The following is a 72,089-nucleotide window of genomic DNA, read 5'->3' as shown; positions in this document are numbered from 1 at the left end:
CACACGAATCAAATCATAGAAATATTCTTCATGGCATAAGCAGACTTTTCAAAATTCCCCTGGCCAGACCCTTTGCCAGAGTTTAGCTTCCATCATTTGCTGTGTGAGTTCCAGTTTTGTTGCCCCACCAGGTCATCCCAAGCCTTGGTGCGGGGCAGTGTAGGTGCTAATGGGAACCAAAGAAGTCAGAGATTGCTCTCAGGCCTCATTAGTTCCTCTGCCAAGGAAATGCTGATGGTTTATTCATTCAGCTGTGTACTGGTCTGAGCCTTCTACAGGTCCTTGACTTAATATTTTTCTAGTTTAGTCTGGTTGACGATTACAGTCTAAGGTGTATTTTATAGCTGCACTACACTGAACACTTCCGAATAGATTTATAGGTGGCAACTCTAGCATCTGTTAATACCTTATTGATTCCTCCTTCTGTACCTCCTTGTGATCTCTGGTGGAGGCATCAGATTTAGGTCAGTGTATCAGATTGGTTTGATCCTGATCTTTAAAGATAAATTGAAAACTTGGTGTTGCCCCCATGTGTCAGACAGAAAGCATCCTTCTGTTATAAACCTGGAAATTCACCGTTACACAGTTGGAAGCAAATCCAATGTCCTCTTGCGTGCTGAACTTTTAATATGTGTGGTTTTGAGCTCGCATGGATTTTACCACTTAAGCCCTTGCGCTTTGCAGTTGCTGCACTGCGATCTGTGATCCTAAGCCTGCTCCCGCTGTCCTCCCTTTGCAGTGAGCTCTGTGGCAGGCCATGCCTGCTGGCTGCTCAGCGCTGAGATTGCTCACCTGCCTCCTCCTCATGATCTGCTCGTGGCCTGGGCAGCAGAGCCCGGCATCTGCCTTCAGCACATGCCTTTATTTAGTGCCGTGATGATTAAGCATACTGCCCCGTGCACTTTTGTTATGAAGACCCTGGTGGCATGGAGCTGCTTGTCCTCTGCGCTGGGCAGGGTGGGAAAGACCATGCAACAGATCCAGCTACATCTGCTCCCATGGAAATGGGGAGCCAACAATTTGCTCAACCACTTGCTAGGTCTGTGTCAGTACTCCTGGGGAAGCTTTCCAGCTCAGAGCTGGAGGGGAGGCTCTGCAAGGATGTTCTTCCTGGAGACATCTCCCCATGAGTGAGCGTGAGCTGAGGTCCTGCACTGACTCTGAGCAGAAGTCCAGGTGGGCAGGGAGCAGCAGAAGTACCAGTAACACGCAGCCTCCTCTGAACATGTGTGCCTTACTGCCGCTCTGCTTCATTTTCCACAGTAACAGCAGCAAAGGCTAATGGATCACGTATTTGTTAATTTGTTATTTGGCTGAAAGGTGTTACCCAAATGAAGAGTGCAGTCCGTTTCCCTCCCTCTGTGCACGTACCTAAGCCTACAGCAACAGATAGCTGCTGCTCTGTGTGTTGCTGTCGCAGCTTTATGCCAGGCCTTTGTGCCTGGGTCACTGCTGGGTGTGCATTAACACCGCCCTCCCTTGGCACCACCCGCGACCTGCGCAGCACCTTGTGCCGCGGGGTGAGCCAGCTGGGTCCCGCAGCCAGCTGGAGCCCTGCCCCCCTCCTGAAAGCTGTGTGGGGCTGGCAGGCAGTGGCTGGGCACCTGCAGGTAGAGCCGCACGCTTCTGCCGCAGCTGCTGGCCTGCGCAGCTTTAAGGGTCGCCTTGAAAATGTGGCCTCTCTTGTTCAGCGCTGCCGGTGCAGTGAATAATGACAGCTGTCCCTCGGTGTTGCCATTTCTTTTCATAAGGGTGTGTGAAACAAGCAGTATTATTTTAAGCTGAAGCAACATTTCAAAGGAAGCGCTCAGGACAGAGAAACTTACTCACCCACGGCAGTTCCTTGTGAATGGGAGCCAGCAGGCACAACGGCAGGGCAGTTTTATAATGAGCTTTGTATTCGGGGTGTGGATTTGCAAGCACTGCCTACCAGTCCTCTTCTCCTTGCAGGAGGATTAACTCGGCGGATTACAGATGCCCTCGGAAGAGGCTGGCATACGCTCAGATGGTCACACCATGGCACCTGAGCACATGAGGGCTGTGAGCACAGGAGAGCTGAGAGCCTTCCACATAATCACCAGCGAGGCTTTGGCTCTCACAGGGTCTCACCATTCAAGATCACTGTATGCGCTGAGTTCATCCGTGGCAGCATTTCATTGGGCTCAGCACAAAGCTGCACTCCGGGGGCCACCGGTGGCATCGTGTTTGGAAGGTCGACTTCTCAGCTGAGACAGAAAGTACAATGGCTTGCCCATGGTCCAGCACAATCCTTGGGCAGTGCCTGTACTGCAGCACCAAGCTCCATACCCTGACCAGTTTCTCCTGCCTCTGTTACGGCTTTGCAGGCTCTCCTGACTCCTCCCCAGTCAAGGCTATGCGGTCATTCCCACTGCTTCTTTGTCCCACCCAACATATCAGGATCTGTGAGCTCTCAGCTCTTTCCAGTTCTGCTCACTAATATTCAGACCTTCGCTGTAAATCAAGAACTGTTCCACTGCGGTGTTACAATGCCACCTCCAAGCAAGAGACGTACCCCAGCCAAGCAAAACCCCCGTTCTGCTCAGCATGTCATCATTTTTGCCGTTCTCAACCATCCTGACACCCTGCTGCGTGTCCCCTGGCAGACATTTTGTGTCTCCCAAGTCACACATTTGCCAAGCAAGCTGTGACCTGGCCGTAGCAAAAAGGGAGAGCAGTCGTGCTCACCTGTTGCATTGACGCAGCTTCTGCTCCGGCACCCGGCACACTCTTCCCTGCAAGCATGCATGAGGAATGAGGCTGCTTGCTTTCAGTGGTTGTTTATTCCTGTTCCCTGACATTCTGGCAGAACCCCGCGTGTACTGCTCTTTGTGTCTGTCAATGCTCTGTGCAGCAAAGTGTCTCACTTTGGCTCTATCTGTCACCCACCAAAGCAGGCGCAATACAGAAGCGCTAATAAGATCTGTCCTAACAGAACATCTCCATTCACATCAGCGAAAGCTGTTAGCAAAGCACGAGTGTGTCAGTAAGTAATCCAGGGTCCACAGTCATAAGCTGCCTCACAACCATCTGATTTGAGCTGAAGACTGAACAGAAAAAGCCTCATTGTGCCGGGGGCCCAGGCAGCCCCTCGTGTCTGCGGGACACCGCTGTCCGGGCGGGCAGGAGGCAGCTCCTGCGGGAATGGCTGCGAGTTGCCAAAGCTCCCCTAAGGCTGCCAGGCACTGGTTTTACCCTGCTCTATTCCTGGCGCTGGCAACAGGGTATTAATGGATCTGGCCGTGATTACAGACAGGATAAGCAGGGCCGGTGGCTGGAAAGCCTCTCTCTGAACATGCCTGGGGCTGCCTCTGGGGGATGTGGAGCTGCTCCTGCAGCTCAGCCTCTCTCCCCGCACCTGGCACGGATCCCTCCCGCTGCAGGAGGTGATTATTCTCATCTCTTGTGGGTGCAGAGATGCAGTCAGGGAGCTCCAGAAGCGACACGTGGTGTGACGGTCAGTGGCAATGCGTCCTCACTTAGAAAAAGCCAACTGCACGCAGCAGCTTTGTGTCGCTCCGGACTGGCACAGCGTACCGACGCTCCAGCCCTCTGGGCGGCGGCAGAGCTCCCTTTGCCGCCGGGCTGTGCTGGGCAGGAAGGCGCGTCCCCCGTCAGGCCCAGCCGAGGAGGTGAGGGCCGCTCTGCGGCGGGCTGTCGCGGGGAGACGTGCTCGTTGTGCGGCCTGACACCAGGTGGAGCTGCACAAAACGGAAGGCAGGCCCCAGCGCTCGCACCGCGACGCTCCCTTTCCTCAGACAAAATGTCCCCTGCGTTGTCTAGCTCTTCTTCACGTTCCTGTCTGCTGCAGGCAGTGGTAGAAGAGCTCACGCCTGGCTCCCTGTGCATAGCTGCACGTACGCAGTCACGAAGCAGTTACACACTAACTCTTTTCTCAGCTTATGGAGGACTGGTATCTTTGCATCACCGGGGCAGCCCTGCATCTCCTCCCAGGGTAAGCCATGAGCGTGTGGGCAGACCCAGACCGCAGCCACCGTGGGGTTGGCAGGGCTGCTGTGCTCCCCCTGCTCCCCGCAGCCAGGGAGGGGGCTTTTTTGCTTTGAAAATGAACAGCGCAAAGGAAGAGCACTTCCATGTTTGTCAGTCATGGAATCATAGAATGGTTGAGGCTGAAAGAGACCTTAAAGACCATCCAGTTCCAACCCCCTTGCCATGGGCAGGGTTGCCACCCACTACACGAGGCTGCCCTGGTGTCATCTATTTCTTCATCTGTTTTTTTTTTTTTTTTTTCTTCAGTTTAATGTGCCTGTGGCTTAAGCCCAGAGGATTTCAGAGGGCTCTGTTATGACAGGAGCACGATGGAAGCGAGGCAAGGTTCCTCCAGCCCGACACTGCTCATCTGGTTCTGCACCACCCCTTCTACATCTTCCCCACAGTAGCAGTTCTTCACTCCAGCGTTCTCTGGCTCTTGCTCAGAGTGCAAAATTAAAAACAACAACAACAATTTCCAGAAACAAAACAGACTTGTCATCTGTCTGGGGGTGTTTCTCAAGAAGCTCCTAGAAACTCTCTAATATCACTTTGCTTCTCTGTACTTCTCAAGCCCACTTGTGACCTGTATGAGTTGGAAGCTGGAGATTTTTAAATTAAGGAGAAAATCCCCAAGGAAATAAAGCAGATGTTTTTCATATTATATACATGTATACAATGTATGTTTATTTATGAATATATCTTTTATGTGCATATTTAAAAGGTCAATGGTCTGTGTGTCTATTTATATATATACATATATATGCATGAACGCATACACATTTATACATAAAAGGTCAATAGTGTGAGTAAAGAAAGTGAGTCTCAGTATTTCTAGCTGTTCTGTTTAATTTAAAAACACTGGAGGTCACCTAGGATGGCCATAAAGGCTGGTAGTCATCACCGTGTTCTGCAGGTTTTATAGGCTTACCTTCAGAGAAAATCCCCAGTGCAACCTTTTCCCTCTCAGCCTGGTAAATTCAACTGCACTCTTTATCATGGGGCACTTTCCATCTAATTACTGGAGGGAGAAGGCAACTGAAGATTGCAGAACAATTTTCCCCAAACAATCCTAATTTAAAATGAACTAAAAGGCCTGTGTGAAACCAATCAAGGAGAAGGAAAAAAAAAAAAAGAGGTGGGTAACAGATGGTCCTAGAACTGAGGGAAGCTCTCTGAAATAAGCTCAACCAGCCTAAGCTGCGAGAGGCTTCCAGCAAATAGGCCAAAATAGCCCCTGCTAAATACTGGAGTCATTATCAAATACACAGATCTGTCTGTAAACAAGACAGTGTTTGTACTGAAAGGAAGATTGTAAAAAGTACAGCCTCTTTCCTCTGCATATTTACCACGAGTGCCTTTATTAAAAATGTGTATTGCTGTTCAGGTGCCAATAATGAGCTTTCACCAGATGCTTCTCCTTCTCCTGTCAGCCCAGTACAGGTGTGAATGCAATACATGCATGGCTTCATCCTGCCAGTCTTACCAGGAGGTAGGAAAATCTGACCGCAGTTGATCTTACTTGTATTTCTGTATTCACACCTCTTCTGAAGACTGATAACAGCCCTGATCGAGCAAAGCACACAAACACATACTTAGCTTCAAGCAGCCTTGTTTTATAGTTCCAATAATTTCACATTATTGGAAACAGGCACGTGTTGGCAACGTGTTGCTGGGCTTGAGTGTTTCTGGGTACAGCCTGCACAGTTTTGCGCTTTCTGACCTCTGTGTTGGTGTTCCTCTGGAGAGCATTGGGGCAGAAGCAGGACTTGGCTCTGACTGGTGCAGGAGGCTCAGCTTCCAGATTTTGAATGAAGTTCATAGTGACTTCTTTTCCCTCCCACTGCGTAGAACATAGTCAGCACAACATGGTGAAGTCTTGAATTCTCTTGTTACATTTTTTTTTTAACCTATTTCGTAAGGAGGTAAGGTTAATGTGACCATATCCTGCACATCGCTGCTGTACCTTGCTCCTCCAGGAATGCCAGAGGCAGGATTTAAATGTAAAGTTGACAACTTGGAGAAAGAGCCTGCAAAGCATTAGCATGAAAATCTGTGAAGACAAGTGCAAAGCACTAAACTTGTTTAGGAGTAATCGATTTCATGAATACAAATTGGGACCAAATAGCTAGGAAGTAGAGGAGAATTGGTTCTGGAGATTGCAGTGGATCATAAACTGAACTAACCTATGACAGACTGCTGTGAAGTAAATGAGTGCTGTGCAGGACTGTATAAACAGCAGGATGGCCAGCAGGACCTACAAGACGTCCTGCAGGTGTTTCTCCTGTATGTTTGCCACTGGTAAGGCCTCTGCTGCAGTTATATGCACTGTCATTCATAAGTGCAAGAACTGGAATAACTGATGTCAGAGAGGCTGTGGAAAGCCCAGTGTTGGAAGCTTGTAAGTGCGCAAGAGCTAGATGCTGAACTGACAGCGTCAGTAATGTTTGCTCCTACGCTTGGGGAGATGACCTCCTGGGGTTCAGGTCACCACACAGTGACCAACCATAAAACACAATGGAATAAAAAGGCTTCACACACTCCAGCTGTGCATGGAAGCCCTTGCTTTCAGCCAGTACCCATGTGTTTGACCTTCAGAAGGCAGGACTATCTGTGTAGCTGGCGTCACTGTGCCTGTTTTAGAGGGGGCAGAGGATAATGCTGAGAGGGGGAGAGAAAAGGCACAGTCACCAACAATCTTCTGACTCCCTGTAGAAACCTGGGAGCAGTGTCAGGCAAGAGTCACATGGAAAAAGAAAGCAATGCTTGGAATAACGTAGGCATGTGCTGTGTTTTGTTTTGTTTTCAGTTTTAATACACTGGAAGACTTTGAATAGAAAAAGGCAAATATGGCCAGCTCCTGTCAGTTCTCATTTCTCTGTTTCACACTTTATCATTTGCAGATGACAAGGGAGATAGCTGTGCTGCTCCTCCACAAAGGCGTTGATGGCAGTGGTCTTTCCTAAGTTACAAAGGTTTCATCGTTCCTTCAAAAAATACCATGCAGATTATCTAATGATTAGCACAGATTATCTAAAGAGATTTTGCTCTTGGCTTCCCTAAGGGAGATCCTGTCTGACTGTGCCCGGGGACACTGGAGAAGTTTCTGCCCAACTGCGTTTTGCTAAAGAGACATCCAAAAAAACAACTAACCGATTTCCTAACAGCATGATACCCAAGTCCCTCACAGACATGCCTGGCTTTACCCTTCAAATCTTGCTAGCAGGAAGGAAAATCTGATTGCAATTAATCTTACTTGACAAATAGAGAAGTGAGCCAGAAAGGCAGAAGGGCTCGCTGAAGACAGTGATGTGCCGGGGCAGCAGAGCCAGGTCACGAGCTCAGCCCGACCATTGCCCCAGGTGCACAGGCTGTACCTCCCCTTGCAGCTGGGAAGAGGACACCCCAACTGCCCTTAAAGTCAGCATGCTGGGTTTTTTTTGTGTGTGTGTGTTCTCAGTTCTTCTAGTACTTTATCTTTCCCAGCACAGTCAATAAATATTCTTACCACTGTCACAGATGAGTCAGATTCAACATTATTTATTGTGTTACACTGCTGTGAGAGCCACGTACTGAGCAGTTCTCCAGCTGTCTCCCACCGAAAAGGAAATATTTTGATGGAAAAATGAGAGCTGGCAAGCCCTGGTGCCATTGTGCTCACCCGGCTGAGCTGGGGGTACGGGGAATGGTGAGCACAGGGGAAAGTGTGATATAGCTCACTGTGAGCAGCACTCTGAGATCTCCTGTGTCTGTAGCAGTGTCAAGAGCTGCTAAGTGCTGGTGCGAGGAAACGTTCTCTCACATGTGTTTATATAGAGAGCGATATGCATAGAAAGAATTTGAGAAACAGTATATCACCATGTAACACAAAGTAAATTGCTGTTGACACGTGTATTTTCAGAGGAAACAAAGAGATGAGTTTTATAATACCTACACTTGTACTGAAAAGACTGTGAAGGGCAAGCTATTCAACTGCTTATCATACGCCTCTTAATTATTTATTCCTTTTCTTTTAAGGAGTGGTTTGAAAATGCAATATGCATTGCTTTATGCACATTTCACTGTTTGTGTTAGAAGGCAAACCTGCCTCAGAATAACAAATTGCCTCACCTGTAGGCAGCACAAAGGCTGATGCAAAGCGTTCTCTTGTTAAGCCGTGATAGGCAACATGATGACTTTTTCTAAAATGCAGTTTTAATAGTTTTCCTATTCCTAAATATATTTAACTATTTTGCTATCTTGTTTTGCAGCTCATTATTTCCCAGCTGGGAATAGAGCAGACCGTGGGCTGAGGCAGCTGGCAGATGGACAGGGAGGAAGAGCTGCCATCCCCAGCAGGCCTCACCCACACTTGCTGGGGAATTGCTTTCCTCAAAGCACAGCCCCAATTCAGGTTAGCTGGCAGCTATTCGTTTCTGAAGGAGGCTTATGATACTTGGTGGTAAAAGAAATTCAGTAAAGAGTTCTGAGATGTATTGCTACATCTCACCCCACTTTAAAGCAGCAATTGCTGCCCCAATACACGGTACATAAAAAAAAAAAAAAAAATCCATCCCAAATGAAGACTTTAACTCTATTCTCTCCTCACGCTTCCATTTCATCTTATGTCTTAAGCTATGAACAGAACTAACCGGAAAGCCCACACTGCTAATTTTCCTTTTGGTTTTGGACTGATGAATTCATCAGCTCCTAGATAGAGTGGAAATGCCAATTACTCCAGTCAAGTGTTTTGAGGGAGGAAAAAAGGAAGTCCATCCAAGCACACTCATTTAGATGTCTGAGAAAAGAAGTCAGAGCGAACTTTTGAGTTCAAGACTTGGGGATCCCCAGGGGCTATCTTCACTGCAGCAATGGCAATAAATAGCATTGCTTCTGATCTCCCACAGTTTGACTGTGCAGCTGGGAAAGCGGATGAGTTTCTTCCACATGTGCTTTGTATCCCAAAATACACAATAAAATGCTTGTGGTGCATATGAGACTTGGCTGTGCAATCATTTTGCAGGCAGCAAAGCAAGGGAAGGGGCCACCAGGCTGTAACCACACACTCTGCTGCTGCGCCAGGGCTTTAGCCCATCACCGGGGCTCCTCTCATGCCCTCCAAGAGAGCCCTCATTTGGCTGCTATCAAACCATGGTGACAATCTGGAGAGTCATGGCAAAAGTGGCACTGCAAAATTCCCCTTCCAGTGCCACGTACCTGCTAGCATAAAAGAATGCAAATTCATGTGCCCTCACAGTGAGCTGTTGGGGTTGTCCCACGCCATTCCTCAAGCAAAAGCTGCCTTGGCTCCAGGAGAAGATCAAACTTATGAGCTAAATCCCACACACGAGCACTGGGTCCTCCCAAGCAATTTCCCGCTCAGCTTCAGGAAGGCCGCAGTGCTGTGACTGACTGCTCCCATGCGACCAACTGCGCTGGCATGGCACACACATCAGGAAGCATGCTCGTGTACTGCAAATTGCAGGGCTGGAGCCTGGGACTTCAGATCCTTTAGGATGGAGACCCCTTTTAGCTGGGGTTATATACAGCGCATAATAATAGCCCTGTGCCTAGCATAATGATGGCCTACCATGCCTCCTCATTAGCACTGATGATCATGTCGCAGTATTACCAACAGTTTGCTTCTCCAGAAAGCAGCTGGATGGCAGAAGGCACTAAAAAGTTTCCCTCTGCTATCCTACCCGGTGGCGTGAATAGGGAATGCTAAATCCCTGTAAAAAGACAAAACCCAGGCATCCTTCCTTCTCTCATTAAAAGGCACTTACTTAGGAGGAGGTTAATTATTTAATGAGCTGTCTGATTCACCTCCTAAACCCACTTTGCTTGCCTGTCCTGGTGCTCCCTGTGCTGTGAGGATGCTGTGGGGTCCCCGCAGGCAGGATGCTCCAGCACCTGCCCAGGACTGCTGCAGCGAGCTCCTCTCTGCAGAACTGGGGGAATGGAGGCTGGGATGGCTGCACATCTCCCCCCTGCCCTACCACAGCAGCCCCTGCTGTGGTGGCATGCAGCCAAAACTCGCAGGCAGGATGGCTGCAGGGCAGTTAACAGGAATGGATTTGTTAGGAGGATGAAAGCTGCCCCTTTTAGCACGGCTGATGCGATCTTGCAGTCATGCAGTGTGGAAACAGATGCAGGGAACCCCACACGGACAACGTGAGGCGGCATCCATCCTGACTTTCCAAAATAATTCAAGAAGATACAGGTGTGTTTACCAGAAACCTTCTTTCAGTGAGTGCCTGAGCCTGAGCTGCCCCTGCAGCACTGCGGCGTGCCGCATCCACACAGGTGGCAGTGTCAGCTAAACAGAGAGAGAAAACAGCAGGCAGCAATAGCCCACACATGTCTGTGGGGTGTGTTTCTGTGGAACTGAAGCTCTGCATCCCACATGCTCGGCTCTGCCCCGTCCCAACCCTCCAGCACCTGCTCTCATTTTTTAAAATGCTTGAAAATCATCCGGCCGCATCTTCGACCTTCACAGACATTTCTTTCATAAGCCTTCCTTGGCCAGCCTCAGCAGATCACCAATGTGAGATTTTGCTGGGAAAAGACCCATGTGTAGGGCAAATGTCCTGCAGGGAAGAGCCCTGTGGGCTCTGTGAGCTCCTGCTCCTGTCCCACAGGGAGTGATGGGGCTGATGGGACAAGGCACTGCCTCTCCATTTCAAAGGAAACCTGTGGTCTGAAACAGGTCGGTGCCAAGACCTCCAGGAGCAATTAATTCCTAAATTGGCCACAAACATATTCTCTAAGCCTATGTTCTGTATTCTACTGCTATACACATTGTAAAAATTATGGAAAGAAAAAAAATGCTTTAAGTGGCAATTACACTCTGTTAAGCATACTTTAGCACGACAGTATTACGCCTAACAGACAACCAGAGTCCCATGAAAGGACCAGGGGAAAAATGAGCAGCACCAGCAGAACGCTGACTGCTGTGACAATCGGTCATTAGCAACATGGCAGCGTGCTCAGCCCGGCACAGCCGCACTGACAGCCGTCCTGCTGGCGCTGACTGCTTCCAGGATGCAGTAGGGCACGTCCGGATCGCTCCAAATATCTGTTACCAGTAATTAAATGTCATACCTGAAGAATAAAATAGGCTCCTCACAAGAGTTTTAAGACGGACATTTAGTTACATTGTCATTTGAAGCCTGAGTTAAGGCTTGCGCCTTGTTTGAAATAAAAGCATGCTAACTGCGAATGATCAGGGCGTTTGTTCCAGCTTAGTAAAAGACAAATGGCTTGATTAATAAGTACCTTGCTGGAATACTCAATTTAATCAGAAACTTCATATCAATTGTTTTAATACATCAAGGATCAGGACAGATGGAGATTCGCTGATTGCTTATTAGCTTCAAAGTTTGTCCTCTTCTGCCCTGCACACCATGCTTCTGTACGATACAGAATTTCTGGGCTCCTAATCCACAAATTATTTTTTTTTTCAGGGAGCTTTCAGGAAAGGGGGATTTGCAGCTGGTGGAAAGGTCGGATCTGTATTTCTAAGTGGAACATAAATGCGCTGTGTGACCTAGGGGAGCTCGTTATGCTGTCGGTTCCTTTCCTTTCCCCAAAGAAACTGAACACGTGCTTGCTTTACTCCTGTGCGCTGTGAGAATGATTTCACCAGCACTTGGAAGCAACAGAGATCGTCAACGTGAGGTAAGATACATGTACTATTTGTTTTCTCTTTTGAAATGCTTTGGAGCATGATGTTATGAGATTAAATTTGAAACAAAATAAATGCTGTAATGTTTCTTCTACGTGAAGTACATTTTCCTGACTTGTCTCTATTTGCTGACACCCCAAACTGAAGTAAATGCACTGCACCACTGGCAATACAGCTACCTCCGTGTTTAGTATCAGGGCATGGAGCCAGCGAGCTAAGTTACCCACACACCATGTAAACCTGCCTTCCAGCTGCAGAGCTCCTTCAAATTCATGTATAACACTGCAAGATGGAGCCCTTCATGTGGCCAAGCCAACGAGGCTGCCAAGTTGGCCGTGCGTTGGAAGCTGTGTCTGCATGTGGTACATCACACGGGAGGTTACAGCTCTGTGTGAGCCTATCAGCCGCAGCCATAATCATCCAAAGGCTTCCAGATGCTCCAAGGACTGTTTTTCAGACGCTCTCCTCCCTGTACAACTAATGGGCTCAGACGCTTCCAACTGTAATGAGCGTATTCTCATTAGAGTTTTGTTTCAAGGTGAGGAGCGCTCAGCAAATTTCTATTTCTGATGTGGCCAAAAGTCTGAAATGAAATCAAAATGTAAAATACCACAGTATGATTTCGTACATTTCGACTATTGCCTTCAGAGGCCCTGTGGCAGTAATGGGAAGAATATCTTATACAAATCCCCAGACACTCATTCCTAGAGACCTCAGTGTGCTCTGTGTGCCTTAAATCTCAAGTGTGCATTCAGACTGTGTGAGTAACCTTCATACATAAATACATGTAAGAGGAATTACATCTGTGTCTACATAATATATATGTATACACACATTTTCAGGCCCCCTTTCTACCTGAGACATCGGCAGCCTCAACTATTAATTGGCCTCCCCATTATTAGGTCAACTGCTAATGGCCAGAGCAAGCACGTGAACACTTCTGAGAGCATGCTTGAACTCTCATTATGTTTGGGACACAGAAGACTTCTTTGGCTGCAGAACTATGCAAAAGATCAAGTTCTAGGGAGTTGCAACAAGGCAAAGTAAGACTAAAACTGCACTGCATCCATCTGTGCTCCATCTGAAAGCGCCCAACACCAAAAACCAACAGGGGAGCTTAGGGGCAGGACAAGCAGTTGTAGGTGTTTCAGATTTGGGCTGCGATGAGTTAGGATTTATGCACAGCTTCAGCTTCTTCGACCACATGAATCATTCAGAGCTTACTGACAACCATTAAAAGCAAGTGAGCTAAATGTTTTATCTTGCAGAGCTGTCCTTAGGGTATTTAATTAAAAATAGGCTCCTGACCAAAATAATTTCATCAGATTATTTCTCATGAAAGCATTACTGTGAAAGAAGGTAATTACTTGGGAAAGACTTATCCCATGGCATGTTCTTCTATTATAAAAGTAATTTCCATTCACGTTCCAGGCGTTCTGGCAAGAAAGGAAGGACCATAGCTGGGTATGTGGCTTTTTTTTCCTGTGTAGAATATTTCAAGATGGTTTGACAAGTATTTGACAAAAGACAGGTTTTGCTTCACCAATAAAGTTGACATTAAGCTCTTGTCTATCATGGAAGGCTGTGATGTCAGTGTTAATACTGAATTCTCGATTTTTTTCTTGATAATGTGAAAAAAAACCTAACTCAGCTGCTTATACACATCAGAATTTATTTTATTTTTGCTATGCTTACCTACTTAAACATATAACAAGCTGTATGGAGAAACTCCATCATTGTTAGGATTCAGTGTCTCTGCCCTTTCAATAAAAACATGTGAATGGAAAACATGATAAAAATCCCTTACGTTTCTCTTGTTTTGAAGTCTCTAGAAAAAAGAAAATAGCTCTAGACTGAACTTTCCAGATATTTCTGGGGGCTAAAAAAACTAGACAGGACTTTTTAAAATGACAGCTAGAAAACTTTTCAGGTCTCCTGTTCACACAATAAAGAAATAGTAAAGGGCAGAAACCCAAAATAGTCTTTAAAAATAACAATAATAATTTAATTTTAAAAAAATGCTCACATTCTAAAAAATCGTGTTGGTAGAAGTGCCATTGTTAGTGTTCCACTTGTCTTGCAATTCAGTCATTTGTCCACGAGAAGTTCTTAATTTCCACCCCTGATGACACATCAGTGTGTACATGGAATAATGCTTCAACATTCATTAATGCATTTCTCCCTTTATACATCTGTGAATTGCTATTTTTCTAATGTCTGTAGCTAAAGAAACGAGGCCCAGAGAGAGTAAGCAACCCCTCCACAGTCACACAGGAATTCTGCCCAGCATGGCAGTCGTCATCTCCAACATCCCAAGCTGAGATATTAACCAGCCTCTGGAGCATCCCCACTCACGCCTGTCCAGCCTGGACACCGTCCTCCTGCAGCTGAAAGCCCAAGCCACGATCTTCACAGCCTACAGTGCCCAGTTACTAAGCTTGACAAACAGGATCCCTGTTCCGCAACAAAATTCTGGCATTTTCATCTCTGAATTATTATAGTACAATTTAATTCATAATAAATAAATTAAAAATAATATACTTCAATTTTTCATACTGCATACAAGTCTGCAGCAGAGCTGTTTGGCACTGTAATTCAACAGAAAACCAGGCAGCTAGGTTTACAGAGGAAGGGAAGAGCACTTTACAGGAGGTGTGATGAGTGCTGTATTTGCTTCACTCACTGGTCCAACAGCTCACAACAGAATCTAATGCAAATTTACCCTCTCTTTGCGCTGGTGTCAGCTTGATAAAGTTCACTCTTTGCTTATTTGTTCTTGGATAGCATTCTTTTTGATCAAACAAAAAACTTGCTGGTCTGCCCCAAAATATCATCAAGGATGTATCCTTCATGAATCAGAATAGTATAGAAGATGACTTGGTTTGCCACTTTAATTTGGAAAGAAGTGCCAGGACGACCTTCCCATTCCTCCCACCGCACCTCCCACCTCCACCTTCTCTGCCTGGGGAAGGTGAGCTGTGGGTCACGATCCCCTGACTAACGAGCAGTTCCAGCACCTCTTTTACTGCTTTGTTCTCCAACTAAAAGGAGGGCAATATATCTTAGCAGTAAGGGAAGCAGTAACCCAACTAAATGGGAGTGCATTAAAACCTCCCGAGGAACATGCTACCCAGAGACATTATGCATCTGGAAAGCACAGGCCCTGGTCACTGAAGCCTTTCTCAGATGTACGACACTTTTTTTACATCCCTTGGTGCACTTTATGTGTTGAGCCCGCTGCTAGGCCTGTTCTGAGACCAGCAGGATATCAGTACTAACACAGCCTTGCCCTAACACAGGGAAGAAATGAGATGGCAGGACCCTAGAGGCATGGTATGCCGAATGACACCAGGCAATGTGTAACCCTGGAATGCGGCAGGGCGGCCAGCAGTGCGACCAGGACTCCCTCCTGCGTAACTCGGCCTTGGTAGGTTTAGGCAAGTTACATTAATGTTGGCTTGATCCATCACTGACACTTGAGTAACAGCAGCACAGCCATTACCAAACATTTGGTGTGTTCTTCTTCCTCCTGGTAAGAGATTTTTGCAACCTTTCCTGGCCCCTCAGCTGATATAAATCTGTACGAGCCTGGAATAATATCTTCTTATGTTTGTCGTATAATAACTTCTACAGCACTGCATCAGATCCACGTCCAGTTTCCCTGATTTATCCCCACAAAACAGTGCCTTTGGGTAAACCATGTCTTACATTACTCGCCATTTGACAACAGTAACTTTATTCACTACACTGAGAAGGAAACGATTTATTTACACCACATGTAACAAATATCCCAGAGAATTATTCCTTGATTAAGCACTAGACAAGATGGTAATGAAAGATCTTGTTTCACTGGACAGCTAATTGCACTTGTTGGGCATGGCAGCTTAGGAATGATGCAAATAAACACAGAGATGCAGTAATTCCCTTCAGGACATGCCACGCACAATTCTGCAGTGAACAAAGTCAGCTGAGGCCCCGTTGGCCAAAATGTCATTAGTGACATTAGGAAAATGCCACTGCTTGCTGATTTACGCAAAGTCCAGGGACTCTTCAGAACTAGAGAAAATGTTGCCTGTGAATTTTAAGTCCAACAAAGATGCAGTTTAATATGGCTTTTGCAAGTATTTTTGTCATTTCCACTTTTTACCCTACAAAAACAGCAATAAAAGATCACGACTTCTTTCTTGATTCAAACACCGATCTAAAAATGTAATTATTTACACTGGAATAATGGACTCGGCACTACAAGGTTGCTAGAAGATTAGAACTTTATTTATTTTACTAATACCTTGTACCTCTACGGAGGCTATCTGGTTACACCAATCTTACTGCATTCACTCACAGTTCATGCACACGCACTCTATCACCCTGCCCTTAGATAAATCCTGAACAGTGCAGGCCAGCAGTGATCTTCAAGCAGTTTGTACAAGAAATCTGTAGTTCTCCATCTTTTGCTGTGCTGAGGTCTGCAGCACCGGCCAACTCAAGCGAACAGCTAAAGGCGAGGTACGAGTTTTATTCCTCAGTTTTGAGTGGCCACGGTCAGTAGCTGCATCTGAGCCAGGGGCAGGACCCACTTAATGCTGTCAGTGGAAGGCACGTAGGACCCTGCTGCGCCACTGTGCACCGCTCCTTCGTGGAGCTCTGGGACATGTGTGAGGTGGGGACACTTGGATCAGGGGACGGAAACAGCTGTTGTACGAGACTCAGCCTTCATGTGGCACAGGTGTAGGGATCTCAACAGCACTTAGATAACTGACCTGCTGCTTTCACTGCCTTAGCATTAACAAATACTGAATATTTGCTGAATTTTCCTGTGGCTTCATGTCACAACTTACTCTTTTCTGCTGTAGATCCAGATGATTCAGTTCTCCCCAGATTTCTTTACTTGCCTCTAAATGGACTCCTGTATATGTGACCGTATTTAATTCAGCTCCTGAAACTATCAGCAGAGGGACATCTTTCCTTTTTCTATTTCCTTTGAATGTCATTTACCCATGATTCTGTTAGGAATAAAGCATAGCTAAATGAATTTCTTTTGTCTGCACTTAATAAAAGCAGAATTAATATAATTGAGATGGGAGTTTTAAATCCAACCTGCCTTCCAATTTCTTTCAATTATGTTTCATTAAAATTACCCCATGTCATTGGTAACAGTTATGTCAGGTTTATGTGTCAAGGAGAGAACTCAGCTTCAAATGACAATTTTCCACCAAACCAAAACCATGATAGTTCTGTAACTACATTATTGAGCATCTATATTGTTATTCCTGAAATGCAAATTTCTGTGTGTAAAAGTGAGTGAGTTCTTCCCTTACGCAGCTCTTGGATGTGCCACTTAGCTTATGCACAACTGGCTTACATAGCTTTAATTTATAGTCTGCATCTTTCTGTTCAGGTGAGACACTGCTTTGGGAATACAGGAACCACACAGCACTTCATTCTGCTCTAACAGTATTTGAGTTGTTCAGGGGAGCAGGCATCCTAACAAAAAGACACACAAATCTGATCCCATCGTGGCCCGAGGAATTCCTTTCCAGAGATGTCAGACTCATCAGAAATTGTGCAATTAGCACCACAGATAATTTTTTGTGTTTTTTGGGGATGGGAGGGGTTATTTACACTATTATAAAACTCCTATTAAGAGCTGTCCTTAACCCATTAGCATAATAAACAATAAGATTATATGCATGCAAAATCACTGCTTTCTCTGATTTTGTCAGCCGAATCTTATTTGCTCTAAATCTTATGATTTTCTAATTCGCTTTACTGCTATAGTAATTATTTTCTTTTAATTACTTTCTCTCTACGCAGCACAAAGACTTTTTAGAGAAGCCCAGCGTAAGGAAGCTTTGTGAGCTATTCTAAGGAAGAAAAAAAACAGAAGATGGAATTCAGGGAGGGCTGTGAAAATTCTCCCTCCCCACATCCTCTGGGAGGGGTTCCAGAAGGCAGAGCAGACTTCCCTCTCACATGGGACCTGGTTCCCGTGTTTGTTCCTTGCACAGAGAGGCAGAAAGTAGCAGATAACACCTCAGCTCCATACCTACACAGGCTTGCTGCATTTATGCAGCAACACAGGTGGGTGCTGATACACCAGTCCTGTTCCTGGAGACTCGTGCTGTAGGAAAATGAGAAAATAAACTACTTAACTGTGCAAGTAATTTCAGCTGGAGCCGATTATCCGTCTGCTAATACAGCGCAGCCTGGAAGCTCTGCCAGTGACAGATTAAGGTCAAACAAATGATCATTCCTAGGAGATATGCTCCTCTTCCTAAACGTGTTCTTCTCTCCACATGCTGCTCTATTGGGAAATGCTGATCAAGGAGACGATAATGATGTTGCATTATACGTGTTTGGCAGTGAAGGTGCAGCAGTTTCTAGAGTAACACTGGCGTCCAGACAGTGCATGTATGACAGAGACCCTGGTCTAAAGAGCTTACGGGCAAAAAGACAAAGCAGAGGAAGTCTTGTAAAAAGAAAGCATTGTTATTTTATAAAAGCAGAGGCCTGGTGGGAAGAGGGCCCTAGGTGTGTAGACATGGGGTGTGCCTTACAGCCTGCACTCAGCAACAGGGTAAGGCTGAAGCCCCTCCACTGTGAGATGCATAAGGATATTTTCCCCTAACAAGAATTTATGACTTTTTTTTTTTTTTTTTTGCAGAAACACCTTTTCTACCAGGCTTTTAACGTCGCTGACCCTCTGGCCTGCACAGCTGTGTGCACCCACACAAACTGCAGGCAACTAAAGACAAAGTCACGCTACGGAGAGTCTTTAACAAAGGAAGTTACAGGCACAGCATCTCTGCAGTCTGAATAGGAGAGGTCAGGCAGCCAGGTATTTGATAGCATTCAATTTCACGATGGAAAGGTTGCCAAGGAAGGTAACTCAGGCTTGTTTCAGGTTAGGACACAGGCCGTGAGTACTGAACAGGAAAGTCTCATTCACTCAGACACACTGAACCGTTGTGAACCTTTGTGCTGGCAGCACACCACTGCTCTAACTAGGAGAAAGGCCCTTTCCTCACAGCCAGGAGCAGCACGGGCACGTTGAGGATGGCTGTGCCAGCCTCCTTCTGCGGAGTGCTTGAATACCTCCCAGTGAGAGCTGCTGGGTGCCGTTACACAAACCCAGCATCCCCACACACTAATCCACAGGCATCTGCCCCAGGCTTGTGTAATGGCAGTGGGGCAAGGTGCCACGGGGCCTACTTGGAGGGATCAGGGCCTGGCAGTGCGTCCTGCTGGCCCCAAGGTCATGGTAGTGTAGGGGATTCTAGTTCTTGTCTCTACTTAACTTTTATATTTCCTGGTAAAAAAAAAAAAAAAAGAGAGAGAGAAAGAAAAGGAATGGTAGAAGCGAAGCAAAGATGATTTCAGAGAAGAACTGTTCACCGTGAAACAAAATTAGTCACTCACAGAAAAAGCTTTTTCAAAGGAGTTTTAAGAACAAACAGCGGTCATAAGCATCCACTGAATTACAGTACACTGCTGGAGATGCTGAGGAGATGGATTTGGTCAGTGTATCCACGGTAAATGAACATATTTAGCTATCCAACACACATGCCTTTGTCTTTCCCTTAATATTTTTACAGCTTCTATGTCTTTTTTTCTCTATGACATGGATAAATTTCAGTTGCAGTAGTGATGGAATAAAACTTTTGAAAAATAAATCAAGGACTTTGAAAAGAAGGAATCAAGACCCTCAGGAAACAAGGACCGTACGTCTGGTGACCAGTAGCCAGCCAGGCTCAAAGGGCTGCAGGAAGGCATCGCTGTGGAAAAGAATTCATCAAAATATTTATGGAAAGTCAGTATTCAAAGAAGATATCAGAGTGCCTTCTTTTTTTTGGTTTGGCTGGTTGCTTGCTTTTTTATCATGCCAGAACAACACATTAAAAAAAAAAAAAATATTTTCAAAGTAGCAAAGAAAATTAGGGTAAAAAAATAAAGTCGTAGAAACAACCCACCTAAAAACCAAGGATTTTTGCTGGAGCATTGCTGGAGCATTTGATACTTGCTGAAGTTTTAAGGGTCCCTTGCAATGGGAAAATGTTAAGTTGCCTCAATCACAGAAGGACCAATATGCAAAATCTCTGTTATGGAAGCCTTGATATCAACCAGGAGCTTCAGGGACTTCTCCTTGAAGGTCCAGCACAGAACTTTAGTTAATAAACCTTGCTCCCCACCAATGGAAGGCTGGTCACATGAAATCGCTTTGCAATGTCCTTGGGCCACACAAGAAAAGTTTGAAGTGCAGGAACAGAGGTTGAGGGTAGACACAAAGAAGTGGCCAAGAACTCAGCTCAGCAAGGTATACTTCCAAATCACTGATTCCTAACAACTGAGGTTATGCAGTTTTTACTAATTAATAACTAACTTATGTAGTCATGCCTCATGTCAGCAAGTATTCAGAGGGCAGAAGCTGCATCCCAGATTGCAGCAGAATATGCTCAGACAAACCACAAATTTGGGGGCTACTCCCAGTTTGTGCATTGTTTTGTAGTATATGTATCAGAGTAAGTAAGAGATTTCAAGGACTGCCACGTGCAAGCTTTCAAAGGTCCTGTACTTACTAGCATAAATTACCATATTATCGTCAAAAAAGGTTAAAATAGTTAATTTTTTCTCAGATTTCTGCTGACAGGTCAGGTATTCCCCTGCCGAGCAGCCCCTGACTGGTATTCCCCTGCTGAAGCCATAGTGCTGGACTGGGGGAGGTTCTCTTCACCCAGCCTATGCCACCCACTCTTTCTCCACACCTAGAAGATGGGTCCCACCTGTAGCACGAAGGTGGGAAGGTTGATGACGGGGTAGCACCAGCTGTGCTGAGCTGCCCCACCACCACACAAAGGGTGGAACTCCACCTGTTGCAGTGCTTGGGCCGCAGCCTTGGCATACACAGTGCAAAATGACTCACTCCAAAACATTAAAGTGGGGAAATTATGAGTAAATGGAACCTGTCTCTCACAGCATCAGATCTGCATCTCTTGCAGTTCTGTAGCATTTAGAGTGTTACTAATGCATTTTTCTTAGCTGCCAAGGGATTTGTTACTCAGAGGTAAATAAAAACTCAGTGAAGAGCGTGGCATATGCCACTAGAATGAACCCTAAATTCCAGCAGCACAATTCCAGTTAGGTTTAATATGGATAAATAGAAGACAAATTTGTAAAATAAAATGTTAGATTTCTGTTGTTGTTGCTTTTTTTTTTTAAATAATTGAATGATGTATTTTTAATTAAGAACAAAAAAAGAGGCACAGCAGGAAGGAGGTTTTTTTTTTTTGTTTTTTGTTTTTTTTAATTAAAGGCCACTTCACTGTTTTTAATTGGCAACCTGTCCTTCTCAGTTGATCAGATAAATGTCTCAAAATCCCACGGTAACCTGTTAAAAACTTATCTCTTGTGGTTTAACTTCAAAGTATGCAGTGCAGCATATCACAATGCAAAATCTTGCAATGGTACTGACAGGTTTGTTACAGTGAGATTGTGTTTCCCTATCTCTATAATATTATTAGATTTTTGCCTTTACAACAAAAGCAACAGTCTTTCTTTTCTTAATTATGTTGTAACCCATTGTTCCCAAAACAACATCTTCAGCAGTGTTTGCAATCAAACACAGCTCAATATAGAAGTCCCTGCTGGTAAACCACATTGCTATGTGAGAAACAAGATACCATTTTTATAAACCAATCAACAACAACAACAAAATAATCAGCTTGCTAGCAAGTTCTAAATTCTCTCTTATTATTTTGTTAATAAAATCCCTCCTGGAAAATTTTAGGAAATGTCAAGATTTATGTTTCCTATCTGCGTTCTGAAATGGCATTTTTTGCAGATCAATTAGCTCACACTGAGCCCTTGTACCAATTATGCTTCATTATGCTTCTTGTAATGCTAATACACTTACTGGTGTAATGAAACTCATGCGAGTAATATAACAAACAGTATGCACAGTTAAGACAAAACCTATACCTTTGCAGGAATGCCTAAATACTGTCTCCAGGCTTTCTGCTGCAAGAATTAACATCCATCTCTGCAACAGCCCCTGGCTCACGTCCCCCTTATCGCCTGGCCACCCGTGGGGCAGAGTGTGCTCAGGACACTCCATTGCTGCAGGCAGGACATGCCACCTCTGGGCAGAAAGGAGAAAGGAGAGAGCTGATGTGACCTCTCCTCTAGGGAGATAGAAAAGCACATCACAGGAATGACGGAGAGCATGTAAATGAAGAGCTAAGACATCTCTTCTTCCACCGCTGATTACTAAGCTAGGCAGCAAAACTGTATCTTTTATACTAACACTTTTCTGTCACGTCTGCTGAAAATGGGAAAATCTCTGTTTTCTCCACATGCCTTACTGTGAGAGAGGGGGCTAAAAGGGTCAATGAGTTCAAAACATTTGAGTTTCACAGTTAAAAAACCCACATCTTTAAGAGTCCTACAAAATCCATGCATTCTTGATATGCATTTTGAGTGCCACTTTATTAACAAATTACTCATAAGTGATGTGAACACACCAAGCCATACTGCAACAGGCCTGCATCACTGCTCACCACTCTGGGCACCCTTTCAAACAGAATTGTTTGGATACAGAAAAGAATCAAGTGCCAGCCCTGCCCTGAAGAGATGCCTTGACTGACCATATCCCTTCCCTCATATTGTCTTTCGGGAAGACAAGATACACTCTCTTTCCTCTCCTCTTGTCATAAGGAAAGTGCCTGTTTTCATCTTTTACACAAACATCCATAGGGTGGATGATGTATTTTCCCTTCAAGTTAGCAAGTTCCTTCATCAGTATGAGATAGGCTCTAGTAAAGAAACCAGGGGAAAACTAAGTGAAACTTAACTTCAAAGTCAAATGAGATTTTAGAGGAAAATTTCCTCCTAAGATCTTGAGTGGATGTGTTAGAAGGTGAAAACTGGGTAAGCGAAGTCCCTCCTTCTGTAAGCAAAGATCATGTTTATAACCATCTGTCACAACATCTTTCTCTCCAAACTGGAAAGATACAGATTTGACAGGTGGACTGTTCAATGGATGAGGAACTGGTTGTAAGACTGTACCCAGGGAGTGGTGGTCAATGGCTCAAATGTCCAGATGGAGATTGGTGTCAAGTGGTGTCCCTCAGGGTCAGTGCTGGGCCAACGCTTTTTAACATCTTCATCAATGACACTGACAGTGGGATTGAGTGCATCCTGCACCCTCAGCAAGTTTGTCTAAGACACCAAATTGCGTGGCATCTACATGACCCACCCTAGGGACGGGATGCCATTCAAAGAGACCTAGACAGGCTCGAGCAGTGGGCCCAGGTGAACCTCATGATGTTCAAGAAAGCCAAGTGCAAGGTCTTGCACCTGGATTATGGGCAACCCCTGCTATCAATACAAGCTGGGGGATGTAAGGATGGAGCACAGCCTTGCCAAAAAGGACTTGGGGTACTGGTGGATGGGAAGCTGGACATGAGCCACCAATGTGCCCTCGCAGCCCAGAAAGCCAACTGTATCCTGAGCTGCATCAAAAGATGTGTGGCCAGCAGGTCAAGGGAGGTGCTCCTGCCCCTCTACTCTGTGCTGGTGAGGCCTCACCTGGAGAACTGCAAATGGATGTGGAGTCCTCAGTACAGGAGAGATATGAACCTGTTGGAGCGTGCCCAAAAGAGGGCCACAAAAATGATCCAAGGGATGAACACCTCTCCTACGAGGACAGGCTGAGAGAGTTGGCGCTGTTCAGCTTGGAGAAGAGAGAGCTGGGAGACCTAAGAGCAGACTTTCAGTGTCTAAATTGGGCTGTAAGAAAGAAGGGGACTCTTTAGCAGGGTCTGTTGTGATAGGACAAGGGGAAATGGTTTCAAACTAAAAGAGGGGAGATTTAGACTGGATATAAGAAAATAGTTTTTTTAAAGTAAGGGTAGTGAAGCAGTGGAACCAGAGAGGTGGTGGAAGCCCTGTCCTTGGAGACATTAAAGATGAGGCTGGATGGGGCTCTGTGCAACATGATCTAGCTGTAGGTGTTCCTGTTCATTGCAGGGGAGTTGGAACAGATGACCTTTAAAGGTCCTTCAAACTCAAATGGTTCTATGGTTCTATGATTCTATCTTGATATTACACAAGTGAAAATGAATAAAGGAAGTAATTTAAATGGGTATATCTACTGCTGAACTCCAAAAACTAGAGAGACTCAGAATGTCTTTGACCGTGACCTAACATTGCCCTAATCACTAAAACAAGAATGTTTAACTTGGTTACACCACGTCTGGCATATAAATAAGTGTTCGGATTTTCAGGATTCCCAAGAATGTGCAGTCCTTTTGACTTCATAGGTTTAAAAATTTGCAGTTCATTTCACTCGTTTAGTTGTTGAAGTACAACCATAGATTTTAAATTAGAAGACGTTGACCTTGGCCTCTTTATTTCAGTTTCACCAACTGAAAAGCAGAGATAACAATATTTACCTATGAGTGTCTTCTGATTATTAATTGCTGTATATGAAGTAGTTTGACTGTGAAAATTTCATCCCTCGATGCTGCCTTCTTACAGAGAAAGCTAAAGACTTTCTTGTTGCTGGATATTCAAGGAGCAATGAAAACGAAATCACACTAGATTCACAGAATGCATCAAGAGAAAATAGAACCACACAATTCATATACATCCTTTACTGAATTAGTAACAGACTTTTTTGGATCTGTAAAGAAAATACATTTTATGAGAACAATGCAGAAAGAAGACATTGTACTCTCAGTTTGGTGTTACTTGTCAACTAGCTCAGTACAGAGGGCAAAAAAGATCCATAATGTGTTCTGAACAGTGACAGCTCCTCATTTTCATACACTGTACCTATACAGAAGAGAACTGTACAAGGCAACAGAGATTAAACCAGTAGAACCATGTAGTTTACCACAAAAATGTAGTCAGCACCATTTCCTGGCCTACCCGTCTTATTTCTTCTGTAGAAAATGAAAGGTATTTTCTTGCCAAAGGGTGCTGATAAAGGAGGTACAACAGAATAAGACATTTCAAATTGCATAAATGATGATCAGATGGGAGGTGTGGTTTGTAAGGAGGTATGCTACATGTATAACATTCAGTTTTTGCTTGAGCATCTCTTGGGACAAGTCCCATGATATTTCCATTTGTGGAAATTGCATTACAAAAGCACCAAGAAGCAAGGAAACTTTTGGATGAGACAAAAGGCTGTATTTATTTTAACTTGGCAGCATGGCAACTTAAATCTTTCCAGGAAAAAGAAATCTCCTTGAAGAACATCACATTTCTGCAAAGATGAGAAAGGAGTATGATCCTGTTAGAGGCAATGAAAGCTCACAGGGCACAATATGAAAATAATAACAGCCTCAGAGTCAGTCTACAAGTTTCTAATACATTTTCAAAGCACACATCTTTATCAAGGCACTAATTCATTAAATTGCTAAAATATATGCATCAAGCTTTTCCAGAATATTGAAGTGTATTTGTCTTTCAGTTGAAACCCCTGGTTAATCACAATACTGCATGCTCTGGTGAAACACCAGTTAATACTAGAAAGACCAGTTATCTCTGGAAGGGGCAGGAGAGAGAAAAGAATCCTCCTCTGAGGCATGACTCCTTGCACATACAGTCATGTTTTCAACTATAATGTGATATTATTTTGATACCATCTAAGTGCAAACTGAAAAAAATAATCTGAAGCAATAAAGTAGTCTTGTATACTTGCTGGAGAGTACTTTGTTTATCAGTGCTCAGGTTTATATTTAATTGTCTAGAAGAAACAGTCTGACAAAAATGCAGGATACTGACTATAATTACTGTGTTGACCTAGATGTCACAAAGTGCCTTTTACAGTATTTGCTGGCCAGCATTCATTACATTCCAAAAAGAGAAACAGCTTCAATATGAACACTTGTAGCCTTGATGGAGATGCACTATTTGTATTTAGACTGATTTCTTTAACAGTCTCAGTAAGGAGCCAGATCCTCTCCTTCATCTTCCTGGCTATATGGTTTTGGACAAGCTATTTAACCTACGTGTTGTTTAACGCATTTGAGTAGTGCCAAAATTAGACATCTGTATGCTTAAAGTCACATCATGCATCGCTCTGCTGCATCTAAATACTCTCTAATTCAATTCCATCATCTATAAAATGAGAATGATATTCACCTTTACAACATGTGCTCAGATTCTGCGCTGAAACGTGCCACAATGCAAGTCATATTCTGAAGTGCTCCGAATTCTCACAGGAGTGTTCATGAGATGGATACATTTGAAACGAATACATTTGGCAGCAAAACTTTCAGACTTTGTCTTTAATTTCTTTCCTTTGAAAAAATATTTATGTTTCTGTTTTTATGACAATGTTTTTCCACTACTGGATTGCATTAGATAGCAGGGACCAACTCCCAGTTTGTATTAGACAAAACTGAAATAGAAAGAGGATTAAAAACATCATATTTCAGAAATAGAAAGTGGGTCACATATTAAGGCTTTCTCTGGGGTTTGCCAGAAAATAAAAATATTGAATTAGAATGAATTCAGTACTGACTTCCTTACAGTTTACTGATGCAGGGCTAGACAGGCACATATCTGTGGTACTTGGCTAGCACTTGGTACCCATGGCTTGATGTTAAATACCACCTGAACCTCTTCCAAACTGCAATGCTATGTCCTGAACATCCCAGAAGTACAGAGCCAAAATTTACAGCTGGAAAGGCTGAAAGCACTCACAAATACGTAGAAAATCTGCAGAAGAGGAGTGAATGGATCTTAAATTTCAGAAGTGCAGGAGTAGATGTGCTACATGTTTTGTCCATGTGGAATAGCATCATCAGTCTTATTCATACCAGTATCAGCACAACTTATTATTGTCAGATCAGGCAACCAATAAAATCAGAGGAAGTATTTTAAGAAGATGCGAAGCAAATACACGGCTTACTCTTCGCATGTAGAAAGAAATGAAAAATTTTAGTGTAAAGATTACATTGCTTTTTTATTTTAGATACCCACTTGAGTGACACCTTTTCACATGTAAGTAGGGAGCCCTCTACTACACTAGAGTTTAAAAGCAAAACAACAGTTTGCAAATGTCTTCTCATGCATGCTAATACAGTTGAAAAATCAGACGGTTCGGTATTTATAATTTAGAAATTGAATATATATATAGGGGATATTTCCCAAGTAATTTTTATAATTTATTCACTTCCAGCAAAGTATTATTTTATCAAAAGATACTAAAATCTAGGAAAAGAAAATTAAATTTATAATTTGAGAAATATTTTGCTCTCCAGCTCTCAGTGTTGCTTAGCCTGACACAAAAAGTCAGAAATTGACATTTCAAACAAAGAATATTTTAATATCATCACGTGCATATGTGTAGTATTTTAAGAAAGAATATGCAAACTGAAAAAATAAAAAAAAGATGAAGCGGAGATTTTTCTAATCCACTCTTCAGATGAGGCAGAGCCCTGGTTAGAGACATTAGGCAAACTTCTGTTTTCCTCAGTATTTTAATGAAACAACATATGAACACTAAAAATAAATTTTCATCAGTTTTCTCCCAAGAAATTCCCTCAGACAGAAATAAAGAGAAATACAAACACAAAATTTCCACACTGGGGAATTATTGGAAGCCTCAAGGACCTTCATCATTAACATAGTCTACAGTAAATTTGAAAAGAGCAGCTACAGGGAACTCCATCTATCTCGCTTCCCCTTTCACTTCACTTGCTCCTTCACTATCAGCCTTTTATCCACCACCTCCAAAAATATCAAAACAGCACATAACATACTCAGTGCCTTACCAGGAGCATGCTGCAACAGTAGTTTTTCACAATTCTAAGGAAATTGTTCAAAAAGACTTAAGTACGTGGCTTCCTGCAGTGGAGCTTCAGATTTTTATGCTTATATCCCTCCACTACATTACTTGGACAGAGACATCAGATGACATTTAATGTGAATCATAGCATCACAGAATATCCTGAGTTGGAAGGGACCCTCAAGGATTGAGTACTACTCCTGGATCCACAGAGGACCACCCAAAAATCAGACCATATTACAGAGTGTTGTCCAAACATACCTTGAACTCCAGCAGCCTCGTGCTGTGCCCACTAACTTGGGCAGCCTGTTTCATGCCCACCGCCCTCTGGTGAAGAACCTTTTTCTAACCACCACCTGCCCCTCCCCTGACACAGCTCCATGCCGTTCCCTCGGGCCCTGTCGCTGTCACAAGAGAGCAGAGCTCAGCGCTGCCCCTCCGCTCCCTGTGAGGAGCTGCAGCCGCCATGAGGCCTCCCCTCAGCTCCTCTGCTCTGGGCTGAGCAAACCCAGGGGCCCCAGCTGCTCCTGGTAAGTCTTGCCCTCCACACCCTTTGTAACCCTTCTTTGGACGCTCCTTGGTAGTTTTATATCCTTTTTATACTGTGACTCCCCAAACTAACAGCAACTGAGAAAACACTAACATTTAGCAAGACGATTGCTAATATTTCTTATTCTCTGCCTCCTCTGTCACCACTGAGCTCAAGCCTTTGGTTTCTAGGAAACATTACGTAATTTCCACCTGCAGCAGACATTACTTCTCAGATCAAGCAGGATTTCACATCAAATGTTGGGTGGAGCTTAGAAAGACGGTGGCTCCAAACCTACTCCTTCTAAATGGGGTGGACTTTGTAAGTGGAGTGGGTGGCTTAGCAAATGCTGCCAGGTTTACGTTTGTAAATGCTCTTCCCCCCCATTCTTTCTCCAATCAGGTAAGTATGAAAGCAAATGTTCTCCCTTTTTGGCTCTTTATATCAGCAGGAAATAATTCCTCAGTGATGTCTTCAACTTAATTTTTCATCTTTACCTTGAATATCTTCTCCACTTTGTATCTCACCAGCTTCAACTTCTCTTGTTTGGAGGATTTTTGCAAACAGCTCATCTGAGGAAGAGGGAAATGCCTTCAGAATTTCCAAATGGGTACATAGGCATCATGTGGGTAAAAATAAGACATAAGCAGTATTCCTGTTAATCAGAAGATCCAGATACCTAAACAATCCAAGGAAAAATGGATTTATTTACTTTTTTTTCTAGAAACCCATTCTTTTGACCTGACCAGATTTTCTTTTTAACAGCACTGTCAATCACTTTCAGTGTGTGAATTTTTTCCTTTGGTTAAATCATTTAATGTGGGAGGGACACTCAACACTCACTGAATCTTCATTTTGATTTTACTATCTGACACGAACCTCATTAAATCTCAGCCTCAGAACTGTTTATAAAGGAAATGGCTTGCAAAATTTAATGAGGCAAATTATGGGGACCCAATGCTACCGTCATTCCAAAAATTTATTTTTTTTTTCAAAGGAAGTTTTGCCTGCATGAGGACAGGTGGGATCTGCTCTGGATATTTTAATTTCCCGCCTTGTTGATTTCCAGCAATAAATTTTGATGAGATGTTGATGGTGATAAATAGTTATAATACTAGGCTATTGCTTTAAGATGGCAATCTTTATTTCTTTGTTTTTATTGCAAAACTTCTAAATACCAACATTTAACTCCAGTGACATTAACTGGTATCTATTCTAGAAGAAAGGTTTGAGGCTGTCTTCTTACCGAAGCCATGGAAACAGTTTCTTTCTGTTCAATTGAGAGCATTTTGCAGACTTATTCTGTAGCCTTTCTTCACATTGTTCTCACATGAATTGCACACTGAAGCACAAATTACAAGATTTTTTTTGCCATGTTTGCCATGCCATTGGAAGAATTTATAAACTGAGTATAATCTGGTTTAACTATATGGTTGTGCTCAAGTAGATCAGCATCGTGCTGGCAGGACCAAGATCTGCAGCATCATCTTCGGTAGCCAAGGAAAGGGTTTGTGTGCAATGGGCTGCACACTTCTGTGGTGTCTTCTACTCATTATCACATTGCATAGAGATTAAACAACAGCGTAAGCAGCAGTTCTAAAAGTGGAAAGTGAAATGGGAAACAACGTGTATGCTCTGTATTAGTCTGACACCTTGCTTTGAGAGATCAAGGAATGCAGCACTGTTCTTGGAGAGAAAGGATGGAAGCACTGAGCTCCAATGAGAGAAAAGTTTCCATTTCTGAGGTCTTGCAGAACCACCACAGCTGTGAAGTGGGCTGATCTGTTTCTCCTCCAGCAATAAGCTGATAACCTACATAGTGAACATAGGAAAAAAATCCATGAATTTTCACAATCAAACTTTTTTTTCCTACATTGAAATAATTTCTGTATCCGTCTGGTTGGAAGTAGGGTGTTCTGAAATTTATTTGTTTATTTATCACTATTCAAAGCTACCACTGCCTGCATCTTTGTTAACATATTTAATATAAATATTTAAAAACAATTTAGTAAATGAAATAAACCTTTGTTCTCATGCAGTCATTTTATAAGACACAAAGCAAATGTATTTGATGAGTTGGTTCCCCCAGATGAGCTGAATTTTCACCAAGAAAATATTTGTTCCCATTTTGTTAGAATTCACTCTTCTAGTTTTTCTGCTGCTCAGAGTTACCACAGTCAGGAGCCTTTCTGGGCGTTGAGCTCTTATGGTAAGTTCTGCCTGACAGCAGTGCAAATGCTCCCTGTCAATATCAAGGTCTTAAGGAAAACTGAAGTTCTTCCAAAATACAAGTAGTGCTCTAATAGATAGCATTGTGTTGGCTGGACAGATTGCCACACCAGCTGAGCGGGAGACAGAAAGTTCCCTGAATGGAGCCCTGAAACTTAACAGTGCTGTCATGCTGTAATTAACACCAAGTCCGAAGGATGTGATTTGGAAGAAGACAGATAGGAGCAACAGTGCCAGGGAACCTTTCTTTACATGAAGACTTGACTGGAGATGGGCAGCATCAGTGCAAGCATTGCTTCGAACATGAAGCAGTGATCCCCAGGATGCCTGGAGGTGAGGGAGAAGTTTAATCCCATTTCTTCCCGGGTTAGCCTCTTTGCTGAGACAGCCAATCAGGGAGCTATCTGTTGCTAATTCTGATTACAGATATCCGTCTGCTAGACGCTGCACACCCCCCTGCAGCTCGGCATTGGCAAAGGCCCCTGGCATGGTGGCAGCGCTGAGGTCTTGTTTGTATGGTGTACTCTTGCAAGGCTGTGAGCATCCACTACTTAGAGCCTGTTACTCAGGCTTCTGCATGAGTGACTCTAAATTGACACTTTCTTATAATTTAAAAAATGTCTCACACTCTGCCTCAACTCATTGCAGAATGCTTTTATCTTTCTCTGCAGATGTGGATCCCAGACAACTGCTGAAGCCTCTCACCTACATGAGGTTCACCTCAAATTGCTGTTGAAACATTGAATCATAGAATCATAGAAGGTTGGAAAAGACCACTAAGACCATCCATTCCAATTGTCAGCCCACCACCACCACCATACCCACTAACCCATGTCCCTCAGTGAGACATCTACACATTTCTTGAAAACCTCCAGGAACAGTGACTCCACCACTTCCCTGGGCAGCCCATTCCAGCATCTCACCACTCTAGAAGAAATTTTTCCTAATATCCAACCTGAACCTCCCCTGCTGCAGCTTAAAGCCATTCCCTCTCGTCCTATCACTCTTCACCAGGAAGAAAAGGCCAAGCCCAACCTGGCCACAACCTCCTTACAGGGAGTTGTAGAGAGTGATCAGGACTCCCCTGAGCCTGCTCGTCTCCAGACTGAACAGGTCCCTGCTCCCTCAGCCGCTCCTCATAAGGCCTGTGCTCCAGACCCCTCACCAGCTTCGTTGCCCTCCTCTGAACATGCTCCAGGGCCTTGATGTCTTTCTTGCAGCGAGGGGCCCAAAACTGAGCTCAGTACTCTAGCTGTGGGCTCACCAGTGCTGAGTGCAGAAATGAAGTATCCTGCTGGGTTAACTGGTAGGTCTTCCCTCTCTGCACCCCTGTGCTTATCCACAGGATTGGAAAAGGAAAAAAGAGTTACAGAACAACTATGGCAATGCAGAAACTCAGTTTGTGCACATCACTCCTCCCAGTCTCATCTCTAGATGCCTTCCGTTAATAATACGTGCTTGGCACCTCTCTACCAAGCCGCAGTTGCCCCGCTCGCAGGCCCCCTGCACTTCCACACGCGGAGAGCCCCCCGCGCCGTGCCGGCAGCCCCGCTCCGCACCGCCGCCCGCAGCCCGGCTCTGTGCCGCGCCGCCCGAGCAAATCGCATTGTCAGATGTGCCCTGATGTCAGCGCGCTAAGCCCGAGCCCCAATCTGCTCCCGGGGATGCTGATCGGCTTACGGGCCAGGAGTTTGCTCGCCGCCCTGCCCGCACCCCAGACCGGCCTCTCCTCGCCGGGCCAGAGAGCGGGGTGCCGGCAGCGGTATGTCCCGGCCCGGGGGCGGCCGGGGGGCAGGCGGCGGGACGTTCCCGCTCGGCCGCCGGGACGCTTAGGGAGCGGGGGCGGCAGGCGGCATGGTGCTGCTGTCGGGGGCCGGGGAGCAGCTGGCCGGGGAGCGGGTCTGCCCCGCGCCGGGAGCCGGCAAGGAGCTGCCCGAGGCGGAGAGCGGCTCCGAGCAGGGGGCGGAGGGGGCTGCCGCCGAGGGGCACGGCGATGAGGAGGAGGAGGAGGAGGAGGAGGAAGAGGAGGACTGCGAGGAGTATGAGGACTTCTCCGAGCTGCCCGACACCTGCAGCATCGCTTCGGACGACTCCTTCTACCCGCCGGGGGGGCTGGGGGACGAGACGGAGGACAGCTGGTCCCTGGAGCAGGAGGACCGCGACAGCCCCGAGGCGCTGAGCCTCTTCCGAGCGTGCTGCACCAACAACGCCGTGGTGCTGCGGGCGCTCATCCGCCAGGGCCCCGAGGAGGAGGAGGTGCGGGAGACCGACCGCAACCGCAGGGTGAGCGGCACGGAGGGGCCGGGACGGGGGGACGCGCGGGTTCTGCCCTGGGCTTCGGCCCCAGAGGCGCTGGGACGCGGCGGGACGGGACGAGGCTCTGCCGGGCGGCCATGTGGATGCGCTCCCTGGGGAGCAGGGGGCTGCAGTCCCGCTTTCCGGCCGTCAGCTGCGAGTTTCTGAGAGCTTCGCTTTAGGCAGCGCGTTGGGAAGAACGGCTTCTCTAGGGATGGCTGTGATGGCCGGGACCAAACCTTCCTCTGTGCTACCGTCCCTCCCCTGCAGGACTTCGTGCCTGACACCTTGACATTATGAACACCCGCTCAAAGTTTGTCTCTCGTCTTTGTTTCTGCTTTTCTTTCTGCTTTTCTGTCTTTCCGCCTTTTGCTCTCTAAAAACTTTCTGCTTGCTCTCAACCTCTACACTGCTGGGCAGAGCTTGTGGAATTCCTGTGCTGAAATCAGACTGTTGTGAGTTTTCATTGTTTTTGACTGTCACTTGACTAATTGCAGGGCTAGACATGTATTTCACTAAAGCAGAAGGAGAAAACTTTTCCTGATAATGTTACTGGAGTGTTTGAGTAACAATATCTAAATTTAGCAATAGCAACTCCACTCGCTTCTATTTCTACAATTTATATTAAAACAAAGTAATTTTTACTTGGAGTTTCCAAAAAAATCTCCAAGCAGTTTCTCTCACTGGTATGTTCATAGAACGGAATCATACAATGGTTTCAGTTGGAAGGGACCCTAAAACATCATGTAGCCCAACTCCCCTGCAATGAACAGGGATGCCTACCGCTAGATCAGGGTGCTCAGAGTCCCCCCAGCCTGACCTTGAATGTCTCCAGGGATGGGGCTTCCACCACATGTGACACATATGACAGGAATGTTTTGAAAGAAAGCCAGAGTGATTTTATCTGGGCAAGTGAGTTGCGCATTCTTGCAACGTAAGAGGTCTTTGCATGGAAAATTAGGCAATAATTTGGTTAGGAGGCTGTTTAAAGTTGTCTTTATTATATGTACTTTTTAGATTTTTCCTGCAAAATTTATTTCCTTCCCTCAACAAAAGATTATTGCAATACATATATTTTAGTGACCTGACAGCGAATTTCTACAAAAGAGATAAAAGCAACGAGTAGTATGAACGCAGCCGAGGGGGCAGCCAGCAATGCCATGGGGGTAGTAACAAGCTGTAGAGCCTAGAAATATTTTAAATCAACTTTGTGTCAAAGGCAACTCATGTTGGCTGGTAACAAGGCTGCAGAGCCACACTAGAGGAGGCCCGGCAGGGCGTGTTGGTGCACTTGTCTGTGTGTGAGGGGTAGGCCTGAGATCAGGCCCAGGCTTGTAGCAGCATTGCATGGCGGTGGCCTCCATCAAGGGTTGCAGATTCAGTGCTCCCAAAGTACTTGACCGTGGGACAGGCGTGGGTCCTTGCTGTGTGTGGCACAGAAGGCCTCCCTTACTGGGCAGGAGGCCGTCACAGTGAAGCAGCCTCCTCCTCCTCCTGTAGATTAGGGCTGTGTGCGGCAGGAGCCATCACTGCTGCTGTGGAGGTTCTCAGCTCAGGAATGTGAGCATAGCTGACTGCCCTTCCTTCACCATCCTATTTCCCAAAGCTAGTTACTCATCAACTTTCCAGCATCCCAGAAAAGAATCAGAACTTTAGCTTGGATTCAAATTTTAAAGTTACTTGTTCATACTGTATAAAGATAGTTCTACTCTGCTTAAGCAAATACGCAGTTTGACCTGAAATTAAGCTTTGACACCAAATTCTGTTTTGTTCATTTTTGGGGGAAACCAAGTAAAAGAAATTCTGGAATTTGGCAACTTCTGGAAGCCTCATTGGTGATGTGAATTCAATCTTTCTCTCTGCCTGAGGGGATATGACCCTGCACGGAAGTGCCCTAATGGCAGCGATGCAGAGCGGGGCAGTCTGGCTTTTTCGAACAGATGTGAGTGGGACAGCAGAAACCTTTCTGCTGAAGCTCCAGGTGCCTCACAGCAGGTTCAGGCACAGCATGGGACCAGTCCGCAAACGAGCAGCCTGGCTAAACCACAGCGCATTCTCCACTGACTTTAAGTAAAGTGCACAAGAAAATTGCTGATACCTCTTCTGATATTGTGCATCTGTTCCCAGTTGGTTTGTTTTGTTTTTTTTTCCCCCCCCCCAGACACTGTTGTTCAGAAAATCAGGGCAAATTCACATTATTTTGCAATAGAATAGCCATGTTTACCTGACAAAAGGGGAATTTCCCTCAGCTCTTTCTTTTTCCTGTGGAATTTTTGCAGCTTTTAAATTTTCATGCCATGTAAAATCACTGCAAATTGCACATAGACAAAACTTATTTGTACTGCCTAAGAATAACTTAAGGAGTTACATTTTCCACTTATACTAATAAGGTTAATTAAGTTCCTCGAATTTGTACTATTAACTTTCAAAGGCCACCATACTATTTGTTTACAATGCTATCTTGCATGCATTTATTGGAATGTTGGATGCTTCTTTTTTTTTTACACTGAACAGGTAAGATGAACTTCTGTTGCTTCTCAAATTTTCTTTCTTTTCTGTTAGGCAGGAGAGGGAAGGATCACTTACTTTTGGAGAAGTGCAGTGGTGAAGGAAGGGCTGTCTGATTGAGTAAACTGACCATGTTCACAACTCTGATCTGATAACTTCTGTTATGTATGTACTATGCACCTGCATTTCCACAATTTAATTTGTTTTCCTAAGCAATAGTTTTTTTAAAAGTGCGGTATGTTATGGTAGAAAGACAAGATCACATTGTGATTCCCAAGGTAATTAAACTAAAATCTCCAAATATAACACAAGGAAGAAACTTCCTGATGGTTAAATCCTTAAAATGAATTTGGTAGTGAACAGCTGGAGTTTTGGCATTGTTTTGTTTTTATATTTTGACCCCAGCCCTAAAGCGATCTATACTGTGTGCAAATTTAGGATTTGGAAGAAATTATTTCCAGAAATAGAGGAAACTTTACATATTTTTCTCGATCCTTTTTATAGAAAGACACCGATTCTCACTTTGAGACTATTTTCCAGGCCTCCACAGTGACTTTTCACAGGGCTTCTGTGGGAGCTGACTTTTCCCGTGCTGTGTTCATGAGCTGCAGGATCTCCCATGCAGGAACCACCTGTCAGGCACAGGCTTTCATTAATTCCACCTGCCCGCAGTAAACATTAAATTCACCGTCCTTCACAACATCCGTCTTATTAGTCACCACATGTAGCCTCAGGACCAATGCCTCCCTGTGTCTCATTTTCACTGTCATAAAGGAAACAGCGGTCTATATGCCATGATCTGTACATGTAGGTTCCCAAAAAGGTTCGTTCCTGCATCCTCTGCAGCCCTGCTGGCTGAGTATGGAGTCCTGAAAGGCCAGCTTGATCCTGCATGTTTCCTCTTGTTGGCAGATCTGATAACAAAATATTTGGAAAATAACTACGACAACATATAATAAAGTAATTGCAGTTCAAGCAGGATCGCCTCTCCTAGCTTAAAGTATTCACCTGCCTCACGCTGGCAGTATTTACTGTATTTACCTGCCTCACTATGGCAGTAAAGAAGGTTCTGCAAATATATAGGAGGAGATAAAATCTTGGCTTTAGTGAAAATTCCTGACCTGATTGGGACCAAAGTGCCAGTCAGATAATGGCACTGCTTTTCTTTCTTCCTTGCTAGCTACATTTCCAGAACTTTAGTTATTTACATTTCATAAGTTTAACATAATATTAAATCCTTTCTGAAGATCAAGATTATGTATACTCAGAAAATACAGAGTTTCAAAATTTGGTGTTAGCTAACAAAATGATATTTGCCATGTCAGGCAATGAGGGATGAGAGAAAAATGTGAAAAGAAGGCAAAGAACATCCCCACACCAGGTTTAAAATAATCACTGTAGCTTATCGTCGGAGTGGTTTTGTGTTAACTACCTAAGTTGTGTAGTCTGTTTTAATAAGTATGCTGAAGGTCTGTATTTTAGGGTTGATATATGTACCAAAACATTCTGTTGTTGTCTTCTTTGGCTTTTCATTTTTTAAGTCACTAGTCAGTGGGCTTTCCGCCCAGTTTCAAGCATACTCAGGAACCACTGCTAGAAAAATACTTGGAATTAAACAGATTACTGTGTAAGTATACCACTATATAGTGGAGCTTGTGTATTTGTGTTCTTAGCTGATTCCTCTTATAAAGTGTGAAGACAAAATAATCTATGTGGCTCAGCTTGTGAGCTCTTACTTCTCCTTTCAGAAAATACCCCTAAATCCCTATACGGGCACAGTTTTCACATAAATTCTTCATACAGGATGCTGTTAATCAGTACTGTTCTGTAGCTGGTTTTCCCTTGAGGCATGGTAGTTCCACAGCTCTCTCATCAAACAGACCTGGATTTGTTTCTTTGTTCTTCTCTCTTTTTTTCTGTTAAAGGAAGGGAACTGATCTGGGGCTACTCTTCATGATCTAAATTTCTTTTGATTTCCTCTCATTAGTGGCTGATGCTCAGTAGATAAACAAATGAAGAAATACCTGGGGAGGGACAAGGATGCTTCAAAACTCTGGAAGTTGCTACTACTCAGCAAACAAAAACCAGGTAGCAGCATGCTGCCTAAGCACTTGAAAAATTTGTGAGGATGTAGGGCTGGAACTCAGTCCAGGGAGGATGGAGCAGGAGAGGTTTTCTGTGAGGTGAAGTGGAAGATTTCCACTTCTTCCTCCTTTGCTTGGCATAGAGCAGTGGGTTTCTCCAGAAGACGTTTCAGGGGTCTGTGCTACGCTTGGACTCTAATTGCCAGGTTAGAAACTATCACCCTTCACAGATATGCATAGTGAGTACTCCGTGGAGATGGCACCCAAATTTACCTTTGCTAAAGGGCTATCCTCCTAAAACTGTGACTGACTGAGGAGGACATGGAGTCGGTGGTTCCCATTTCCTGGGTAAGGAAATACTGGGTTTGATAAGGATTCTGCAGGAATCATGTATCACAAAAAGTGTCAGAGCTTGTGTAGTGTAGTTGTTTTTGTTGTTTTTATTTTGTCTGCACAACATTAACCTGCAAAAAAGGAAGAATAGGGTCTGTAGTATTTTTTGGTGGGAGATTAAGATCTTGCCGTGTACTGCTTTTTGGTTGTAGTGGAACACGGTGTAAGTTATCCCCTGCCAGAAAAAGGACTTGACGAATGTCATCAGCTACACTGGTGGGAAATTTTTTCTTATATTCATAGGCTGTTTCAGTTCCCTTGTGTTCTGTCATACAAGGTAATTTCTCACGCAAGCAATTGTATTAATGTCATGACGCTAAACCATAAAAGGGAATTTTTTAGGGTGGAATTAGTTTTAAAAAGACCCTAAAGGCAAAAGTAATCTAATTTAAATCCCTCAGAATAGTACAAAAAATCCCTAAATGCACACACACACACACAAAAACAATTCCTGAATATATTTACAAGTACATATTTAAAAAGGAAGTGAGAGAACAAAAAAAGGCAAGGAATAATAGTTGGCAAAATACAGATGCCACTCAAACCAAATTGGGAACTTTTCAAATACTGTAATTACAAATCAAGGGAAGCCATCAGAAAGGAGCAGATAGACTGTGGAAAATATGAAGTTGATTGTCTAGGAAGGAATTTGGTGAAATAGACAGAGGGTAGAGAGTGATAGGACGGGGGAATGGTTTTAAGCTCAAGGAAGGAAGGTTTCGATTGGATGTCAGGGTGAAGTTCTTCACAGAGAGAATGGTGAGGTGCTGGAACAGGCTGCCCAGAGACGCTGTGGATGCTCCGTCCCTGGAGGTGTTCAAGGCCAGGTTGGATGGGGCTCTGGGCAGCCTGGTCTAGTGCCAGATCTGGAGGTTGGTGGCCCTGCCTGTGGCAGAAGGGTTGGAACTTGATGATCCCTGGAGTCCCTTCCAACCCAAGCCATTCTATGATTCTATGATATGATTCTATGATACAAATAGGCACTTGGAGGCATTGCCAGAAAAGTACACACAGGGTAGGTGACTGCCTGTCCTTGTCTGCGTTTATCCACAGAGAGGTGAGCAGTGCCTTCTTAAGTCTGGCACAGAAGTAAATCCTTTAAAATGACTGATCTGTAGAAGGAATATTTGCATAGAACACGATTTCTATGGAGTAAAGGCAGTGGTTAATGTGGATTATGAGGGTGCTTAGAAGTAAATGGGAATGCAAATCTTTATCAGACCACTGGAAATGCATAATGAGACCTGCTGCATCCTCCAAGCAATAGGCAGGCAGTAAGACATAATTTATACTTAGTGTCAAAAGCTGCATTAGCTAACAGATGTAGCTCTTTCTGAAATCGATGGATTCAGATTTGAAGACCTCATCAACTTGAGAAAGTTGTACAAGTTTAATCTAATTTCAAGTGATGCAGCTTTTAAAGAAACCAGATGAAGAGCAGTTTCTTTTAAGAATTTTGACAAATTGCTTCTTGCAAAGTGTATTGAACAGGAGAGAGATTTTCAGCCTGACCGCAGCCCAGAAGTAAAGGTTGTAAAAATCTTTTGTTCCAATTTAAGCAATGTTTCACATTAGTATCTTAAGTCACCTATTTGGACTTGCAGAGCTCCTCGGTGAAGTGGTGATGATCCTGGTTACCCAGTTGAGTACAGGTTGACTCCAGATGTAATAAAATGCAGCTGCTTCGTGCGTCTAGTGATATTCTAACAAGAGTGGTTCCTGAGACATTTGTCATCGATAGTAATGGCAGATGTATAATGACATCTTTAGTAGAACATGTCTGTAACACAGATAAGTATGCCTTACTGCATTTTTCCAGTGGAGTCTTTCAGGTTTGTTTTACAGTGCACAATGTGGCACTGCTAATTCCTTCATCTCATTATGAATTGCAAGTTCATATTCTTGGCAGAGGACAATAAAGGAATTGCTCAAAAAGGAACACCAGCACTAATTTTCTCACTTAAGTGTTCATATGTTTCTTTCCCTGAAATCTTTTGAGGTATAAAATTCTCTTCAAAATCAAGATTTAGATAATTTTTGAGTTCTTGTAGTTTGATAAAAGGGTTATTTGGAAGTAATGTGTAGGCATTGTGGCTATTTAGGCAACTTTAGGCAGAAGTTCCTTAGGATGCTGACGCTGAAAAAAGCAGTGTAAAAGAACAGGAGAAAAGAAAGAGACAAAGGAAAAAAGGAGCTCAGAAAAATCCATGAAGAGCAATTGTCTTTAGAAATTCAGTTTTAAACTCCGTGGTAAAAGAGGTGGAAAAAGACAGTGATATTTCTCTCCTCCTTGCTTATGTTGAAAATAAAGACTCCTGTGCAGAAGAGTTAGGTTTTTAAGTGAAACCTAGTACAGGCTTTGAAAACTCTGGGACACGAAAAAAGGTTATTTATCCTTTTTGCTGTCAATCCCAGCAGTCATATATCTTCTTGTAATGGGAAATAAGCAATTTTTCCTGATTTCTTCCTGATTCTGCTTTGCCTTACTGCAATTTAAGCATTTCAGTTCTAGTTGTTCAACTCCATAGAAAGTTACCTTGTACAGAGCATTAGTACTGTCAAAGGTGCCTTAAAAGGAGCCCAAATTTGGACTGAGAATCTTCAGAGGATTTGATGCCACATGTATTTTCATTAACAGATTTTTATTTTTAGAAGAGGATAAGATAGGTCCAAAATTAAATGAAGCTAGAGTTCTTTGCTGTTTTGTGGTGGCATTAAGGCATTCAAGTTTGAGTTACTCAATCATTTTCAGTGGGTGCTGACAGATCCAAAGAACACATCACTGTCATGGGGAATCCCTGTATTGTTTTGATCCCAGCATTTTTGCTGAGACTAACACGCGTACTGGTGGAAGTGATTCATCTCCAAGCACTGTTGTTCTTCTGCCTTCCCCTCCTCAAGGTCTAAGATGTCTGATGTAAATTTTTTTAGTTTCCATTAGCACTTCTCCATGAATCTAATATAATCCAAATGTCCAGTCATAAGGGTGTTTCAGATCCTTGAGCAAGGAATGCTCCTTGAGTTAGGTTGTTATCCTGTGTAGAAATCACTTTTCAGGACTCATGCCTGACCTGAAACAAAGTACGTGCCAATATATCTTTTTGGAAAGAAAGTGAAAGTGGAACAAGATGGCACTAGCACCCAATAGTTTTGTAGATGTGGGTCCTGTTAAGTTTCAGTAGGCTGGAGGAGCTACCATGCTAGGAAAGGACATGGGTCCCAAAGTCCAGAAATTCCAAAATTCTTCAGTTCCCAGATGAGTACCAGTGGATTGTTGTCTGGTTACCTTGCATATTAAGGCTTTTGGTCTCAAGGCAGGCTGTCTGAAGAAGAAAAACAAATTCCCTCAATCCAAAATATGAGATACGAACATGGAAGCATCATGGAAGTGATGGGTTTGGGTACAGGCTGTATGACAGCATTTCCTTGTTCCCCATCTTTCAGAGTCTTCAAGAGCTTAACTTTGAGTACCTTCATGTCTGTTGGTCCCAGTAGTGCTGGAAGCAGTGGTTGAGTTTTGTCTTCTGAAGGACCACTGTCACTGCCAGACTGAAGGGAGGGCTGGGCATCCCTCCCAGCAGGAGGCTTTTACTGCTTTTCCTACTGGTATTACAATTTGCAGAGATGTGAAAATTGTTAGTTTTCTGCTCACTGTGGCTTACCTCTTTCTTGGTTTCAGAGGACATTTCAAAAAGGCTTTTGAAATACGCGTGCTCCTCTTGTGGCACAGGAATCACTTGTTGTCGTATTAATTTTAGTTACATGGTCTTGTGTGTGTGCTCGGAAATAACATGAACTATGAAAATAAATACCAATAAATGTTGAACAAAGATTGAAAGTAACCAAAGCAGATTTTTGGATCTATCTAGGCATTTCAGCAGGTACATTCGAAATCTGTTCTGCCGCTCAAGAAGTGGTATACTGAAATATAAAAAACATAAAACCCTGTTACATTTATATTTTTGTGATGTTTACTGTGTGACAGAGACCAGCAAAAGCTGGGTGATTTATCACAATACTATTATGTGTGAATAATACTTCATTTTCACAGAGAAGAATAATAGTGCGACTCTTGCATTACTTTACAGGTGTTAGTTGCTCAGTGGCAGATGAGCCGAACGTGCATTAGCTTTATTTTAAATTACATTTCATTAAAACACAATTTTCTTCCTCTATAGAAAAGTGATACATGATTACTAACTAAAATTCACTGCTAATTTTGAAATACAAATCAATCTGAAAAGTGTCAGCAGCCTTTTAATGTGGACGGTCACGCTGGACAAGGCCAGGCTGTCTGTGCACGGCAAAGTGTCTTTCACACTGGAGCTCGTGTGCAGCTGTGTTCATGCGGGCAAAGAGTGTCCACACAGCTAGGGTGGGGTCTGGCCACAAGTGCTTCTAAATCTACTTTTTTTTCTGGCTTTCCAACAAGCTGCTAATTCATTTTCTGTGTGTTCTTCCTGTATTGTCTGTTGTTGCACTGAGGAATTAGGCTTAACTTTTGTCACTGAGGTAAAGTTGCACAAAAGACACTAAAAACTTGTGGTAGTGTTTTTAAATAGAAAATAAAATCCGTGGACTATGTGACAGCCACGAGGAACTCCCACTGGCTTTATTGAAGGCAGGAGTTCACCTTTAATGTTTTTATAAATAAAGATACTCTCAGAAGGTTATGCTGTTAAATTATTTAAGATGTTATGTCATGTAGGTTTGGATTTACCCGTCTCTAAGGGTTCTACCATTAAAAACAAAACCAAAAACCCTCCAGTGTGGGCTAAATATACATTTTTAGCATTTCCAGTAAGTTACATTAAGAAATAATTAAGTACCATGTGAAGGGGATAGTTGTCACAGAGTCTATAGTTGCTCATCTGGCAGAGAATTAGCAATTCAAGTCATATCCACTGTGGGAAAAACCCACAATGTGGAAATAGTTCCTGTTTTTTTCAGTTCTATTATTTTCTATCATGTCTGTTAAATTCCACAGGGAGTAATTTGAAAGCAAGCTGATTCAAAATGGGAATGACTCACGGTTGGGCTTTTGTTGCTTCACACATTTAGGGTGTATAATGTTTCGAGCCCGACCCTATCATACTTAGGCAGCTGATCTAGTGATATGTTAAAACTCTGTCACCTATGTGTTACGTTCTTGTGTGGTATTTATTTATTTATTTATTTATTTGTTCATGTCTTCTGGCTCTTTGTATGTGAGACCTTGTCTTCAAAGTAGCCCATAGGGAGGGTAGGCTGGCACGGAGGCCTCGCCAGCCAACACTGCTGCCCCAGATTAGTGCCTGGTGGGAAATTGTGTCTGTGTTGCTACTCCGTGGCCCGACTGGCACATGAGCCACTGTTACTAACTTCTGGGAGAGGGAAGGTGACAGGTAACAGAATATACTCAGTACGTTCACAAAAAGCAGAAGTCTTTGGCATTTTTTTTTAAGAAAGTCCAGGTATCTTGTTATGTTTTGTTCCTATGAAAAAAATCTTGGGCTGCCATTTGATTGGGGAACATGTGAAGACCAGCCGTGTATTCGTAGAAATGGCTTTAGATGTGGATGAAGGAAAAACAAAGAACAAACTGTTTCAGGCCTTACCAAGCCACAGTCCTCTGGCTGTTGACTGAGAAGAGAGCTGACTCTTCCTTGCCCTTTGCCTGTCCTCTATGGGAAGGATGCTGATGCTATTTTTGCTTTGCTTCATTTTGCTGCTTTGGGAACTGGTGGTTTCTCCTGCTGCTCTACAGGCAGTGGGCATTTCCCATTTCAGAAATTCTTCCTCCTGAGAGTGCAACAGGGCTATCCACGTATTCCTGAGCATAATTGCTTGTGGAGTAGGAGCCTTAACACAGTACTAGTGGATCGTCACCTTGCTAGAGCCTTACCTGAATTAAAATAGCTTGTATGCAGGTTGCTGGACACAGATGTCTTGGTGCATTTACAATACTTGTCTTCATACAAGTTCCCATGGAGTGAACTGAATCCATGACACAAGTGTAGAAAACTCGCTGCAAAAGCGAGATAATTTGATGCGACAGACACGAGCTGCCTCACCAAGTCACACCTGTTACAAGAAGTACAGTTGCCTGGAGACTCTGAAAAGTTGTTTTTGAATTTTAAAAAGATAAGCAGATACCACAGGGTAATCATTTTGTGGACGACATGCATTCTATGAGCAGATCTTCCTCCAGGAATGTGAATTCAAATAAGAAAGAAAAAAATGCCTGGAGGTTTCTAGTATGGTGATGCTGCTCCTCAGTACTTTTTGTACCTCAGGTCCAGTGCTGTCTGCTGTCCCTAAAGCTATCAGATCCCCTAACTATCTATCACATGACAGCAAAATATACTGTTACCTTTCTTTGGAGTTGTAGTACCTGAACTCAAATGAGGTCTGCAATAAGAAGCTGCCAAATCTGGTTAGTAATTGTAAACCATCTAAATATGTTAGCTTTTACTCTTCAGAGAAAGAAAATAAATAAACGTGAATCTTCTGAAGTCATGAGAAAGATGTTTTGCCTGATGAATTGCATGTGAAAGGTGACCATGCTTGTCCATATTTTTTGTTTTCCATTTCATTTCATTTCTTTAAAATTTTCCCCTCCTCACCTGTGCAAGTGAAGGCAGATCTGAACAAGCCTTCCTTTTGTTTTACTGCAGTGCACATTTGCTGCACAGACCTAAATCACCTGGTTGAATTTTAAATAAAAGCTAGTGGAAACAGCTTCACATCCCGTCTCCATATCAAAGCATTTCTAAAGAGTGAAGAAAATTGTACTACGCTTGATAGGGAAAGTAGAAATGACTTGAAAATTTGATTATAAATTATCTGAAAATATTTTAAATCTCCATAAGCCTACTGGCTATTTTGATCTTAAGCAAACGTTTAGATCAGGGACTTCTGATGCAGAAAGCCACATGCTGATGAAGTTTGTCATGCTACAAACAATTTAATGTGAATCAATGAAGATATACAGAAGGCAAGATGCTACTAAATCAATAATTTTCAATTCTGGCTGTAAAATCTATTTTCCTTGTTCATGAGTTTAAAAAGGAGAGGAAAATTACAAATTGTCAGGTGTCTTGATAGAAACAAGGCCTTCATATTTCCTCGCTGTGCTTTCTAATATTAGATACTATATCTAATAGTATGATGAGTTAGCACACAATCTTTAACAGAAAAAATGCAAGAACTCCGACTCAAAAATAGAAAGGATCATAACCTAAGAACAGTGTTTTCTTTGAAATCATTATGGCACCCATTTCCTTCTGTTTATTGCTCCTGTATGAATCACCGTCACTGTGTGGCTTGATACCATTTCACTGAATCTGCGTGTCCTTCCTGAGGCACGGAAGGGGACTTTGGATGTCATTCAGTAGTGCTGGGCACAAGACTCATGGACTTCTAAGTTTTCTCTTAGAGTGTCCAGAGGCTTAGGAGGGTACATAGTAAGCACATCACTTTGCATCTATTCAAGATTGAAAGTGTTAGCTATACATCTCTTTTCTTTGGCAAAAGAAAGAAGTGGAGAAGTCAGAATTAAAAAAAAAAAAAAGGCAAAACAGAAAATACAGACTGCAATGCATTTGCTTTTGTAGAATCATGGAATATCCCAAGTGGGAAGGGACCCACAAGGATCACCAACTCTAACTGCTGGCTCCACGCAGCACCACCCAAAATTCAAACCCTATGTCTGAGAGCATTGTCCAGACACTTCTTGAGTTCTGGCATCTTGGTGCCGTGCTCACTGCCCTGGGCAGCCTGTTCCAGGGCTTGACCACCCTCTGGTGAAGAACTTTTTCTTGATTTTTCTTCCCCTTTCATAGATTATGGCTGAAGAAGCATCATGTGTATGGAGGTGGTGGCAGTGAAGGGTCTTGCTGTTGTGCTCAGCTCCATGGGGACCACAGGAAGGTTAGGCGCCTCCAAGGACCACTGATCAGAGCAGTCTGCTGCTGAAGGAGGATGTCTTATGCTCCATGTGCTCAGATATGGTGCCATGACAAAACAACAAGTGCCAAAAAGCTATAGAATGAAATATTTACCATGTAGTATCTTCGTTGTGGCATATGTAAGCATCAGTCAAACCTGGAAATGTCACTTAATCTGGTTCTGCCTCAGACTCCTGCATAACAATTTGCTTTGTCCACAGGTGTGAAAGGTTGAGTAATTGCTAAGGGAGCAAGGACTAACTTTATAAAAATGACTCTTGTTTATTAATAGAGTGGAAATGTCCTTTTTTTTTTTGTTCAGCATTGCATATGTAATTAGGCTACATGGCTGAAAATTTTCATTTAAAATGTCATACATCTCTAATAACTAAATGCCAAATTTATAATAGAATATTTAGTTACACCAACACATGCTGCCTTCCTTTCAGATACATAAATACTCCTTTTTATACTCATTATTCCTGTTTACTGCTAACCATCCTACACTTATCCAGTTGTTGGAGAGTTTGTTTATCATGCTCTTCATCTTTATGAAATAGAAAAACTGCCCAAATTTTCATGGAATCACCTTTACAATATTTTTTCAAGGTAAATCTGTTTCTTTATTTCCATTTCTTAGCAAAGTCCAGTGCTGTGGAGGTGGGAACCACAAAAGTGAAGAAAATTGTGTTGACAGGCCACCTCTGTGCTGGCTCAATGGGCTAGTCTCCAAGCAGCCAAGTTAGTTTCTACCAAAGGTCCTCTTTTACGATTTAGGAGTCCCTTTTGTTGTTGGTAGACCTTTGTTATATCTTTAGCAGAAAAACATGTCCAGTTCCCCAAGCTTGCCAACCTTTTTGCTTGGATGCAACAGATCAGCTCTGACAGCTTCTGTGACCTAACACAGTGCTGAGCTGATGGGAAGTGTCCTCTGGTAACAGAAAAACAAAACATTCTGGGAAGCAACACACAGAGCTAAGGGATCCCTTATTTTTTCAAGATGGCTGCAGCTAAATGTGTAGTTATGTGAAAATGTTAGACCTGTAATTGCTATGATGTTTGGCAAACACTGAATACCTTGTCATGGTATTGTTGTAAGATTTAATAAGATCAGTAAAGAAATACTATAATAAATGTTTCTAACAGCTAAAAAAGACGAAAGACCTGGGCATAAAGTTTATACTCTTTAGTATTAGCAATGCTAGTTTTTTGTACATTACTTGAAAACTGCATACTTGGTTCAAAAGTACTGTTCTCAGCCAGAACAGAAAATCTCCAGTATTCAGATAGCATGGCTTTCCTTAGACTGAGTTTGAGTAATCACAGTTATCAGTGCCTTGTGAAGAGCCACCTCTCAGTGCCATGTGTAGCCATAGTAAATAGCAGTACAATAGGTGGGAAGGAGTGAAAGAGTTCTTAGAAATGTGGGAACCGTTGTACATAGCTCCAAGTTTCACAAGCTTAAATCCAAGGCTTTGAGTTTTATCTGGTAAATTCTATGTCGATAAAAATCCAGTTGTTGGCCTCCAGCATGGTCATCTGTAATATCACACAGTAGGTGCATTACGTGGAGCTATAGGATTATAGGATTGCAGACCTTTAGGATCACAAGATCTGAAACTAATCCATACATCCAAAATCCACTTTTGGTCCCTGAGTGAAAAACAGGCACTTGTGATCAAATCACAACAGGTGCTTCTATTGCTCAGAGAATTTTATTTATACATGCATATATATGTATATTCATTTTGCCTTGTGAGGGAAAAGCAGGATGGAGCATAAATGAGATGAAATCCAGTACTGGTGAAATTGGATTCACATCCTAGATAGAGAAAGCTCTTTCACTGTGGAATGCATAATTATAAGGGCTTTCAAGGACCTGAATGCTTGAACATCAGAAGAACCATTGTCACTTGCACTAACTGATGATAATCTGAAGAGGCAAGCTAATGGGATGAACATTATTTTCACAACAGTGGGTTCTTTGGTTGACAGTAGTAAAAAAAAAAAAAAAAAAACCTGCTCCATCTGGAAAGCCTGTTTCATCTCTACCACTAATACTTCAACATACATTTCCTCCAGAACATCAGCAAGTAGCTTGTATATTTTGCGAACAGCTTCTACTGATTGTTGTTACCATGTTATCCTCTTGATTGAAAAGAGGATGCTGGTTGTTGCTGTATGAGAACTTGTCTATAGTGAAGTATATGAGGTGAATCTAGAGTTTCAAGTGCATGCGGGATTAAATACTAGCCTTGTTCTGCCCCTTGTTCTGTGGTACAAGGGCAGCTGACCTTCTCCCTTGTCTTTGTTTCCACGGGGAGGGAATGTTTACTGCAGTTTCCTGGTCTATTCAGTCAATTCCAAGATCAATACGGCTTATTATTAGAAGATCCAAGATCAATAAGGAGGGTTACTATTAGAAGTGTCATAGAAAAAAAAGAAGCAGTGAGGTTCATTGAACGGGAATGAAGATACGAGTGTGTTACGTATCCATTGATGTTATTAAAATTAATGTCAAACAGTGGATTAAGAGATTGGACTCATTGCTCTTGCAGATTCTTTAGATCACAAGGTGAAGAAATAGAGCTGTACTTCCATGTGTAGTGTGCAGGCAGTCTTCCACCTCGAGTATCCCAAGAAGGGCATGCAGTTGCTCTTTTTGTTGAGTATAGGGCTTCTGCAAGGAAGAGTTTTCATCTGAATGAGTTTTTCTTCATCCAGATGATCTCTGGAGCAGTGACACCTTTGCTTTCAGTGGCTGATTAACCACTGGTGGCCAGATCCCTTCTTGAGCTCTTTCTTAACAAGGTTTGAATCTTGAACCTGATTCCACAATGAGAAGGGTCAGAGAAACACAGGCTAAATGAATTTACAGAAGTTGAAAAAAAGGAACTGGAACTTCTTAGGATGCCTTGTCTTTCCAAATATCACTTGCAGGAGCTTACTGCCACGAGAGGGTGCTTGCAAACTCATCTCTAGTCGTGTCTCTTCAAAGAGCTCCACAGTGAAAATGCACCGCACTACGGCCTTTATAAATAAATGTTGTTTACGAGAGAGAGGTATTAGGAACAGTGATAGACTGTGAGGGAGTAGAACATTATATATTTATTTCTCAGCCGGTGTCAAGCTTAAATTTATTGTTAACAAAGATTTTGTGAATTATTATTTTTGGAGAGGTCTCCTGAAAAAAAAAACAAAAACACAACATGATGCATTCAAATGTTGCTTAGCCTCTTGCAACAGACCTGAGTTACAGGCAGCTTGTGTCTGAAAGAACATAGGAAAGAGCAAGGAAAATGCATCTACTAAACATACGGCAGAAGAGTTTAATGTTAGGCCTTAAAATCAAGGGATAAATTTGTAAGTTAGGTTAGTGCACAAAATGGATTTCATATTGCTTCTGAATGTGCTACAAAATATGTTTATAAAATGGTGCCACCTCTTCTTTTTAATCTCAAATGTGTGTGAACAGATATGCGTAAGTTGCTCCAAAAGTCATGCCTCCTATTTATTTCCATGGAAATGGCAACTGATACAAAGAGCATAATAACACTATTTGATAGAAGTAATTATCAGCTACAAAACAATAATTTTCAACATAGTCACCACCATTAGCTATGCATTTTCACCAGCAATGAACAAGAGCTTGTGTGCTGTGTTCATAAAAATCTGCACCAGTGGAGGTCACTGGCTTTCTGAAAAGAAAATATGTATATATGTATGTATACATATATACTTCAATAATTAAATCGATAGGTAGATAATTGTTATAACCCTAGATTTTGAAGTACTCTGGAAATCGAGAGAGCCTTCAAAATGATCTCCATGCACGTATTTCCACAGAAGGTGTAGTTTGATCCTTGTTACAACCTCATTTCCCTCCTGTGGTCCCCTGGCTCCCTGCAGCTCTGCTTGGCCCTGGCAGGAGCAGCCAGAGCTTGTAGCCTTGTGCTTCTGAGGAAGTGTTCCACCCCACATTGTCTTAAATCCGTTGCTTGTCAGAAATTCAGAATGCCTAATAATGTGCAGTACGCTTCAGTATCAAGAAATACATCATCCTTGTTGACAGGGTTGTTTACAGCCATTGGAAGCCTTACTAAACATTGCATGGCAAGCCAGTGCTATGACATGAAATTGGAGATTGAGATGAGCTCACTATTAGTGGGGCAGGATCCTGGTGTCAGCGGGAAGATGCTGCATAGCCTCCTGCAGCCCTGTGCAGCTGGTGGGTTCGGTTGCTAGTGATGATATGCCTTGAGCTGCTGACAAGGGGTCTGTGGTAGGTTCAGAAGATCCTATATCAGAATCCCCTCATTAAAATGAAGTTTGCCATTTACACTGTTTTCTGAAGTCAGACTTCCTGCTCCTGTTTCACAGATATCTTCCCCCTTACTTTGAAGCCAGAGGAGAGTGACCCATATCTTGCACAAATATTGAAAAACAGGCATAGCGAGGAGGAATGTATAAATTTGGCTGCTGTGTATCATGTATTATTACTGTCAACACTATCAAAACTTAGCGCTAACATTTGACAGTATTAACACTGATTAGTATGTGCTATACAAACAGTAAAGCTAGGATTAGTAAGGCTGCATTATTTGTCAGAGATCATCACTTCTTAGTAGTTGTACCTGACATGATGGTCTAAATAAATGGAAAATGTGAAATGTAACCTGATAAAAATAGTGTTACTTCCCCTGCCATCTTCCCACAGCATTTTTTGTCCTTTACAGCCAGGACTCCCTAAGCCAGAATGCAGAACCTTTCCCCAGAAACAGAATCCTGCTCTGTTTTCTGTACTGTTGCTGAATCCAGAGATAACTTCCTCTTTGCATATGGCTAATGGAAGTAAAGTAGCCTATGGCATCTCTCCTGGATGAACTGTCAGTTCATTTTAAGTGCATGTTATTTTCATTATACACTGTTGCATTACAGTTTCCTTGCATACTCCTTTCCTAACATTGTACCTTGTTTACTTCTGCTGTGACCTATGGTGTCACATGCACTGCAAGCTTACCTGTGTAATATTGGAATATCTCAAATATAACTTCTGTGATTCTGTTCTCAGTTCTGGAAGAACGATCCCATTTTCCTCCCTTTCCATACACATTTTTTCATGCTGTTTATTGGTTTTGTTGCACAAGCCTGCTGTCACTAGCAATGGCATTTCTCCCACCTGATGGAACTTAAGACTGATCAGTACATTCCTAATATAGTCTCACCAGCTGTCACTGTAAAATAATATATGATTTTTACAAAATTGTTCTTTAGCATGAATGTGTATACCTGCTAACATACTGAGCAAATTAGTTAAATTTATATGTTTATAAGCATGTGTATATTTTAACAGAATCACATTAAATTCCTAACTCAGGTGCCCCAAAGTGAAGGTATTCCTGAGTTAGCTGTCCCCACAACTTGCTCTTGTCTGTGTGCTCAAGTCTTCAGTTCTTTGTTTCAAGCTGTGTTCAGAGATGAACGAACAAAATAACATTTTTTCGTGTGACAACATGATTCCATTTCTGCTGTTTGAAGAAGAATCACCAAGTGACATCTGAGTGCACATTGTGAGTTCAGCTAGGAATGCAGTCCTGTCCTCCTGCAACTCAACTCAGTGCCCATCAGCTCATTTTATTTTTGCATGGCTGTTTCTGCTGCTAGATCTAATCCCAAAAAAAAGAAGTAGAAGCAAAAAAATGTTTTCTGTACTTCAGCAGCCCACCAGCCCTTTGCAACCAACGTGATCTGGGGACAGCGCATGCAGAAGATGCCACAGATAAAGGAGATTCCTTTAGAAGATAAGATGTGGGAAGTGCTCCTGCGCATCAGGTTGTCTCACTGGAAGACCAGGAGAACTCCCTCCAGGAGTTAGAATAAAGGACTGCTACTTTCTATGTAACAGTCCCAATTCTCCTCTCATCAAACTTCTCAGAGGTGGAAGGTTTAATCATGATAAGACATGATATTCAGGTTTGGCACAATCATAGAATCATTAAGATTGGAAAAGACTTCTAAGACCATCTAGTCCAAACATCAACCCGTCTCCACCATGCCCACTAAACCATGTCCCTCAGTGCCACATCTGTCCTTTTCTAGAAGACCTCCAGGGATGGTGACTCCACCACCTCCCTGGCAGCCTGTTCCAATACCTCACCACTTTCTGAGAAGATATTTTTCCTAATATCCAACCTGAACCTCCCCTGGCATTACTTAAGGCCATTATCTCTTGTCCTGTCACTGGTTACCTGGGAGAAGAGGCTGATCTCCACCTCACCACAACCTCCCTTCAGGCAGTTGTAGAGAGCGATCAGGTCTCCCCTGAGCCGGCTCTTCTCCAGACTGAACAATCCCAGCTCCCTCAGCCACTCCCCATTAAGACTTGTGCTCCAGATCCCTCACCAGCTTTGTTGCCCTTCTCTGGACACGCTCCAGGGCCTTGATGTCTTTCTTGTAGTGAGGGAACCAAAACTGAACACAGTATTCAAGGTGCGGCCTCACCAGTGCTGAGTGCAGAGAGATGATCACCATATCTTTCTATGCACCCTGCCCACTGGAATATCTCTGACCACACTGCGTCTGTTTATTTTCCCCATCATGTCCTTCACAGCCCTGAGCAGCAGCTCCCGGGGCTTCTGCCAGCTGCTGGTACCACTAGTAACACTGAAACCAATGCAGGCTGTGCACGCTGGTGAAGAAGAGAAGTCGCACTGATGTTAGTGCCTGTTCTTGTTACTTGGTTCATTACACAAGTGGCAGTGGTTTTATTTGTTGTGTAAGGCAAGCTTTTGCGAGCTCATTCAAAAATGAACTTTCCTGAGACTATTTTTAGAGGTGATTACCAAGATTTAGATTAGACTAGATTAAGTAAGGGCTTTTGCAGAGATGATACATCTGCTAAGCTATACCTTTACTTAAAGACGTGCAGCCTGACTGATATAAAGGGGATTACGAAATACGTGAGTAGAACATAACCCACAAAATGGAGGGGGAAAACTGTGGCTCTTCATTTGCATGTCTGAAGACTGGCCCACGTTTGTGCCTCCTGGAGTGGGATTCACCTTGTAACATGAATTGGTTTATAATGCTGAGAAGCAAAGGTGGCATTTTTGTGCCTGGCATGTTCAGCCACTGGAATATGTAGTGTCATTCAGGCTTGCTTTTGTTGCCAGGTTCTGCGTTGGGCACTGTGCTCCTCTGCAGATCATTGGGATTTGCATGCTGCTGCATCCCTCCATGCCAGAACACCTTTCTGCACCTGTCTCACTGCTTTCCCCTGCAAAATCAGCATCTCCCCAGGCCAGGTGCTGGGTTTTTGTCCTAACAGTGATTGAAAAAAAATTAAATTCCTGACTTTTTTTTTTTTTTTTTTTAGTTTCCCGATATAAATTTGCACATTGCTAAGCTGTTACAGCTCTTTCTCTCTCAAAGGTCAGCCTGAATTATTTTGTACAGATAATGTTAAAGCTTATGCGCCTGATGGATTTCTGTGGCACATAACCACCACTTCTCATGGGACTGATGACCCAAATAATTACCTCATCTCAGTCACTGCTGATCTCATCAACTAAACCAATTACAATATAGGCTGAAGCCACTTACAAAAGTTTCTCAGATTGCTTTATATGGACTGGAAGATTTTATGCATTGTACACAAATTAGTACATAACCGATAGGGATGTTCAGCACTAAATTTTACTCTCTTTTACCAGGACGGAAATTAGGAGTTTCAGCGTTAACCCAAGTTCCACAGAGTGGCAGAGTAATGGAGAGCTGATTTTCCCTCAGATAATGTTAGGGGATTTCTTTTGCAATACTTAGTCTGATTATTTGGCTTTATGTAATTAAAAGGGGATACATTTTAATGTTATGTATAACACAAAATATTAAATTTCTGAATTATTTTTATTTTAGTAAATTAATGAGAAACAGTTTAAAACTTCTTATTACTTTATATGTTATTGTTCTTCCATTTCTATTACTTGTCATATTGTTTATGCAATGTACTTTTAACTTAGACATAATTTTCATAGCTCTCCCTGCATATGATTATGGATTGTAATGAACCATTATCATTTAATTCAATTACAGGCTGGTTTAATCTGTTAAGCCAACCTTGCAGAATTGTCTCTAATTGTCACTAATACTATACAGACTGCTCACAAAACAAACTGGACAGTTTTTTATCCTGATGTTTATAAAACAAAGTGAGTAATGTCAGTTCAGTCTTCTGCCAGAAACATTTTTTTTCTGGGATAATAAGCAAAAAGCTATGATAATCTGTTTTTATTTTCAGCATCTTGGTAGAAAATAAGTTGCCCGAAGAAATTTTTTTAAAAGCTAAACTAATTGTGTGCTGTATGTGATTTGTTCTGCTGTTCAGCTTGAGCTCCTTATTGATCCTCTGGTATTTTTCTGATCTCTATTATCCACAATGATCTAGTTTACAAATAGCATGACATCCATATTTTTGTCACAAAATCTGATTTATAAAATTGTCTCCTGAGATATCCGTTGTCTCACTTAATCAGACTTCTTGTTATGTCATTAGCCAACAGAGCCAAGCAAGTCAGAGTCTGTTTTTGTAGTGGCAGCATTATTCCAGTCTTAAATGAAGTCAAAGGCACATGAAGACATTTCAGTTTAAAATGAATGACAAGTTATTTTGACTATTTTATTATATTACAAACAAGCACATTTCAAGTTTATGTCTCTATGGGAAATTTTAATGAATACCATTATTCCAGTTGCAGAAGAGCAGTGTAAATCTCTCTGAGTTATTAAAGACCACTTGAAGAAGATGCAGCAACATGTGGTTAACTTCAGGTAGTCCCATGCCTGAGATTATCCATTTGACTACCAGCCAAGGATATTTTATTTATAATACTTGGAAAATCAAGTCTGACTGCTTTGCCAGATAATCTAAATAAAATACTGCTAATTTTGCCTTGTCACTTTAGAACAAAGGGGAATCTTTCAAAAATGTTAGTTACATAAAAATAAGAAATGTCATACCTTATAGAAAAACTGTGGGACAGCTCTGTGAAATGCTGAATGTTCCATCAACACCTGCCGGTATTATGACTTCTGGTTGAAAAAAACCAAACAACTGTTACTGAGCTCAATATCAACATCTCTCCTCTTATGTGACACAATCTACAGTAAATTTTAACGTAGAAATGATGGATGGCATGCTTTCTTGTCTGTCACATGGAAACTATATGTGATATTTGAAAAATGAAAAGGATGTTTTGCACAACTCAGGGAAGCCAACAGCCCGAGACTCCTATAGTGAAGAAAACACTTTCCTATGGTCCAGAAGCACCAGTGCCATTTTGTGTTTATGGTTTCCTCAGCTCTTCTTCTGCACTGAGTATCAAAGCAGATTTTTTGTCTGTTGTGTCTCATTGGTCTTGGTAGATGACCAGCAGCAGTCCTGGCTGCCAAGCAGGACAGCACGGGTCTCAGCCAAGAAACCAGCCCTTGAGAAGCAGGAATGTTGTGCTTGCATGGGGGGATACATCAAGAGCTGTTCCTTCCGATCACTAACTGTTATGATATGCGTTTGAGAACAGTTTGAGTTGTTACCATATGATTTCAAATAAGTGGTAGTTGGGAATATATGAAAGAGAGGGGAGGGAAAATGATGCAGTAGATGGAGAAAGGTTGAAGACTTAGAGGAAGGAATGTGGGAATTTATCTTACTGACAAAAAAAATAGATTCAATTTTTTTTAAAAAAGTTGTTATTTTCTACATACACTGACCATTTCACAAATTCCCTAAGATCATTTGTATGAGGAGCAGAATAACTGATGGCTTAGTAGAATGGTAATGAGATAAAGTATCGTGCCTTGTGTGAGGATAATCAGATTGTTCAGATTCAGAATTTCCTAGATAAAATTATATATAATGCTTTATTTTTATCTTCTGAGAAACATAAGATGCACAGCTGTATTGTACTGCAAACTGCATTGTTAGAAACAGGCTTCTGCTGTACCAATAGCTTCAAAAAACACTTTGCTGAAAGAAATGTTGTATTTTTTATTATTATTAATTGAGAGTTTTGAAAGAGCTCAAAACACATTATGGCCGTAGATAGTTGCTACAAGAAATAAAATTCCTAACTACTAGCTCATATTGTGATGGATTGGGTGTGTGTGCTGGTCAACCTGCACGTATTAACTTTCAGCAAGCAGAGGACAGGCAGGACCAGAAATGGATGCAGAGAGGAAAAAAAGGGAAAAAAAGAGCAACCTGAAACTTTAAATTATCATGGCATCACTGATCCAGGTTTTGGGAATAACAGTCAAATCCAAGAGTTTATTATAATTTTCATTCTAAAGACATAGTCTCCTGTGAGTCATGTTGTCTAAAGCATCCGTAAGTGTGGCACCATGGACAGCTGCCTTTCCCACCACTGCACCATGATGCCATGAAGCATCAACTGGTGGGTACTCTTGGAGGGCCCAGTGTCAGCTCTGAGGCCCTGGGCACTGATGAGAAACGTGTGACTATGTTTCCAGTTTGAAAATGCAGAATGGTGATTGATTATTCTGAAAAAATTTCTGCTGAAATATGAATGCTGGTTTGTGTTGAATGTAGGGAAATGGTCCCCACATACTTTAATGCTAAAGCTTTCTTGCAAAAAGAAGAGCTAATGTTTATCCCTTTTTTTTTTTGTTTGTTTTAAAGTTTTGTTTTACTTTTAAAAAGAACAATAAATGACATAGCATCTCACAGAATCACAGATTTGGTGAATATGTTTGAAACACAAAAAATCTCCTGTGGAAATCTTCTGTGAAAGCTTGTCTCAGATACTGAGTGAAATGTTCTTCCATTAGAGAAGATAACTAGTCTAGATAATTTGTATGACGTTTTGAAAATGCTACTCTCCTCAAGAACTGTCAATATTTTCACGAAGATTAGGATCCCTCTTCTTCACAGAATCACAGAATTGCATGGGTTGGAAGGGACCTCAAGAGATTATTGAGTCCAGCTCCTTATTGCCAAGAATTTTAGGTCTCCAATTGTTGTATACTGAGTTTTCTGATACCGTAGTAATTGACATTTTTATTTTTTGGAATGGTTGGCTGATGTTTTAAATCTGCAGAGCTTTTGGAATGGTGAAGACCTATATCCCAAACATTAGGTGAAAAACTGAGTTTTTAATGAACTAAAATAATGTTGTCCTTTCCAAGTGGACATTGATACATTGTTTTAAAGCTAAGATTGATTATATTTTAGTAAAATTTGAGTGCTTCTGAAGAATCCATCAGAAGAGTACGTATTTTTTAATGATCATTATCTGAGGTCATAACTATGTGTGTATGTATCTATATATCTTTAAGCAGAATCTTCTGTACAGTTTCAGTAAAATGCTTTGAAGTATTACAGGTTCTTCACAGGAAAAATGAGATGCTCTTTATAAAGCAGTGTTGGTTTTGTTTCATATTGAGGACAAGGGTGAGTTGAGAATGAAATAAATCAGAGTAATAATCTTATCTAATGACGTAATTGAAAAATGTTGTTGATAGCCTATGAGCATCCCAAAGATCTGGCCTTGCCTCTGTATCTTAATGAAGCTTGTTGCCACCTAAACCGAAGGAGCTATCCAGAATAAGAGTGAGCCAGGACATGGAAATATTTATACCTGGTTATAATGACAATATATCAGAAGCCACAGCTGTGGTCATTTGGTGAATGGCTCTGCCTCAGGTGTGTCCATAGGGAAGAGAAATAAGAAGAGTGTAGAGGCAAGAGCAGCTCAGAAAAGGGACAGAGGAGTCAGGCTGGGCCATGCAGTCTTTTACTCTTAGAAAGGTCTTAGTGTTGTTTTTTTCCCCTCTTTTATTTCCTTTCATAATCGAGTTCTGTTTCCTGCTGCTATTTGTGGTCGTGAACTGGCAGCACATCTGGGCAGGCAGGGTCACCAGAGAGGCTGAGATATGTGTCTCTCCCCATATCCTTTTAGGATCCAGTAGCTGATGCTGATCTCAGGGCAGTGGTGCTGGCCATACGGGGTGGCTGAAGGAAGCTTTGGTGTGTCCGCAGGTGCCTGGCTTGGCACCCGTCAGATTCTTACATGTGGACATGGGACTGCTGAGACATCCTGACAACTAGGGATAATGGATTTAATCGCCATGATCAAGCGAGTAGTTAGAGTTAAGTACTGGAGTACCATGTAATTAATGACAAGTGTATTTTGATATATTTTAGAGAAGCTCCTGATTTGTTGCTGTTGAGTGATATGCTATCCGGATGCCGAGCCAAGCTGTAAGGTTCATTTCCTGGCTTGGCTTCCTCCTGGAAGTTGTACAGCTTCCAGCCATCATAAAGCATATCAAACAGGAACTCTGACAGTGATTATATTTATGCTTATCAAAAATGTCAGGTTCTAATAACAAAGTTCAAACATTAAAAGATAGCAGCAGGCAGCAAGAGCGCATCTCCTCCCCATTGCTATCCCTTCAGAGAACAAGCGTGTTTTTCAGCGAATTAATATTCACATTAGGTGCAATTCATCTTACGTGCTTGGTTCCTTTTATTGTGCAATAAAATCTGATTTATTCTCATTTGGATACAGAGTGTATAGTCGTATAAGTGTAAGATGGTTATAAACAGTTACTTTCCAAGTAGTGCAATATAAAGCCTACTGCTGGAGGTATTTCTGAGGAATGACAAGCGTTGCTCACCAAAGGGCAGAGAGAGAAAGCTGCGTTTTGGATCTGAACATTGTGCCTGGAGCTAATCACTAGTTATGCTGATACCTGTTCAGTTCTTCAGTCTGAAAAAAACACACCAACAAATGAAAAGCAGGCCACTGTGCTTCCTCAGTGGACTTTCCTGAGCCTGGTAATCCTAACTCTATCCTATCTATTCTATTTTGCTTGCAGAATGGTCTCATCGTCGCCTGTTACCAAGGGTACGTGGATATTGTCATAGCCTTATCACAATGCCCTCATCTTGATGTGAACTGGCAGGACAACGAAGGGAACACGGCCCTGATCACAGCTGCGCAGGCAGGTGAGGGTCTTCTCTGCCTCTTAGGAGAGATCCATGCTGTGACTGCTATTTTTAGGATTTTTTTCAGAGCCTTACAAGAAATTAGCCTGCATAAGATTATCCTGGCCAAGCCTGCTCCCAATTTAGTTTGTCATTATTTTCTTGAATTAATTAATCTAAAGCAATATTTACCCCATAGACTAAGAGTGAATAAGCTATACATTTCCAGCAGATGCCATTAAATATTTTAACTTAAAAATAAAGTGTGCTGTATGACATGGTTCCTTTAAACTCATTTCCTATGTTTGCTCTGATGAACACCCAGTCACCGCTGTTGTACCATAACGTGCTGTATTGGTGCTCATAGCTCTCCCTCTGTCCCATGCTCATTGCGCATTTCTCAGTAGGTTTGTAACAACTGCTGACTGTAGGAAAATGTGTCATCATTCAGAAATTTCAGTGTACATCTAAAAAGCATTTCCAGTGAATAACCAAACTTTGCTCTGTGTTGCACCTAAAAGTGAACTCTGCTAAAGAATCCTGAAAGAAGGAATTGCAACCAAAGTTATGTTCATAGCAAAGTTGGCAGCTTTTTAAAGAAGTGGAGAAGTCTCCAAAGCTCTCATCTTCTTTTACTTATCTGCCCTAACACAAATTTGGACAATAGAAGATTTAACGTTAACACCAACTCCTTCCTGACTGTTATAACTCATGCTAATGAGCACAGAATTAATCTGGAGGGCCGACATTGACTCGACTCTGTCTGCCAGCACTTGTTATTGATCCCCAACGCCTCTGGAAATGACTGCAGTCAGCAGAAGCGTACACAAACCCCTGACAACTGGGAAGTTTTCCCCTGCCTACGATAATCCTGAGCTCTGACACTGACACCAGTTGTTTAATTCATTCATCATGAGACACTGCTGTAGTGTTAATACAGATTACCATGTGGTTAACACTGCAACCAGAGCAGCTACAGTGTGATAGATGCTGCTTAATTACTGCTGAACTTTAAGTAGCAATGCTAAGCAGTGTGTTACAAAGATCTAAAGGAAAAGCCTGTGCGATCTCACCTTTAGTGGTGGGTTGATTCAGTTTTACTGAATACTATTTCTGCAAAATAAATATTCAAGCAGCTCTTTTAGATACATATATTTCAAAGAACCCCTCTTAAACTGAAGCCTTTCTGCATGGGCTGGCCTGAAAAAAATAGTCTGAGGAGGTCAGTGGGAAGCAGTGGGTTCTGAATAAGAATAAATTAATATAGAAAAAATAACCACAGACAGAGCATTTAGCATCATGTGTAAATTTCAGGTTTGAAAATGGGTCTGTTTTCTTGCTCTCTCAGCATTTCTTCCAGACATAGCATCCTTCTCAAGAGGACTTTCCCTTCCAAAACTGAAAATTGGTAGTGGCCAGCAGGGGGTGAAGCCCAGAAACTGGCAGTGAGGCTGCTAAAGCAGAAGTGAAGTCCTTCGCTGGCAGAATAGGGAAAGTGCAGGAAAAAATGAGAGATTGATCCAAATGAGAGAATGAAATAACAAGCAGCAAAAAGAAAGGAAGGAAAGAAAATGGTTACAAAGAAGGAAAGAGGGTAAAAGACTACATTAAATAAAAAACTGCTGATTCTCAGTTCTGCTGTTGATGAGGATGTAGTTACATCAGTGGCAACATATAGTAATTAGCGTGTGCTAGGCTTTAGAGAGAGCTGTATTTGTTCCCTTTTGAAGCACAGATGTTACACGTTATGGGGACCAGTTTGGGGCAGGCTCTTGAAACACAAATCATGAAGTAGCTGATTTCTTTGCATTAATGGAGACATGAGAACGCAACAATCTTAGACATCCAGGTCATAACGACTGTGCATCTTCAGTTTTCCTTGTCTGCCAGAAAGCATCCACTGCCTACAGATCAAATGTAGGCTATCTGAAGACACAAGTCATGTCCAAGCAGTGACACTATATGACAGAGCATCCTTTTTACTACGTAGAGTATCCTTCTGCCTGCATTAAATAGATTATTAGGTATTAGTGCAACCATTATATACATTCTCTCTGTGGCAGCAATAAAAATAACTAAGCTGTTACAGACATCTGTGCTGTTCACTAAATGTGTCTCATAGGGTGAAGAACTGTGCCCTTGGCATGCCAGTCCTCCAGCAGGTAGAGCTGGCTTACAGACAGCAGAGCAGGAGCCTGATTCGGATCCCGTGTTACTGCCCTGCCTGATGCTAGGCTCGCTTACTGCAGAGCTGCATGCAGCTTCCATAGCAGGCTTTAAATCATAAAAGACTCACTCACCTGATTAATGACTTAGATATGTGCTGCTAGTTCCTACAGATGCAGGAGAACTGAAGCAAACATTGTGGCCTTAAATCAAAAGCATATGACACGGTTTGAACACAAACTTGGCAGATCTGAGTTTTGCTTTGAATTTGATGTCTGTTTGAACTTGAAATTTGAAACAAACCTCAGAGGACAGAACCTCCTGCAAACTGAAACTGAAGTGATTTTCAGGAATCCCTGTGATGTGAAGGTGCTGGATTTTGTTTTTTATTTCCCCCACATCATTTGGGGCCATCTGTAGTACCCCAGGGAGTTTTGCCTGGGCGAGGTCCCTTGGGTTGTCTCTTAGGCTTCCCTCTGATTCACAGAAAAACATTTCTTACTGCAGCTATGGTTCTGGCAAAGGGAAGAACATCTTTAGTAATGTATAAGTGCTGAGAAATTGTCCATTTTATTATTTCTCCTTGTTTCGGTTCCTGTCTCTGATTTCTCTGTCAAAAAGCATTATTTCGGCTATTACAAACCAGTCATGAAGCACACTGTACACTGATGAAACAGAGCCTGTCCTGCAAAACAACTTGGGCATGAAGCTTCTCCCGGTAGTAACTGATACCCTGTCAGGATTTGGTCTCATGCCATAAAGTCAGTGAAGCTGAAGCCTCTGTGCTGAGTAAGCGGGACTGGGTCACTTGATCCTGCCATGAACCTGGTTCACTTTTGCTGTGTTCAGCTTACTGCAATTTGCCATATCTTGATGTTTCATTTCCATCAGCTCACCCAAGTTACCGGGAGCATCTTCCCTGGTTTCCCCTGACTCTGGCATAGTTGAGCTGATCTGTGCTCTCTCCCCACCTGCTCAGGTTTCAGCAGGATATCCAGTTATGTGGCAAGGTAGCAGAGTCCAGCAGATTCTAGGAAACAAAGAGCAACACCTGGGAAACATCTTAAATTCAGTGCTAAAGCTTTTCTTAACTTGCTTTCCAAAGCGAGACCGGGACTATGTTGGTGCAAAGCAACATCTGATGAAATCTGCACCAGATGTGACACCATAAGCTTTAAAAAGTGTCCTGTATGAATTATAATCTGCTTCAGTAACATTTCTAGATGAATTTGAGTGATATGCATCACAGAATATTCAGCAGGACTGCGGAGAGAAATGAGAATATTTTTACAGCGCCTGGTAATTAAACTATGATTGTTGCAGCTGCCTGGCAGACCACATTATTTCATAGAGCATCAAAGCGTCATAAAATGAATGGCAAAAAAAGGGTAAAGTTTTTTGAATGAGTCATAATGGCACTGGATATTTGTCTTGTTCTGACGGTCCAATTATAAAGGCTTGATGTTTTAATTAGTCTTCCCACCAGCTATCCAGAGATAGCTTCAGCTACTCAGCACACCCCGGCTGACACCAGTTGTCCACACTCATGAGGCACATGAATGGTAACGAGTTGCTTTTAGAGATAGAACTCAAGTTATTTATTTTGCTACCTAAACTGAAGTGCTGCTCCATTTCCCTGTTGCTGAAAAATGGACAAGTGGCTTTGCACGGTCGCATGGAAAAGTGGAAGTGTGGGAGTCAGTGCAGAATATTTCTTTGTCTAGTATCATGGCTCGTATGGTTTGCTCACAGTATTGGCTGGAACTACCAAATGTAATTACTTCTTAATGGAGCACTGTGACTGTAAGGCTCACATTTATCAGAGGAGTGAAAAAGCTGAATCTTCGCAAAGATTTCCCCTGGGGGACAGGCAGTAGTACCCCCCGGTTCAAAAAGCTGAGGCCCCTTCAACCTGAGAGTGACCACCTCTGATCTTTAATTATTCCTGTACCTTAGATTCATTTTCAGAGAGGAGAAAACCTCTCTGAGGGCAAGCTGAGAGGCTGTAGGAGTCCAGCTTTCCAGGACTATCCCACGCTCTGCCACAGGACAGTGCCACCTAATGCTGAAGCTAATTACTGCAATGAGCAGAAGAGGACGTGAGAACAGTTCTCATTCATCGTCTGTATTTTTGCAGTTATCAAACCTGCAGGAGCAATTTTTGGTTTGACCTTGAGACTGCCTCTTAATTCTGTGATGGATTTTCTCTTCTTCTTCTTCTTCTTCTTTTTTTTAAGGGCACATAACCATCACAAACTATTTGTTGAACTATTTCCCTGGGCTTGACATTGAGAAGAGGAATGTGTTTGGATTTACAGCACTGATGAAGTCTGCAATGCAGGGACGAACAGAATGTGTGAAAGCCTTGATGATGGCAGGTATGCAAAGTGCTTTGCTGGTTCTTCTTCGTCATGTAACTGCAAGTACTATACCGTCACACATAAACAGCAACAAGGGATGGTGAGAGACACTGGGGCAACATCCTCTACAGGAGCAAGGCTGACTCTTGGCAGGGCCATATAGCACCTTTTAGACACAGTGTTGTATGCTTTATTGTGTTGAGTAATTGATACATAAATTAGTAGTTAACAATTAAAGCATTAGTATACATGTATAACAGGATACTTTATTTTATTAACAGGATACTTTATTTTATAGTTGCAGGCGTTGGACACAAGTAAGTTTTTATGGAAATGATAATAGATAGCATGTGAATATTGTTGTTGTTTAGACCCCAAATCCCACAAGTCCATTTAATTGTAGGCTGAGATGTTGAATAGATAGTTCATTTCTGCTGTTTTGCTGCCGCAGAAGTCTAATCCTTCGTAATATGACTGTTTTAAGTAGAAGGCATTTATCAAACACAGTGACATGACTTTCATCCATTTTTATAATATCCAGTTTTTTAATGTTGTTGTGGCACAGAAATGCATGAATGATATGGCAACTGGCATTACTTTCTGCAAGGTTCTCCAGCCTGTTACATTGGAATCAAGGTTTTGGAGTCAGATCATTCATTTTGGAGTTAAATTTTTATGAAACAAAGTTAGAAAACGATGGTTAGAGCTAGAGTATTGCTAGACACAGGTGCACTTTCTGAACTAATGTCTATTCCGTGCAGATGCTAGTTCAGAATTTTCCAGTGGCTGTTATAATTTATCACTTAAAATGAAACTTCAATCCTCATACCTTAAAACTTGTCAAACTGGCCTGACAGTGTCATGGCTTTCTATTATTATCACTGGGGATCCGATGGAAACTTGTTCTGCCTGTTTTGGTCACGACAAGCTATTTCACAACCTTTCCATCATTGTAGGTAACTCAGTATAGATATCAAGTTTAACATATGGTTGCTGCCTCTGGCATCTGAATAGCCACCTTCTTTTTTTCATGTTCCATAAGCAAACAGATCAGTGGGAAGAACAAACCTTTCGCCAACCAGAAAATGACTTTGTTAGCCTCCTGTCATGTTTACCTACAGAAAGTTATGTTGGGCTGGTTGTGCATTAGAGATAGTGAGGGTAGCAGAGAACATCCACTGGCTAAAGGGTTGTAGGATTAATCGTAGAATACCCCACTTTGGAAGGGACCCATAAGAATCATCGAGTCCAAATATACTCTAGGTTTCTAAACTGCAGTTTATTTACATGTTTTAGTGATCACTTTGCAGGTCCGCACATTTGCAGCTGAAAAATAGGGGCCATTTCAATATCCAGTTATTGTTTAGCATTGTACAGCCTGGTGGAATGGAGGGAGGGAGCAGCTCGTTCAGAACGGATATAGAAATAGTTTGGGGCTGAAGGGATACTCAGTGGCTGCTGACTATAAAGTGCTGCTTTGCTGCAGAATGCGCAATACATTGTTATTGAATGATCTGGGGAAAAATCAGTTTCATAAATAATACAATTTCTTAGGTTCCAGCTAAATTCTATGTTAAATGGTAAGAATACATAGAAATATAGGGGAAAACACCCATAATCGGCCATGGGTCTCTTTGCATAACCTCTGACTGCTGCACAGCAACAAAACAGGCATGTGTGTTGATAAAAGAGTTATAGCCAGGCAGTCTTTAAACCCCGTATCTGCTTAGTGGCTTGGCTGAGATCTCTGTTTTCTGGCAATTTCTTAGGGCAATGCAGGATGTCAATAAAGGACAACTCACCTTTCCAGCTGCCTAAGTAGGATTTGGCTGCAGGATGGGGAAGGGGCATCAGCAGAGTGTGACAGATGGTTGGAGCTGGATTTTTTAAGCGGCTGCTTTTCCTCAAACTTGAGTTCCTGGAGAGTGGCCAAGGTCAATCACTGCAAGATGAAGGTGCTCTGAGACACTTGGCCATAATGTTTCCTCCTTCAAAGCAAATCTTTGGAAGGTAGGGCTTTGTGATTTGGGAATGCAAAATGAAAGAGAGAGGAGCTGAGCCACTCATGGGCAGTTTGTCACATGTGGCTGCGCAGCGAGGATCAAATGGTGCCAGCAGCCAGCGAGCCTGGGCAGGAACACAGAAACACATCATTGCTCACCACTCAAGCCTGGCTGAAGTCTCCAGTGTAAACTCTGTGCTGCTTCAGTAAAGTCACTGGGGTGGCAGTGGATATAGAGACTGGGCTTTAAATACTGTGTGTGAAACAGCTGGGTAATAGATGCCTGCCTCACTGAGCTCTCCTGTTAAACTCAGAATCCCGCAGTGCCAGTGTCTTGGCCATGCACCTGCTGCCTTCACCTGCTCCTTCTGTTGACCTCAGATACCTTCATCAGCTCCCTCCTGGAAAAGCTCTCCTGTGATTTTGCTTCTCTTTGGTCTGATGCTTATTCCTAAACTAATTCCTGTGCTGGGAGTATACGAGTCTGAGCAATATTCCTGAGCTAAGAGCTCCCAGTCCCACAGTCCTGCCTTTTGCAGATCTTCTGCAGTAACACATGTGAGCCTCCGCGACTCTGTGCTGACAAGGCCATGCCCCACTCTCCCTCTGTCAGATGGACTCAAACTCAGTCTGAGCATTGTCTGAAGGGAATCACAGAGCTGATCGTTGTGAATTTCTCTCTCTCTCAAGGCCCATCAGCAAGGCAAGGCCAAGCAAAAGGGGCATGGTTGCCTGTCAGGAAACCCTTTAGGATCTGTTGGGCAGTCTGAGGTTCCACCCCAGAGATGAAGAGCATGTCCAGCAAGTTGAGGGAGGTGATCCTTCCTCTCTACTCTGCCCTTGTGAGGCCACATTTAGACTACTGAGTCCAGTAGTGGGCTCCCCAGTTCAAAAAAGACAGGGATCTCCTAGAAGGAGTCCAGCAAAGGGCCACAAAGATAATTAAGAACCTGGAGCGTCTCCCGTATGAGGAAAGGCTGAGAGACCTGGGTCTGGTCAGCCTGAGGAAAAGAAGACTGAGAGGTGATCTGATCAGAGTTTGTAAATATCTAAAGGGAGGTGGGAGGCAAACGAATGAGGCTCTTCGGGACTGTAATGATAGGACAAGGAGTAATGGCCTAAAACTTGAACATAGGAAGTTCCATACAAACATGTGAAAGAACTTCCTTATGATAAGGGTGATGAAGCACTGGAACAGGCTGCCCAGAGAGGTTGTGGAGTCTCCTTCTATGGAGATATTCAAGACCTGTCTGGATGCCTACCTGTGTGACCTGCTGTAGGGAACCTGCTTTAGCAGGGGGTTGGACTTGATGATCTCTTGAGATCCCTTCCAACCCCTGTGATTTAATTCTGTGTCTAGTTAATATTTAAAAAAGGACATGACTATTCATGTCTCATGCAGGTGTGACATTCTGTTAAGTGACTTTTTTTTTAGAAACGCCTCCGGATTTGTACAGAAAATCAATACTACGATAGTAAATCATTCCTTACAAGAGATTTTGTGTTACAAGTTACAAAGTCAGCATCGATTTCCATTGAAAGATCAGGATTTCTATTCTCTGTAGAATTCTTTCCCGAGATAAAGTTTCCCCAATACCTAGGCACACATCTGTCAGGAGCAGTGAGGGATGGCTTAACCTCAAAGGTGAGTGAGTCAAGGGCTGCAGCAAGGCACACAGAGGCACTAGCCTCATCAGCAAAGGCACTTCTTGAAGGAGTGGAACAGGTCGGCTGATGATAACCATGGTCAGTCAATGACTGCTAGCTAAGTCCATGGTGATAAGGCAAGACCACGGAGAGGGGGGAGGTCAGAGGTGAAACCAGCCAGTCAGGCCTGCAGGGCAGGGTCAGTAAGGCACATGGCCAGGGACAGCTGCAGCACAGCTCAGGCAATGACCAGAGCTGAGTGTCTGAGCTTGAATGCAGCCTCCAAGCAAAAGTAAGTTTAGACACAATTCCCTTAGCTTCTACTCTTCCCTTAGTAAATCCTTGCCTGTTATGTGAACAACAAACAAACAACTTCCATGTAATCTGCCATGTTTCCAGTCAACTCTAGTGGGAAGGAGTGCAAACACAGGCGAGTGTTCAGAAGGGGACAAGGCAAGAGTCGAGGACAAAAGGGAGAGTCAGGGGCAGGAAGTTTGGGCAGGAGTTCAGAAACAGGCTAGTGTAGCAGAAGGACATGTCTTTTCGTGTCTTTCTTCTAACCTCATCTCACTGGTCTGTCTGCAGCTTCTATTTTCATGAGCATCTTCAAGCCCTGCTGCCTTTGAGCTCTCACAAGCCCACAGCTAATGAACTCTTTGTTTTGATCAAATCTTCCTCTTCTTTGCCTCCTTCCAGGCTGGGCTCTATGCTTGACTCTTTGAAGTGCTTCTGTACTTCCTCTCTGGATGGTTCTTTCTGCAAACTTCACTTAAACACCTCTTAAATTGAGATCAACTTCTTTGCTTTGGGTTTCTCCTTCCATCCACATTCACTCTTTGTCTATGTCTCTAACATTGTCTTTTTAGAGATTTTCTCAGGGAATTTGTAATCAAATGAAACTTAGTAGGGTTAAAACTGAACTTCTGATCTCTTTCCCCGCGTTCTCCTTTTTCCTGTTTTCTGTAACAGTAGAACACCCTTTGAGTGGAAGGTTAAACTGGAGCCATTACAAACCAGTTTCTGGTTGCCTTTCCTGATATCTAGTACCTCTCATGCTAGTTTGAAATGCTGTCACTGACATAAATCCAACTGGGAAAAAACAATTCATCATGATTCTTCTCTGGCCTTTTCTCCAGGTCTCAGTCTCTGTGCATGTCCATCTTCCAAAGCAACGTGACAGAACATCTCTTCTTTTTTGACAAGATCTCTGTATGTCAGTTATGTGTTGGCTGTTTGAAAGTGGCACTTCATCTGATAGAAAAGCTCCTCAAGAAGTCAAAAGTTGTAGCTTGTTCACATTTCAGATTAAAACTTTTTCAAGGAACTAAGAGGTTATCTAAAGGACCTGAAATGTGGACGGTTTCACTGACTAATACTATTTGTTTTTCTTTTCTTTGAGGGGCAAATGTTCACACAACAGACCCAAGCCGTGGACTGACTTCATGGGAATGGGCTTGTTACACAGGAAGGTCAGAATCTGCTTTCATCATGCAAAGGCTGATGGATAAACCATGCCCAGAACAGTTTTGTGATCAGTATAAACCGGAATGGCCAAAGATGAAGGAACTCCTTGCCAAGGCTGCAGAACCAAAAACCTGTTTGCAGAGGATTTCTGAGTGCGTGAGGTCAGTTGTCTCATTCCGGGCTTTCCATGGCCCAGAAGAGGATGGGGTCCTTGACCACATGGTGAAGGTGACCACAAGCTTAGGCAGTCCTTTTGTTGCTCTGTCGTGTAGGACTGTGTGTCCAGGAAGCCCACCTTCTGTGGGAAAACGCAGACTGGCTGTGCAAGAAATCCTTAGGAAGCAGAGAGCTGAGGAGATCCGATCTCTGGACAAAGACCACGTTAGCAGCTATGAGAAATTGTTTCAGAACTCCAAAATCACAGTAATTCCCAAAAAGAAGGACCGTCGAGCCAGTCTGCAGCCTGTTAGCCTTGCAGTGTCTCAAGTGAGCACCATAGCCACCAGGAAAACAAGCCTCTTGCCACTCCACTTGCTCAGAAGAAGTAGCGTGAGGCCGGGATTTGTCATCCCCAAAGTCCGTGTCAGCAAGGCTCCTCCACCCACCTTCCAACCAGAAAAGGCAAGAAGGAGGAGCAGCGCTAAAGATGACCCCTATCTGCAGATTCCTAAGTGGAGATACAAGGAGCTAAAAGAGGAGCGGAAGAAGGCAGAGGAACAGGAGAAGAAAAGAGTAGCAGAGGCCCAGAGACAGAGGCAGGTGTCTCCTGCCAGAAGCAGAACCTGATTTACTGGCAGTTACTTGGAAGGTTTTAGAGCCATTAGTCTTGTTATCTGAGCAAGATAACAGACTGCATGCTGTCATGCATGCCTGCTGTTGATGGAGCTGGAATACTGTATAGCAGCCTTTATGGTGCGGAAACATGGCAAGGGCTATACCACAGTGTGTCTGATTATGGAAGGTGAAGTTATTTTTGGGTGGAAGACAAAAAAGTTTACCATCTGCTGTTGATAGGAAGTTCAAGTGTTTTTTTTTTTAATTTCCAGTTCCAGCCGAATGACTGCAAAACTGCTTGAAAAACAATATGTGTGGAAAGATCATATTTTGTGTTTGTTCGTTTTGTAATGGGCACAACTAAGGAGTTGTACTTTTGACACTAGATATTCTTTCCTCTTCTTGTATAGGTAGGCATATTACAAGGTTTTATAGTAATAATGAAAAGTTTAAAATACACCACAGTCTCAATGGGCAGTGAAAATCTAAGTCTACTCTTTTTTTTTTTAATGTATGAAGCACTTTATGGCATATTAATTCTAGTTATCAAAGATTAGGACAAGATAGATATTGAACTGTACAGCTCTACATGGTCTGTGTGGATACATTTCTTATTGTTATTGTTCTGTTGAATACAAAGAGGGCTGCATATGAAATGTTTCTGTAGCTGAGGTACTCACATCCTCTGCAGATGTAAATCAGGGACAATGACTGGTTTCTTTGGAGCAACAGAGAAGCTGAACTAATTTTTGTATGACACAGTCACCTAACATTTACCTCCCCCATTATGTTTCCCTGTATCCACTATCTGTTGTCTCCTCTTTAGTCTCAGGGATTTTTTTGTCTTTCATTTAACTGTGAAATAAGGGAGATGGTGAACCTCAGGTGGGTTTAGATTTTTTTTTGTTTCCCTTGATATTTAAATTCCTGTTAATAAATAAATAAATAAGCACCAATTTATTGTCAGTGTCTACAACTTTTCCAGATTATAACCACGACAGACTAATTATGCACATTCTAGAAGTACAAGCAGTTTTCCCAAGTATCAAGTCCAGCCACAAGCTGTGAAAGTCCAGTCAGAGATGCAGTATCAGCCACTGATGTTTGGAAACCGTGGCTGGATTCATTGTGCACCCACATGCATCTGGGTCCCTGGAGAGCATAGGATTCCACTCTGTATCAAAAGCAGAAGAAAATGTTCCTTAGCACTGAAGTTAAAGCAGGAATGGGCGATGCTGCTCCACAGTGGACGACTGACATGTCGGATGTCCAGTCCCTGACCCTAAAGCCCACTGGATATATGGGGACCAAACCATCCTCACAATCTGAAGACTTTCAGAGCCCTTCTCCTATCCCAAAATTAGATCTAAACTGCTAGGTTGGCCAGAGGAACATGTTGTGCTTACAGAAACACAGCATCCCTTGGTGTGCATGAGCGCTTCTCTAAGCATTATTTTCCACAGGTTGGTGCTGGTTCTCCTGGTCCAAATTAAGGCTGCATGTGTTTTTACCAGAAGTCGGTCTGAATGATGTGCCAGACCTTGGCAAAGTGTGATAAGGAAGGGCTCTAAACTTGCTGCTTGCTGAAGAAGGAGCACATTCATAAAAGTGAAGTCCAAGAGCAGAAAAACAGATAATACTGTAAATGTCAGGCTATGATTTTGCTCAGGCTTAGGCAGGCCATGGATACTGCTGTGACCAGTTTCTGCTACCAAGTAAAGAAGCATATACATCCTTTACTTACCATGTCGAAGGCTGACCAGAGATTCACTGAACTTGCGATGAGACCACACACATCATGGGAGAAATAAATTCGGATGGCTACAAACTGGCACCCAGTTTGGTATTGCTAGCCAGCAGGTTTGGGGTCAGGTCTCCACAGAGGTTACAGCTGACAGGTGCAACAAGGATGTTAGAGCCCAGTCTTTATACGTCTTGCTGGAAGAGCTGTGCTGGCTGGACTGCAATGTCAGATCGCCTCCCAGTCCTGACCTGATGCAATAAGCACCCTGCTAATAAACCTCCCCAGCCCTATGAATATAAAGAGGGGTTTTGGTCTGCACAGCGCATTCATTCTGTGCAATTCATAGGCACTACTTTTGTAACGGATTTGCTGTGACCAGAATGTAAGGCAGAAACTGAATTTGTTTCCCCAAAGAGTGGGAAAACACCCATTTAGCCACCTGTGGCAGATGGGAGGATGGATTTGCACGTGGTGCACTGTATTGAATTGGCTCTACTATTAATTTCTGCTTACCGCCAGCCCAGTGTACTGGAGATTTAGCATTCGGATTTTGCGTGGAAAAGCAACCTGTGCTGCAGGGGAAATTGCACTCAGTAGCACTTGCAGGAGGCACACAGCTGCCAGGTGCTCTCAGGGATGAAGGTGGGGTGTGTTAGCGATAGGGGCCGATGTTAAAGCCTGCTTTCTAAGCCTTTGTACTTCATCGTGCGAATGTAAGCACGTGATGTTTCCACTGAAAGAAGCACAAGCTGTGGAACTTATTTGGTGACTTTATTCCTCAGCGAGATTTGGGGTGCTGCCTCCCACTTCTCAGAGCAGGGGAGCAGGGAGGGGAAGGAGCACAGCTGTCAGGTGGTGGAAGAGGAAGAGACCCTGGCACAGGCAGCTCCAGATGGTGTCCCGCTGGGTGAAAGTCAGAAATGATGCCCTCTGATAGGGATCTGTGTCCCTTCAGAGCCCACAGAAAGAAGCCTGGGCTGTCTGTTGGATGGTGAGGGGTCAGGGCCCATCTCCCCAGCCCATGTCCCAGACCACTGTTGTGGGCCCCACTAGAGCCAGCAGCTGTACAGCTGCTCAGGAAGGCCAGCAGGGCAAACTGATTTGTGAGAAATGGGAATTATCCTCACATTTTTCTTCCTTTTAAATCATCACACGCATAATTACAAACCAACGCAGCCGTTTGGGTCATTTAAAGAGGCTCTTCATTACTTAATTAATTGCTCACCAAGAGAGCATATTCAGCAGAGATATGGCTGATGAACAGCCAGCGGTCTTCTCGAGGCAAGCAAGACTGGATTGACAGTTCTGTACTGCCTCTCAGTGCAGTACATCATGCAATTAAACCTCTGAATTCCCAGCCGCTAATGAAAAGTGCCAAGCTGACGTTATTAGAGATAACTAGGAGTAGAGATTGTCTCTGGGCAGCAAGGAGAGTGGATGTGGGCTAACAGAGGTCATGGGGGGAAGAAAACACGTTAATGTCCACTTTA

General features: G+C 42.9%; 2 protein-coding genes across 2 annotated transcripts; both read left to right on the top strand.

Moving 5' to 3' along the window:
* Positions 3,066-4,652, top strand: LOC110393322. The gene is made up of 2 exons (XM_021386067.1): positions 3,066-3,973; positions 4,276-4,652. The coding sequence occupies exons 1-2, from the start codon at positions 3,314-3,316 to the stop codon at positions 4,294-4,296; spliced, it is 681 nt and encodes a 226-aa protein (XP_021241742.1). The 5' UTR covers positions 3,066-3,313; the 3' UTR covers positions 4,297-4,652.
* Positions 32,034-69,802, top strand: ANKRD33B (ankyrin repeat domain 33B). Its single transcript, XM_021388788.1, has 4 exons — positions 32,034-32,514; positions 58,334-58,463; positions 62,846-62,986; positions 68,017-69,802. The coding sequence occupies exons 1-4, from the start codon at positions 32,086-32,088 to the stop codon at positions 68,865-68,867; spliced, it is 1,551 nt and encodes a 516-aa protein (XP_021244463.1). The 5' UTR covers positions 32,034-32,085; the 3' UTR covers positions 68,868-69,802.

This window comes from Numida meleagris, chromosome 2, assembly GCF_002078875.1.
Source record: "Numida meleagris isolate 19003 breed g44 Domestic line chromosome 2, NumMel1.0, whole genome shotgun sequence".
NCBI classification, from domain to species: domain Eukaryota; kingdom Metazoa; phylum Chordata; class Aves; order Galliformes; family Numididae; genus Numida; species Numida meleagris.
This window is presented reverse-complemented; position numbering and strand designations above follow the sequence as displayed.

What these genes read in the sequence shown, in the direction of transcription:
- LOC110393322 (XM_021386067.1), top strand. Translation starts at nt 3,314, where the DNA reads ATGCCTGGGGCTGCCTCTGGGGGATGTGGAGCTGCTCCTGCAGCTCAG. An exon ending in GCCCTGCATCTCCTCCCAGG is followed by an intron (nt 3,974 to 4,275) that starts GTAAGCCATGAG and finishes TTTTTTCTTCAG; the next exon opens with TTTAATGTGCCTGTGGCTTA.
- ANKRD33B (XM_021388788.1), top strand. Translation starts at nt 32,086, where the DNA reads ATGGTGCTGCTGTCGGGGGCCGGGGAGCAGCTGGCCGGGGAGCGGGTC. An exon ending in GATCACAGCTGCGCAGGCAG is followed by an intron (nt 58,464 to 62,845) that starts GTGAGGGTCTTC and finishes CTTTTTTTTAAG; the next exon opens with GGCACATAACCATCACAAAC. An exon ending in GAAAGCCTTGATGATGGCAG is followed by an intron (nt 62,987 to 68,016) that starts GTATGCAAAGTG and finishes CTTTTCTTTGAG; the next exon opens with GGGCAAATGTTCACACAACA.